The 64,975-nt window shown below is 36.0% G+C and overlaps 1 protein-coding gene across 1 annotated transcript; it reads left to right on the top strand.

The window, feature by feature from the left end:
• Window positions 1-7,654: 7,654 nt before the first annotated feature.
• On the top strand, window positions 7,655-48,367 carry MS3_00002545 (uncharacterized protein). The gene is made up of 9 exons (XM_012941014.2): window positions 7,655-7,980; window positions 15,283-15,309; window positions 22,308-22,335; window positions 22,971-23,074; window positions 25,405-25,558; window positions 29,426-29,514; window positions 31,597-31,763; window positions 38,573-38,715; window positions 47,757-48,367. The coding sequence occupies exons 1-9, from the start codon at window positions 7,942-7,944 to the stop codon at window positions 47,786-47,788; spliced, it is 783 nt and encodes a 260-aa protein (XP_012796468.1). The 5' UTR covers window positions 7,655-7,941; the 3' UTR covers window positions 47,789-48,367.
• The last annotated feature ends 16,608 nt before the right edge of the window (window positions 48,368-64,975 follow it).

The raw sequence follows: 64,975 nt of genomic DNA, 5'->3' as shown, positions 1-64,975 counted from the left end.
ACTGACGATATGTGTACTTCAATACCAATCATTCATATGATCTCACTGGAGTCAGATCATGAGCCACTAAAGTGGTGAGCCCATCGACAACATCGTGCGGTCTAATTGTTGCCCCCAAATGCCCTGGTATGGTCGAGAGTGGGGTGGGCCCGCCTTCCCTCTCGAAATGCTCTCACACGGTCACGCGTACACAGCCTCTGCCAGGGCAGTCCTACTCACTGCCTTCTCGTGGCGCGGGTGTTTTTTACGAAATTGAGAGGACGAAAAGCGAATGTCCAGCGCTTTAACCGGATTCCAAACCAATGGTGCACATGAGCTCCAGTATCCTGAAGGAACAAATGGCGTATGAAACAATTGTTGGTCACCGGTTACCATGTGGCTGCATTTCCTCACGATGCTCCACTGCCTTGTGGGTTAGACCATTAGGTCAAAGGTTCGGGGTGTGGCCCTCTGAGAAAGCCACCTGCTTTGATCTGAGCACCCGGGCAGTATCACAGCCCTCACACAAATATGATGAACTGTCGATAATGGCCTAATTGTTGTCAAAGGGAATGTCCCCACTGTTGTATTCGCTTCCTTCCCTTGAAATACTTGAACATGTAATCAATCAAATTTTTATTTCATTATCCTCTTTTCTTTTAATATAGCTTAAGTTGTGCTGTATTGTACGTTGCTTATGTCTATCCTTATATCTGTTTGTCTAACTATGAACAAGAAAACAAATACAAATGTCACCATCATTCTCTCTGTTTTATACGAAATTGGGTGCGTTTATTGATATTTAGTTGTTTATAGATGGGTATCCATCATATTGTTAATATGGATTTTTTAAAAGTTTATGATCTTAACACCCTTATTGTCATATCGGTTTTCTTTCTTGCATTAGTGTAACATAGTAGTAATACATTCAGAATAATCAATTAGACAAGCGTCAACTGAAGGGCTTCTTTGGGTTTTTTTTTTACAAAGGTCTATATTTTCCCAGTGTTCGTTTGTTTATGATCACTCAGAGTATTGATACATAATCTTCTGAATTCTTCATGTCCCTTTTTTTCACTGAATTATACTCCTTGTATAACATCTTCAAACTCTAATCTTTCTGATTACTGTTTATACTTTTACTACTTCTACCACTACAGGATTTGAATCAACAATTGTATCTCTGTGTCAATGTGGTATGGTAAGTCGAACTGATGTATGTACGTACGTATGTACGAATTTCTACGTTGTCACTGACTGACTGAGAGTATTGATACAAGTTTTGGGTACATTTTCTTTAACTCAATAATTTAGTGGATAAGTGTACTGTTTGCATTAATGAATACGAATTAGTAATCGTACTAAAATTTTGACAATAATCACAAAAGTATTCATATAATGTGAATGACTGGAGTTATCCCAAACTGTGTATTGTAAACATTTCCAGTTAATCGTTGTGGATAAGTCGAGTCGAAGAATTGTGTTCAAACAACTAGAAATCTAAACATCCAAACTAACAATCATTCAAGTTACAGAACTAGCTCAGTTCATAGTCAACCACATGTGTGTATTGAGTTGATAATAATATGAAGAAGTAATTAAGTAACTGATATAAGTGGAATGATTCATTTAATTGTCACTTGATTAACTAACATCATATATAGAGAACATAAATTTACAAACTTACCTAAGAAACATGTTAGAATAACGGGTTGAATCAATCCATACTGTTTATAACTTACTTACTTACTTACGCCTGTTACTCCTTATGAAGAGCATAGGCCTCTCACCAGTATTCTCCATCCAATCCTGTCCTGGGCAATCCTTTCCTGCTCCTTCCAGTTGTTATTCATCCTCTTCATATCTGCTTCTATTTCCCGATGTAATGTGTTCTTTGGCCTTCCTCTTTTCCGCTTCCCTTCAGGATTCCAAGTTAGGCTTGTCTCGTGATGCAGTTTGATGATTTGCGTAATGTATGTATGTATGTACTGTTTATAAGTCTCAGTGTTAATGTATATGTTTCTTCAAACATCATATCAGTTAAATAAGTTACTGATTTTTCTGGACTCTGAAGCCTAGTATAAAACTCTGCAGTGTTTGTATAAACTAATGATTCCCTTATACTTGATGTTTGCCTGATTTCGAATTCTGTATACAATACATTCATTAATGTTTATCTAGGTTTTCTTGATTTAAATTGCGTTATTTCTAAGATTCCTAATTCGTAAAATAATTTAAGTACTTATTGATGTATGAAAAGATGGGTATTCGTTTCCAATATGAGTCACAAACAACCAGGTGGGGAAGGGTGCTGTTCTGTGGATGCCGTTGTGGGCCTGGAGGTAATGTGAGGGTTGGGACAGTCTGCTGAGGGGGTTGGCATCAAGTGGAGTGTTCCAGGGGGCGTTGGCTGTAGCGAGTGCTGTCGACGGAGAGGAGCGGTGAGACGTGAGAATGATGGGTGGACATAGTGTGTAGATGGCGCAGTAGGCCACTGCAGCGCAGGCGTTGAATTTCCCAGAAGCAATGTCAGGAAATGCAGTTTCGTTGTAGCCGGTCACCAACAAATAGTTCATAAGCTATTTGTTCCTTCAGAATATTAGAGCCCATGTGCACCATTGGTTTGAAATCAGGGTTTACCAACTCCCCTCCATATACACCAACACGATTAAAGCGCCAGACATTTTCTTTCCGTTTTCTCAATTTCGTAAAAAACACCCCCCGCCACAAGAAGGCAGTGAGTGGGACCTCCCTGGCAGTTAATGTATGCGCGTGGCCATATGAGAGCATTTCGAGAGAAAGAGAGAGAGAGAGCTGACTCTCCACACTCTCGGTCGTATCAGGGTATTTGAGGGCTACTTAACTTTCAGTATACAATTAGTACACAGATCGTTTAAATCAAGAATCTTATGTAGCTAACGAGTTTTTTCTTCTCAATATTGATAATCGATATTTTCTACTCTAAAATGAAAATATTTTCCTTATACAAACTCAGTTTTTTTTTCTAAAGGAAGATCAATTTATGAACGATTTATTTGACAGATCATCAATAATTTTTTTTTGACAAACGATCTCTTCTAATTGTCATTAATATTCGTATTGGTTAACTCATTGAAAGTTTAACAAAATGACAATATTATGATAACGATCTAGAAAAATGCCGATGATGTCGTTCAGAATAATGATGAAAGCTCCACGACCAAACCATCCAGCTCAGAGAACAAAACTCTTTCATATCCCCGTTGATGTTTAAGACTGCTATTAGTCAATGTATATGGACCTGTGCTGATTACTTCGATGCCGCCATTAAGGTAGAAGCATTTTGGGAAAAGATGGATAGTGGCTAGTTGGTTGTGCTTGCATCTTAGTTGATTTTTGCTTCGGGACTTGAACTTGGTACCATCTTCTTTAAAAACTCTCCTTAACTACTGATTCAGGACAGTCAACGGATTGTGCGATTACAATCTTAAGCATCGATTAGAATATCTAAACAATCAATGTATATGAAGTGGAATCCACTAAATGCACAAGCCAGTAGTTACATGAATTCAATGACTGAGTGGATAACGATTGAAGTGAATGGCACTGTTTTAGTCTCGGAATGAATATTCACTCTGAGATGTAGGTACATCTATTTGATAAGTCTGAAATAGGCCGAGACACACGTCTTGAGTCTCCCTACAACTCACTATCCGTCTCTGCTAAAACTCATTTTATTCATTCTGCTTGATTTGATAGCGTAATATAGATTTACCAAACTGAAGCATATATCGTTATTTTCATTTATGATCTAATAACAAAATTCTGTTCCTACATTTATTTGTGGTAGACAAAACAAAAGTGAATGTTCAATCTATTTACGGGTGTAAGGTTCAAATGTCCAGATGCTTAAATTGCCATATAGGTAATTTTTGGATAGATATTTCTCCATGATTATTATAGTCGTACAGATGTCAAATTACGAACAGTGAAGGGAGTACTAATAATCATAAGACTGTTCTATAAAATTCGGATATGACTATTTTTTGTCATGGATACAGTTGACTGCCCAACGTATCAGTTATAACAAGTCGTAGTAACCTCATTGTTCTTAAGAGAGGGAGAAGGTAATCTAACAAAGAAGTTGATTTGTATAATGTGAGGACAGTTCACGGATGAACTCGAGGAAGCTTTGAAAAGCTCAGAAAAAGCCGAAAATATTCGATCCAATTATCTTTTAAAAGAATATTCCAGAATCCTTACATGGAGCTCCTCTATTGGACAAATGCTGATAACCTCTTGTATGCGGATTGGAGGACTATAATGATGATTTCGTTTTTACTATAAAAAAAAACTATAAATATCTGAAAGTTTTGTACCATAATTAACACTATTTGAAATAACATTCCTTTCACTTGTTTTGTGTCTTCTCATTTGCGATTTGGGAGTATTCTAACATTGAGTGATTAAGTTGTATGCGACATAGTAAGCGTCTAAGCTTTAGATATAACAGATTACCAATTGCATAAGACGAAGAAAATATCCTAGAGTATATAATCTCAAGAAGAGAAGTTTTGACAAAAAATTTCTTATCAATAAAGTTTCACTAATCTCCTTGATGATTCTAAAGAATAAACAAATAAAACAGTTTAGGGGTTGTGGAGATTGTTAAGTTTTTGATTGAGATCATGAACCGATTGATGTTAGACCACCATTGAAAACCTGGAAGCATTGGATGGCCGTTTCGTCCTATTGTTGGACTCCTCGGCAGTCCACATTCACGATCAGATGCAGACGTAAAGACGAGAATTGGCAAAGCAAGGGCCGCATTCTTACAATTAGAGAACATATAAAAATCAAAACAACTGTATATCAACCAATACCGAAGTCACAATCTTTATTACGAATGTCAAAACAGTCCAACTGTATGGAGGTCGAACGTGGAGAACTACTACAACCATAATCATGAAGGTATAAGTATTTATAAATAGTTGTCAACACAAGATACTCAACATCCATTAGCCGGATACCATCAGCAACAGTCTTCTATGGTAGAGAAACAAACCAGCTTTCAGGTGAAGAGAAAATTAGGAAAAAAACGTTGGAAGTGGATAGGACATAAATTAAGGAAATCATTAAACTGTATCACGAAACAAGTGCTAACTTGGAATCCTGTAGGGAAAGTGGAAAAATGGAAGGCCAAAGAACACATAACGTAAAGAAACAGAAGCAGATATGAAAAGGATGAATAACAACTGAAAAGGATTGCTTGAGAAAGGGTTGGATAGAGAGTGATGGTGGGCGGCCTATTCTTATAATATTCAGAGCTGATATTTCTGGATGAGACTATAATTTATGGTCGACCTTTGAATGATACCAAAATGACCTTGAGAGTATCTAACTACTTAATGAGGCTAAATGAATATTATAAAACAGTTTGAAGAATAAACACGGTGATTTACGATTGATAGTAAGGGTTAGGATTAAGATTTATGGGTTTTCATCACAAATGGACATAAAATAAATTGCCAAGATACTATTTAACCAAATTGTAGCACTTTGTATTAGTGTTTATTCGGAAGTAGGAATGATCTGAAACAACAACAGAACAGTCAGAACTGGTAACTGCCTCTGAAGTGAGGACGCGACATTACTGGCATAACAGAGATATATTTTAAAATTGAAAGACGCAATCGTATTACGAAATGGGCCCCCAAATGCCCTGGTATGGTCGAGAGTGAAGGGAGTCCCCTCTCCTTCTCGAAATGCTCTCACATGGCCACACGTATACAGCCTCTGCCAGGGAAATCCTACTCACTGCCTTCTCGTGGCGCGGGTGTTTTTTACGAAATTGAGAGGACGAAAAGCGAATGTCCGGCGCTTTAACCGGATTCCAAACCAATGGTGCACATGGGCTCCAGTATCCTGCGGGAACAAATGGCGTATGGACCGATTGTTGGTCATCGGCTTCCATATGACTGCATTTCCTCACGATGCTCCACTGCCTTGTGGATCAGACCTTTGGGTGAAAGGCCCGGGGTGTGGCCCGCTAAGAAAACCACCAGTATCATAGCCCTCACACATATCGAATGAGATTTGTGTGGCGCATATGTATTTGGTGCCTTCTTGTACTAATATCTATGTGTAAAAATATAATAAATAAAAACATTACAAAATAAGAAAACTTATTACAAAATAGTTTAATCTATCGTTTTGCAGGTTCAGCTTCCCTAGAGCTTTTTCTTCTTCTTCTTCTTATTCTTCTTCTTCCAGTGCGTTTACTCTTTGTTGTCTTGCAATAAGAAAAACAGACTCGTGAGATCGTGGAGAAGATTTGTAGCTCAGGTGGAGAAATTCGAACACTTCACTTCTATCTGAAGTTTGTGCTGATGATGTCGTTCAGAAGAACGAAGAAAGCTCTACGACCAAGCTCAGAGAAAAAAACTCCACCAAAAACAGACTCGTGTTAGTAACATCACATGTAATAATTTTTGCTACTGTTACAAAATAATTGAGTGAATTTCATGCCAAAATCTAAAACATCTTATATGAACTCTAATTGGTTAGGTTCACAAATTATAGTCTCCCCTATTTCTAATAATAAACATGGTACTTATTTCTAGACTACCAAATTTATCCCATATCTCATCCCGTTCATAGTGATTCCTTACAATAAAATATCAGTTCATAATAATCTATTAAAATCTAACTGTTCGAATACATACTTCACTTCATCATCTTGTAGATAAGTTCCAGTGTTATATATGTATTAGTGGAAATGTTGGTTAGGGTCCGCGTGACTATCGTAACCAATGGTCGGAGACTCTTGGTGACATGGCTCAGGATCGATCGACCACAATGGCGTCGGTGTATACACTCTCTGTCTTCCCTTAAACTAAGAGATTAAAATCGCTTCATATCTTTCTTTGCACGAACTAATTATTTCTTTATTGAGATCATGAACCGATTGATGTTAGACCACCACCTTTGGAAACCTGGAAGTACTGGACGGCCTTTTTGTCCTATTGTGGGACTCCTCAGCAGTGTACATTTACGATCATGCCTCACAGGATTCGAACCCAGGGCCTTCAATCTCGCATGAGAACGCTCAATCTATTAGACCACTGAGCTGGCCGGTATCCAATGGTGATAGTGTCGATCATCAACTAATCCACGAAACTGTGCGACCATCTTCCATTGTACTGAGGTAGATAGCTGTCTCTACTCGACACGGATTAGCTCCACTGGTCACGGCTTCTTAATAGAACTCTGAGAATTTCCTCCCGAAGCTAGCCACTAGTGAACACATGGTAATTATCATTATGGGGTTGTGGAGATTATTAAAGTATTGATTGAGACCATGAACCGACTGATGTTAGACCACCTTTGGAAACCTGATCTTCATGATCTTAATCAAAAACCTAATAATCTCCACAACCCCTATACTAGTAATTCTTTCTTCCTATACTATATCCTTAAATACAATCTTTCTTTTATATATTACCACCTCTAAATTAACTACTTTTATGAATCCGTTGTTCATCTTGTTGTGTTAATGAGGTATGGCAACTTGGACCGGTGAGTATATGTGCCTGGTCCTACATTGTAGCTGACTGACTGATTAATGGAAATATCATAATATTTGTTTAATGATAGGGATGATAGTAACAATGATGATGGTATTTATCGCTTAAATATTTGTCCAAAAATTAATCCTTCATTGTTTATCCTACAAATTGTTTCATTCAATCATAAAACGATCGATCGATAAATCACACTAACAAAATAGGGGATAGGGAAAGAAATCTATTAACCAATCAATGATGATTATAGTAATGTAATTAGGGAAAATGCACATATTAGACAAGATACAAAAAAAAGGGAATTATACATTCTGATTATCAACACCATTGGAATCTTGTTCATTTTACTCTTATTATATTCAATAGCTAAACGATTATCATTTTAAGATCATTGGGAAAAATGCGTTTTCATTTAACTTTATTTGCTTTATGTACATCGGTAAGTTTCTATGATGATACTGTTTACATTGTAATTATTCATGATATCTTTAACTATTCAGTGTATTATTATTTCAACACATAAATATTGGTACAAGAGGGCACCGAATATATATGCGCCACACCATATTTGTGTGTGTGTGGGTTGTAATACTGCCCGGGTGCCCAGACCGAAGTAGGTGGTTTTCTTAGGGGCCACACCCCGAACCTTTGACCTAAAAGTCTAACCCACAAGTCAGTGGAGCATCGTAAGGAGATGCATTCCCATGGTAGCCGGTGACAAACGATTGGTTCATACGCCATTTGTTCCCGCAGGATACTGGGGCCCATGTGCACCATTGGTTTGGAATCCGGTTAAAGCGCCGGACATTCGCTTTTCGTCCTCTCATTTTCGTAAGCAACAGTAATGCCACGAGAAGGTAGTGAGTAGGACTTCCCTGACAGAGGCTGTATACGCGTGGCCGTGTGAGAGCATTTCAGTGTAAAATGAAGTAGAATAGAAGTTCCCTTGAAGCTATTTGTTAGTGTTGCTGTTGTTGTGGTGGTTATTGTTTAAACTTGTATCCAATGTGTTTCATTGAATTCAATCACATCCAGGTTGTATCTTTTCATTTCACATTGTAAGAGCATTTCATATACCTAAATTAATGGTTGCCCTGGTTGTCAGAAGGTGAACCAACTTCATGACTTTTGAAGGAATTCAGTTTTCACTATGAGATGTCATAACTCTTCTAAATGAAGACTTTTTAACTCTCAGGGTAGAGTTTAAATAGTTTGAATTATTTTTTCTAGTTAGCGAGTTCATTTCTGACAAGATGGGATCCCTAACCCTATATCTAGCCCTCCTCCTTTATCCGGGTTTGGGACTAGCAGTAACTTTAGAGGAGCTCCATTTGGAGCAACCACCTAGGTAGGTTAAGGGTAAGGACAACTTCACTTATCTTGGAAGTCTGATCAGCCCTAATGGGTTGGTGTCTGACGAAATCTCAGCACGGATTCAAAAGCTCGTTTGGCTTTTGCCAACTTACGTCACCTTTGGCGAAGGCGAGATATCCGTCTATCAATAAAAGGACGAGTATACTGCGCGGCAGTTCGTTCTGTTTTAATTTACGGCAGCGAAACATGGCCCTTAAGAGTAGAAGACACCCGTAAGCTACTAGTATTTGACCACAGATGCCTTATAAATATTGCTGGCATCTGCTGGGATCACCGGGTAAGTAATAGTGAGGTTAGACATAGGGTATTAGGGAATGATGATAAATCAGTTGATGAGGTTATGAATCTTCATCGACTGAGATGGTTGGGCCACGTATTACGTATGCCTGAACACCGATTACCACGACGTGCAATGCTAACCGGGGTAGGGGATGGTTGGAAGAAAGTTAGGGGCGGCCAAACCAAAACGTGGCATCAGTGCCTGAAGTCACTAACTTCTAGTCTGAGCCATGTTGGTAGATGTAGACTACTTGGTTGGGGTCCGCGTGACTTTCGTAACCAATGGTTGGAGACTCTTGGTGACATGGCTCAGAATCGATCACAATGGCGTAGGTGTATACACTCCCTGTCTTCCCTTAAACTAAGAGACTAAAATCACTTCATTCTTTCTGTCTACGAACTAATTCTTTCTTCTTATACTATATCCTTATTGCAACCTTTGACCTAACCACTCCTATGAATCCGCTGTTCATCTTGCTGTGCTAATGAGGTATGGCAACCTGGACCGATGCACATATGTGCCTGGTCCTACGTTGTAGCTGACTGACTGACTGACTGAAGGGTAAGGACAAATTGTTTTTGAACGCATAAAAGGGGGTTTCAATTTCCGTATAAGCAAAGCTTCAATAATTCTGATAAACTTCATATTCTCATAGCATTATCAAAATTTATCAAAGAGATTAATTGTTTTAAATTTCTAGCTGGTCAATAGAAACATAATTTTTCTTAAAATGTGAGTTTATTTTAAATGTGACATAGGATGTTTGTCACAATGGATAATCCTCATCTATGGATTTATCACCAACCATATTTGACACAAACTAAGATATTTTAAATAAAGATAGATTATGATTAGCAGTGGAATCTAGGATGGGCGTTTCATCCCGGAGTGAACATCAACTCTGAGATGTAGGTAAATCCAATTGACGAATCCCAAATAGGATGAAACGCGCGTCCTGGATTTCACTGCTAACCACTATCCATCTTTACTTATAATACTCGTGAATTAAAGCTTTTAGAGAATATCAGTCAACCAATGTATTACATTAAATTACATGAATTGAAAAGATCAAACTTACTAACATAGATTTTACACGTAGGTTAATGGGTGAATTTAGTTATCAAGAAATCCTTACTAACCTGTATTTCGTGTTAAATCACATTTGTCAACAAGGTACATCAGGATTCATGAAAGAACTAATACTCTCATGAGATTTAAACTTTCAGAGACCACCTTCTTGCTCCCTCCCCCTATAAATCATTGAAATTAATTACATATTGTTACTGACCCTTGATAAAATCCGATAAAACGGATGTTGCAACGTTCTTAATTGGAGATATAACTCGAAGGTCATAGTAAATATTCACCAAATACAGATAATTTCGCTTTTTTTCTTGGATTCGTCAGGGATGATAGATATGATGTAATGTGTTTTAAAATCTTAAATGCAAATGAATCGGCTAAACAATTCTCCATCATTTCTCTAGTTAGTTTTAATAATCATCTATTAAAAATTTATTTTAAAAATGGTCATTTGATCACACACACATTTGATCAGAATCAATAGCATATCAATTGTAGTTTGTTACTAAGGGAATCAGTTACCTGACCTAAATATTAGCTGATTCAAGAAAAACTCTACTTATGTTTTTCTCCAGTTTTTATTTAACAAATGGAATGAGATGTCAAATCTTCATAAAGTTCTCATTTAAACAGTTAGAATCAAACAAAATTTTTCCCAAAACATTTTGTTCTACTGAATTCTAGTTAGTAGTTAAACAAAATAATATAAAAATATTCCGAATGATGATATTTAGTCAAATATGGATAATATAACACATAGACGGTACCATAATTCAAAGTGTATATGACAATGATATTTCTAAGAAGAGTAAGATTTTCGCCGATTGACAGTATAATACATACAGGCCACATCAAAGTTAAACTGAGTTACAGTGATTAGTGAAGGCACTGGGTTTGAATCCCGAGACGGGCATCGTGGATGTGCACTGCTGAGGAGTCCCACAATAGAACGAAACGGCCTTCCAGTGCTTTCAGGTTTCCAATTGGTTCACGATCTCAATCAAAAACGTAGAAAAAAACTTGTTCACTTTAATTGTGGATGCGATTAATCTTTAGTATTTTCATTACATAGAAATATTACTCACTAGTTGGTTTCCCTACACTTACCCAACTCTTCGAAAACATTTCATTCACCTATAATCTACAAAAATCTTCCAAATTCAGTATACTGATCTCATAATTACTCATTTAGAGTTGAGTTAAACAGTAACTAGGGACACAAACCTACATCTAAGATTGAAGTTTAATTGTTCCAGTACCGTACACTGATGATTATTCAAAGAAGTTTAAAGTAAAATATAATCGGTTAGTTTGGTTATAGATATAAGTAACATTCGTCTAGTGTTTTTAAGGCCTTTTTTATTGTTGTTTTTGTTATTGAATACTACCGAATTTTTCTGGAAAGACAGGCATATGATTCAGATTCCATGTCACTGTTGTTATGTGAAGAATGTCATATAAAAAGGATGCGTGGATTACACAATATATTACAAATAACTATGATTTAACGAATAAACCTCAAATAGGATGAAACAAACATTCTGTTACTTCAGCTGTTTGATTGGTCCTCCCGGTCTCCCATATTGCCCGGACGTTCCATGTACCTATAAAAATTGTTGCTTTGATCGTTAGAAAGGGGTATAGGACTCGTGACTTTCGAAAAATCTCGGTTTTCACCTTGAAGCTTCATAGTTGTTCTGAATGGAGATTATTCAACTAGGAGGGTAGAATTTCAATGCTTTAAACAAGGTTGTTTTCTACGAGATGGGGTATTGGGGAGATTAATAATGATGTTTGACCAATAATAATAACAATAATGATAATAATAATACATTGATTTGTGAATAAAGATAAACAAAGACAAGTACATTTGACTACGAAAGGAAGAAAGTACAATAGTCAAATTAGGTTATTCAATAGTGAAGATTACTGTTGATCAAATGGCCTCAAGGTTGGTCAGGGGAGGAGAAACGATTGAAGATATTTCTTTTGTACGTATAGCTCATATTTCTTAATCCAGATGATTGTTACTTCAGCCATTTGATGGACTTTAAGTCTGACAAGCTATGGCAAAAAATTACTGACCTGATGAATAATTGAAAAGGATTGGTTAATACTGGCAATATGACCGATTCGCACTAAATGGGCCAATGTCGAGCTATTCACTTTTTTCACCAGACTTTTGCTTAGTTGTGCTGGGAGGTGTTCGCGAGCACATATATATCATTGTAGAACCTGAAGAGAATTTATTGAAAAGACTATTCTCTGTTCATAGATTAGTCTTTTCAAATATATTAGCCAAGTTTTAAAAGACGCAGTTTTCTTCATGCTTTCTCTCAAAACATGAAGCTCAGCGAAGGGATCTCACTCCAAGCTGTACAATAGTATATTTATATGAATATTTAAGCAATAATACTGTGAGGATAATGTTTGTTCATTCGTCATTCCAGCAATTATGCCGATACTGCTTAAAACTTTATCTATATTAACTAAAGTACTAATGAGTAGTATAAAATGATTTAGTAAATATTAAAATCTATGGAAGATAATCAAATCTACTGAAATGTGTTCTTGTATGAAATCTATGTGATTTATTCTGATTGTTAGTCAAAAATGGGGGGGGGGTTACAAAGCAATATATAAATGAGTGTATTTCCGACTAGACTTGTTGTGAATGCTCGTGCCTTTGGTTGCTTGTGGAATATATTTCCCCGTTTCGAACTTGAACTTCTCTTTCTAGTTAGCAGGGCTGAGATGCATCAGTATAGGTAGTTTATTGGTCTTTGGTCACAGAGTCTTGATTCCGTTCGTTGACTACATGAACTCGTCATCGCTTCAAACATAGCAGATCTATCATACTTTAAACGAATGATTTAAATTTCTTTTGTTGCTTTTGTTATAACTTATGGCCTTGTAATTCTATTAATATCTATGAGGTGATGATACCATCAATTAAGGAACATTGGCTTATTGACCGAACTAATGATGCATAAAACCCATGTGAGTAGTCTAGAGTCTTTATCTGTCCTTCATCCTGCCTAGCCCTACATGTTGAGTCCAGAAACACCAATATCAGCCTCTGTGATATGAATCATGTATTTAAAACATACTGAGGTTATATACAAACTAAACAGACCACATCAAACCATAAAATAAGAAGCAACATTTGTACAAGCTCTAGCCATAAGTAGCAGTGAATACAGGAGAGTGCAATTGATAGACAGAGTATAACTCAAGAACGGTAAATCGTATCATAATAGTCTATGAGTCAAAATAAAGCTTATAATGAGAGGAACATGAATATGTACCATATTAGTTCATAAATAGTTCTCAAAAGTGATCATTCATAAATCTCATTGGGATATAACAGTTTTCATCCGGTGTTTCAAAAAAATTAATTTTCTTTCAATAAACTGATCACAAACCAAGGTTTCATTCTTGAAAACTGATTCAAGTGAAGGTATAATAGAACAATATCATAAACATACTTAGTTTTCTATAGGATAGGTTTCCTAATCCCATGTTCAAACCTCCTCCGGAACTGGCAGTATCCTCAGAGAGACTTCAGGCTGATTGCTTTGTGTTAGTAATAATAATTCTAATATTTATTTTCAAGAAAAACTGAATAGTCTGTAACATTTTATGATCATTATTATTCTAAACTGATACTAGTTGAAGAATTATTGAATAAAATAATAAATAGGATGATTGTTTCGTTCTAGTTCATGACTCTTCAAGAGTATACATTCAAGATTTCAAAATTATGATTGGATAAGATATCTTCCAACCTTCAAGATAAACACAATATCATTCGATTACTGGATCAGAATATACGTGTTCATATTTCCAACGTACTATAGTTATATTTAATTACTATAGACACTTCACATTTAAATAAAGATCATTTCATCCAAGTGAAGTACTTCGAAATCTATAAAATATTGTTCCAACAATTTTTTCGATTTAATGACCAGAGTTCATTCAGAATGTTTCTTATCTTAGCTAATATAAATTAAAATGAAATCTATGATAACTCACTGACTCATAATCTTAACCATTATTATTAATCAACATATGCTCACTAGTGACTGGCTTCAAGAGGTATTTCCTCGAGTTCTAGTGAGAAGCACTGAACAGTGGAGTTCAACCAGGTGTGTAGTGAGATAGTAACTCACTGATGACAATGGTGGATGTGTCGCTCAAGTTCATGGATTAGTTGAAGTTAGACATTAACATGATTGGATGCCGGCCGGCTCAGTGGTCTAGTGGTTAAGTGCTCGCTTGCGAGACCAGTAGGTCCCGGGTTCGAGTCTCGCAGAGGGCGAGGTCGTGGATGCGCACTGCTGAGGAGTTCCATACTAGTAAGGAAATGGTCGTTTAGTGTTTCCAGGTTTTCCATAATGGTCCAGCTTCAATTGAATCATGATCTTAACCATTGAACTTACTATAATATCCACAAAAACCCATCTGATATTAATCACTTGATAATGTTTACTTGAATTTTCCCATTCATGTTTAGTACTGCAATCGATCAGTCTTTTATTATTGGCATATGTACATACTGTGCAGATTGCTTCGATATTGATTTAATTCATAAGTATTATAAGCAAAGATGGATAGCAACTAGCTATCAGAACTCAGTAGCTAAATGGATAACATTTGAAACCAACGATACTGAGTTCGAGTCCCAAAGTGAATATCAACTCCAAGATACAGATATATCTAGCTAACAAGTTCCAAATAGAATAAAACTCATATCTTAAATTCTACTGCTAACCTCCTATTCATCTTTCCTTAGAAATCTAATATCGTTACATGCCAATTTTTAAAACAAAAATGAATCGATTTCTAATATTCAATTGTCAATTTTTTTTTAAATTTTTGTTTAAAACAAAAAAATTTTTTTTCTTAGAAAAAAACAAAAAGAGAAAAAGAGAAAAAAAGAAAGAAATTCATTTTAAGTTTTTTTCAACATTTTTCTTTTTCTTTTTTTCTCTTTTTCAGTATCTTGTATTCGGTCAAGAAGATTATGTAAGTTTAAGATATGCATTACATTTTTCTTTTTGTTGTTGTTGTGACAAGCAAAAGAGAATCCATTCTTTATGGATAACACGCACTTATATATGGATATATGGATATACCAGTCAATAGATCTTATTATAACCCTTATTGATAGTTATGTATGTATGTAGTTTTGTTGTATTGATATTCATATTTTGTTACCGTCTTAGAGACTATTTTTTGATTGTGTATGTTGTCATAGTAACTGGGAAAGTTTTAAAATAGGTTCAGCGAATAATTGATTTCTAATATATATATATATATTCCATGTTGTGTCTGTCTTATAGTTAAACGATTTGGCATCAAACCATAAATTAGTTGGGGGGGGGAGAGAGAATTCATGACCGTCAATAGTGTTTAGGTTGTTTTGGTTTTTTTCGTTGTTGATAGGTAAATTTACGGTTTATTTAAATGTTAGAAATCAAGTCTATTTCAAGAAATATATAATATGTGAATATAATGAGTGAAAATAATAAATTCATTTCCTAGATAAAGTCATAGCTTAATATTATTGATGAGTCTTGGACTAGGATGAAACAGTTATTCACCATATACTTTCCAGTTTTTTTTAATATTTCCTCATTTGATTGAATTTAATCTCAACTAATCTTTAACAATTTATTAGTGGAAAACTTGGAATCACTGAATGGCCGTTTTGTCCCAGTATGGGACTTTTCAGCAGTGTGCAGTCACGATCCGCTCCGCGAGATTCGCACCAAGGACTCATAAGTCTCGCACAGGAGCGTTTAACCTCTAGATTAGTGAGACGGCAGGCATCCAATGGTGTTAATGTTTAACTTTAACTAATCCACGAAAGTGAGCAACATGTCCAGCATTTTCATCAGCGAGTTATAATCTCACAACAGACCTGGTTGAACTCCATTGGTCACTGCTTCTCACTAGAACTCTAGGAAATACCTCTTGAATCCAGTTACTAGTGAACATATGATGTTTGTAATCAGAGAGGGGTTTTGTAGAGATTGTTGTAAATTAATAATTGAATTCATAAGTCAATTGAACCTGGACTCTCATGGAAAACCTGGAAGCACTGGACGGCTGTTTCACTCTAGTATGGGACTTCTCATCAGTGTGCTTCCATATTACTTGTGGAAGTTACTTTATTAAACCTCTGACTTCTTTAAATTACCTAAGAACCTAAAGTCCACATTTATAAACGTTTTAGTATCTATCTATAGATAACATTATTAATGTCAGTTATGTTCTATGAATCTTTTAACTTCTATAAAATTTCAAAGATAAAAATCTGGCCATTTATCAGTGCAACGTTGATAACTTAGAATGAAAACCTATTTATGAAGATAACAAAAAATATCGTTATTTCATCCGTAAACCTGAAGTTAGACATTAATCCCGTTGGATGCTGGCCTTCTCAGTGGTATAGAGGTTAAGCGTTCACATGCGAGACTGATAGATTCTGAGTTGGAATCTTGTGAAGCGGGATCGTGGATGCATACTGCTGAAGAGTTCCATACTAGAATGAAACGGTCATCCAGTTCTTCCAGGTTATCCATGATGGTCTAACTTCAATTAACTCATAAATTTATTGATTAAATTATTATGGAAGTGTTATTATTGTTTGAGTTGTTGGATTTTCATCATACGAAAACATACTGTTTTTAGTCATGTAACTGATATCGTGTTAAGTGTCTTTTATATTTGATTACCTTTAAACACATTCAATATCTTTAATCTTTAAGATATTAAGATCTTAAGAGTGTTCTAGACTGCCCCAATCTTTGATAGTTGAATTACAAACAAAATGTATTGATGAGATGAATCAATTAGATTTAAGATAACAGATGTTGGATTTTGGCAAGAAATTCACTCATTCATTTGATCAAATAGCATCTTGACATTTGAGCTGATGATGGAAAAAACCCATAAATCTAAATGCTAACCTTTACTAGCAACTATTCAATCATTAAGTTTATTCTTTAAAATGCTCTATTAAGTAGGTACACACTGTCAAAGTCACTTTCGTATCATTTAAAGGTCATCCATAAATTATAATCTTACCCGATTTAGCTGATTGATCAATCAACTTAAGGAAGATAAAATAAATCAGTTACCTTTTAGAATTTTTCAGAATATGTCGATTGATATTGTGTAATGTAGTAGACATTTTTTTAAAGAGGAAAGTGAGCGAGTGAGTGAGTGAGTGAATGAGTGAGTGAGTGAATGAGTGAGTGAGTGGGTGAGTGAGTGAGTGAGTGAATGAGTGAGTGAGTGAGTGAGTGAGTGAATGAGTGAGTGAGTGAGTGAGTGGTGGTGAGTGAGTGAGTGAGTGAGTGGTGTGAGTGAGTGAGTGAGTGAGTGAGTGAGTGAGTGAGTGAGTGAGTGAGTGAGTGAGTGAGTGAGTGAGTGAGTGAGTGAGTGAGTGAGTGAGTGAGTGAGTGAGTGGTGAGTGAGTGAGTGAGTGAGTGAGTGAGTGAGTGAGTGCGTGAGTGAGTGAATGAATGAGTGAGTGAGTGAGTGAGTGGTGATGATGATGATGATGATGATGATGATGATGATGATGATGATGATGATGATGATGATGATGATGATGATGATGATGATGATGATGATGATGATGATGATGATGATGATGATGATGATGATGATGATGATGATGATGATGATGATGATGATGATGATGATGATGATGATGATGATGATGATGATGATGATGATGATGATGATGATGATGATGATGATGATGATGATGATGATGATGATGATGATGATGATGATGATGATGATGATGATGATGATGATGATGATGATGATGATGATGATGATGATGATGATGACGACGACGACGACGACGACGACGACGACGACGATGAAATAAAGCCCTTTTATCATAGTTCATGCATTAGAGCAACAATAATATAAATTATTTTTATTTCTTAATGAATATTACAGTTTGAGTAAAGAAAAGTATCACAGCATGATATCATAATGTGTCATATTGACAAATATTGGTCCTAATTTTCATATTCTTTTCTTCGTTAATCATGTTGAAAGTTCAATCATGTTGGGTTATGACCAGAAGTATCTATTTTCGTCATTAAAAAACAAATTAGTCACCCCTTTTCAAATTAAATCTGACAGACTATGACTGTAATGAACGAGAACACAAGGGGGGAGGAGAAGGGACAACCGAATGTAACTGAATACAAGATTTCAGAACATCTTAGTAAAATCTGAGAACCAACCATACGTTAAAAACTTTATTTGCAAAATGTCAATCAATCGTCTCAGATTTCATTGTTCGTTTGTTTCCACACCAATCATTCTGTGTTCTCATTCTCTTCTCTCCAATCTTTTTAACTTTCTGCCGTTAGACATTTCAATTTTGATTACTAATACATACTACTTATATCTATCGATATCAGTAGTATACACCACATGACTACCTACCACTGTTTATGTGTTTGTTTAAGTTCTAAATATGGATAAGAACTGAATTTTAGTTATTGTGATGGTTTCATTCACCAAAGTTAAAGTTGATATTTGAGAAATAAATGAATAATGACAGATAAATCAATATAAAACACATGAATGTGTAGTGTAAATAAGAAAGAGTAATTATCCTGTAGTCAGCTAATAATAATAATAATAATAATACTGTGGTGTGTGCTACTTATATTGACATAAGTAGTAGATGATGTTAGTCGTGAACAGAAGGTTTGACAGCAGAGAGACAAGAGGATCGAACAGTAAAGAATGGAAACAGAATGCAATTTGTATGAAAATGCAAGAACAATGAAATCTGAGTCATTATGAGACAAGTGATGGACATTTTGCGAATTATATATTTACTATTTGATTATTAGATTTTATTATCAGAAGAGGTTTGTGGAGATTTTAGAGATTTCACGGATTGAAATCATGAGTCAATTGAAGCTAGACCACCATGAAAAACCTGGGTTCGAATCTCATGGGGTGCGGGATCGTGGATGCGCACTGCCACTGAGGAGTTTCATACTAGGACGAAACGACTTTCCGGTGCTTCCAGGTTTTCCATGGTGGTCTAGCTTCAGTTGATTCATGTTTTCAATCTGTGAAATTTCTAAAATCTTCACAAACCCCTTCTGATAAAAATCATCTGCTCATTAGTGACTGACTTCAAGAGATACTCCTGGAGTTCCAGTGAGAAACCGTTACCAGTGGAGTCCAACCAGGTCTGATGTGACATATCAGCTCACTGAAGACAATGGTATATGTTAGATTTTATTAACAAGTCCTCTAATATTGTGTTAAATACATTCAATTGTCCCCATCTGTGTTCTGTTCACTACAATACTATCTGATTTTAACTAAGCTTTAACTATAATCAACTATCTGTCTATACAGAAATATAAATTTTGTTTTGTTTTAGGCAATTGTCTTGATTATTTGTTTATATTTAAGGGAACTAGTCTTTACTTAATATAATTAACCTTCATAGCTCTGTTGTATTCCTACAATTGAAGAACATATAGAACTCAAAACAACTATCTCTCAACTAATGTCAGAGTCACAATCTTCATTATGAATATCAAGACAGTCCAACTGTATGGAGCTAAAACTTGGAGAATTACTACAACCATCATCAAGAAGGTACAAGTATTTATAAATAGTTGTCAACACAAGATACTCAACATACATTGGCCGGATACCATTAGTAACAACCTACTGTGGGAGAGAACAAATCAGATTTCAGGTGAAGAGAAAATTAGGAAAAGACGTTGAAAGTGGATAGGACATACACTACGGAAACACTGGATGGCCGTTTCGTCGGTTAGTGTGGGACTCCTCAGCAGTGCATATCCACGACCCAGCCTCGCGAGATTCGAACCTAGAACCCATCGGTCTCGCGCGCGAGCGCTTAACCTCCAGACCACTGAGCCAGGGCATACACTACGGAAACTGCTTCGATTTGGACACCCGGGTAGTATCACAGCCCTCACACATATCAAAGGAGATTTATGTTGCGCATGTGTATTTGGTGCCTCCTTGTACCAATATCTGTGTTAAAATAAAATAAAATAAAAATACATTACGGAACTCATCAAACTGTATCACGAAACAAGTGCTAACTTGGAATCCTGAAGGGAAAGCGGTAAAGGTGAAAGCCAAAGAACACACTGTGTGGCGCTTTTGTAACTTATTGAGCAGAAGCTATTGAAGTTTAAGTATAGTCTACTCCATGTGTCTTTTCAGCAAATATACTTTTTCAACTGATCAGTTATATGACACTATACCAAGTTCTAAAGAATCAAGCATATTGCCATGTTCATACTGCATTGTAAATCTAATATTTAAATGTACTTGATGAAGTTTTGTTCTCTGAGCTGGATGGTTTACTCGTGGAGCTTTCATTGTTCTTTTGAATGACATCATCAGCACAAACTTTAGATATCTGAGAACAAAACTCTATCAAAATCATCCACCTTAGCTACAAACCATAACTTTGATCAAGTCAGCTTTAAATGTCTTGTTCATAAGTCGGTGTACTCTTGAAATGGAACAACTAGGAATCTTGATGAATCATTTAGAACCATACTGACTTTAATTCACATACATATCTTTATCCATAATAAGAATTATATAACTAAAGTATTCATATTTCATTTCTAAATCATTCTGTTTCCAGGCTAAATGATTCATAATAATAAATCTAGAAATACTAACACTACCCAACATATGAACTGTGATGTAGAGGTTAAACGTTTGTTCACGAGACTGTAGGTTCTACATTCAATTCTCATATGTGTAGTTGTAGATGTACAATGGCTAAGAAGTCATATGTTAAGACAAAATGACTATCCAGTATTTCCAAGTTGTTCATAGTGGTCTAACTTAAATCAGTTCATGATTTCAATGATATAAACATCTCTGATAGTCCTTTCATACTTTTCATTCATCTTTATTTATGACAGTCTTACCGGTATTATGATGTAGAGTATGTATACTGATTATTATGGAATAATACTATCATATTTATATTGTGAATGGCTAATGAGAAACAGTGAAATACAATGAATTTCTGTTATTTAACTATATTTATTGTTTTTGCTGCAGTCACTTTGATACTTTAAATGGTCTGAATTGTTTTTCTGGTCAGCGTTTTTTCAGCGAGTTAGTTTTCCACGGGATGAAGTCGGTAACCCCATACTTAATCTTCCTCCTTTATCCGGGCTTGGAACCGGCAGTAGCCTCAGAGGGGCTCCACATGGAGTGATGTCACGTTATATTTCAAGATGGTTAATTTATTGCATTTGGCTTGAATTGTACGAATAGTCGAATCAAATAATCTTTATTTTCAGGAGGTCTTGTGGAGATTTTAGTAATTTAATAGTTGAATTCATGAGCTAATTAAGGCTAGACCATTATGGGAAACCTGAAATCATTGGACGGCCGTTTCTTCTCACTGTGCCGTACACATCCACGATCCTACACAAAAGGGACTCGAACCTACCACCTTTAGTCTCACGTGCCAACGCTTAACCTCCACACCACTGAGTGGGTGTTAATAATGTCTAACTTCAACTAATTCAAGAAATCCCATCACCATCCACCATTGTCTTCAATGAGTTACCATCTCACAACAGACCTGGTTGAACTTTACTAGTCAGGACTTCTCACTAGAACTCTAGGAAATACCTCTTGAATCAAATCATTAGTGAGCATGTGATGATTATTATCAGAAGGGGATTTTGTGCTGGGATTATAGCAACTGTTGAAGAGTCCCATATTAGGACAAAACAACCATCCAGTTCTTCTAAATTTTCCATGTTAATCTACCTTTAATCTTTATTCCCTTATTGTTAATTGTAATATGGTGTTTAACATTTTATTCCCACTTAAAATGATCAAATAATTCGTTACTGATATATTAATATCATTGAAATAACTAGAATAAGCAACAAAATTCCTGTATGGATTGAATCAATCACTAAACTCTTCTTTTTTTTCAGACGAAACCTGATGATGAATCGGATGAAGGTAAGTTCAATTTCTTTCTTAACATCATTCATTGTTATATTCTATCTATGTGTTTGTAATTAGTTTATTACTTACTTACTTACATATGTTACTTCCAATGGAGTATAGGTCACCGACGAGCATTTTCCAACCCACACTGTTCTAGGACTTCCTTTCTTATTCTATCCAATTGTGATTCAATCTTCTCAGATCTGTCTCTATTTCTCGGCGTAATGTGTTCTTTGATCTTCCTCTTCCCCTTTAGCCTTGAGGATTCTAAGTGAGGGATTGCCTTGTGACACAGTTAGGTGTTTTCTTCAATGTGTGTCTTATCCACTTCCAGCGCTTCTGCCTGATTTCTTCCTTCATTGGGATCTGGTTTGTTCTCTTCAACAATAGATTGTTACTGATAGTGTCTCACCAACGGATCTGAGGTATTTTGCGTAGACAACTATTCATAAACACTTGTATCTTTTAAATGATGACTTTCATAGCTCTCTCGAAGTTTCCACCCCATTCAGTAGTTCACCTATCCTAGCAATACTAATTTATTATTCAGAATGGTTATCACATTGTTTTTGTGTACTTTATTATTATTATCTTCGTTTCTTCTCACAATCAATCAATCGATCGATCGATTGACTGATTGATTATAGATCCTTGTGAAAATGTAAAATGTAAATTGGGTGAAATGTGCAAAGATGGCAAATGTAACTGTTTGGATAGTTGTCCATCTGAATGGAATAGTTATAATCGACAAGTAAGTCTGATAGATTTTATTGATCTATACTGGTTACTTGTTGATTTTAGTGATACCAATAGGTTTTTTAACGTGTTTTATTGATGAAGAACATTTCGTTTTTTGATCTCATTGTGTTCATCGAACTGGGAAGCCTAATTCTGAAGCTTTTGATTATCACCCTGGACAAAATGATCAACGCTTACTTAACGTAGAAGTAAGAACTGAGCATCCCATTTAGGTACAAGTATTCTCCATCGTTCGAAAACTTTATGAGCATAATGCACAAAAGAACATCTTGATAGTAATCTCGTTTTCTTTATGTAATATGGTGTAGTTACTTATCATGAGTTCTCATGAAATCATAACTCTATCCTTTATTCCAACTAGTTGAACTGAATGAATATCAGTCATTTTACCTTTTGAATTAGTCAACACGAATCATAAAGTTTTACATGTACATAGTAAAGAATGCCTTGTCTCCAAGAAGTGATTGTAATTGATTCAATTGGAGACATCATCAACTATATATATTTAGAACAGAATTTATTGTATACATATATAACCATAGTGAGAATAAATCAACTGTTTGTCAGTAACTAATGTTCTACTCTGATTAGTCAATCTAATCGTGAGGGAATTCTCAGAGTTCTGGTGAGAAGCCGTGACCAGTGGAGCTAATCCATGTCGGGTAGAGACAGGTATCTACCTCAGTACAATGGAAGTTGGTCGCGCAATTTCGTGGATTGGTTGATGTTAGACACTATCACCATTGGATGCCGGCCGGCTCAGTGGTCCAGTTGGTTAAGCGCGAGACCGAAGGCCCTGTGTTCGAATCCCGCGGCGGGATTGTGGATGCGCACTACTGAGGAGTCCCACAATAGGATGAAACGGCCGTCCACTGCTTCCAGGTTTCCAAAGGTGGTGGTCTAACATCAATCGGTTCATGATCTCAATCAAAAACTTAATCCCAGAAAATTGATCATTAGGTTAATTAACTATAAGCTATACCTTTTAGAATGATAGGTAATATTTCTCTTAATTTAATAGTTGAGATCATGAGTCAATTGAATGTAGACCATCTTGGAAAACCTAGAATCACTGGATGATCTTTTCGTGATCTTGAGAGTGTCTACCTACTTACTAGGGCTAAATGAGGGTTATAAAGCAGTTTGAAGAATAAGGATGATGATTTACAATTGATGGTTAAGGATTAGGAATTCGATTTACTAACATCAACTATAATGCCGAAACTCTATTTATCCAAATGGATGAGTGAATTTCGCGCCAAAATCTGAGATCTGTTATCCTAATTCTGATTGGTTAGGTCCATAAATTATATGATATAAGATAGTTTTAAGTATACTAGTTCAGTAGTTGTTTAAGTAGTACATATATTACAGCGATCCAATGCATCAGCCAGGAATTTTTAATATTTCTTAAATGGACAGCCTGTTGATTTATGAGCGGTGTATTTAAGGTTATTACCTATGGCAGAACGAATTCATGATAATCATTTACAACTAGAGAAAGTAAAATGGAAACAGAGAGCATGGAACAATAAAGCAGTAATTACTAAAATATGTCAATCAATTCTACCTGAATGCATGTGTCATGTGATCCGATGATATACTGTTGATGTTATTCAAATGAGTTAAAGTTGCTAGGGACGGTGTTAACATAAAATGACAGCAAGTAGGTGGTTTTACGTAGGGAATGCACTAATGAAGATGGCTAAACATTTAAAGTTTCTATAATATCACTGGTGCAATGAGATACACTTACAGGTACTAGAACATTCAATGCATTTCCGAGGAGCAGTATGTATCGATGCAGCGAATAAATAATGGGGTGATTTTATCGTATGGATAGATTGTGGTAGATTATTCCAGAGTCTAGAAAATTTCTAAGTGAAGTAATTCATATAAAGGGATGATTTAGAATGAGTTTGTTTCACTAGTGCCAAGGCATTACAGATGTCATAATGAGAAGTTTCTGCATATTGAATCGCGTGATTGGATGTAAACGATAGTTTATGAAGTAGTTTGAAGAAAAAGATAAGATTCAGTTTGAGTTCCCTCTTCCATGAAGGGTCGAACCCAAGTTTATTACATCTAGAATTATAAGTCAAGGTACAATCAATTCCAAGAATTACTTATCTTTTGTCTGCTTAGCGTTTTTTAGTGAGTCCGTTTTCTACAGGATGAGGTCACTAACCCCATGTCTAACCTTCCTCCTTTATCCGGGCTTGGGGGCGGCAGTAACCTCAGAGAGGCTTCAGGCAAACTTTCAAGAATACAAAGTGTAAATCGTCTCTGTATTCGCTCACTACGTATATTTCTTACTTTTAGATATGTGTAGATGGTGTCACATATAGACATGAATGTGATCTATGGAGAAATCAATGTTATTGTCGATCAGGTGATTCAAGATGTGGAAATGATCAATTCAGTAATCATAGAGCAAATGAAAATTCTGCAATAAAATATTATGATGAATGTCGTGGTAGGTTTTATTTTAAAGAATATTTCAATGTTAAATATTATTCTAAGCAAAGATGGATAGTGGTTAATAGTGAAATCTAGTTTGATACGGGTTTCGTCCTCTTTGGAACTCATCTGTTAGATGTATCTGCATCTCAGAGTTGATGTTCACACTGGTACTCGAATCCAGTGTCATTCGCTTCAAACACCATCGCATTATCCACTTAACTATTGAATCCTGATAACTATTTTCTTGTTCAATGAGATAAAGTTTAAATTCACTTGGTATTCTTTTACTTTTATTTTCCTATTGTGAAATCATCGATAGAGACTAGTTGAATATAACATCAGTTATAGAATCTCTAGTTAATCTATTCCGTAGAATTTAGTTCCGAAATGAAATTTCATCTTTTTGAACGATCGTTTTATCCTGAATGTATTATTCATTGGATGCTTATAGACTATTACAGAACAACAAGAAGAACATGATGACATACTGAATGTTCATAAGAAGAACCTATTTCTGAATGGACAAACTGAGGTCCATTATATATTTCATGAAATCTAGGAAGAACTCTCAGAACATTCATGAAATTTTTAGGTCTTCTATTGAAGATAGAGTATTGAAGATGATGATGATGATGAAGAAGAAGAAGAAGAAGAAGAAGAAGATATCTTATTTCGTGTGAATCAATTATTTTAAAAGGAGTCATGTAGACTATAAGCATAATGCAACGTTATGCTAAGCGTCGATATTCTGTATTATTAAATACATTGAATACATTTCGATCTTTTGTGATTACTTTATGAATGCTGATACATTGAACTCATAATCACTGAAGCATTTTTGAAGACTCAGAGAGGTTTTTATCCTATAAGTACTCTAGTCAATATGTTAGGTGAATGAAGGTTGCTGTTAGGTAACCACTTCAAATCTACAACCCTACTATCCGCTATGAATTTACAGTCAGTCAGTCAATCAGCTGCAACGTAGGACCAGGCACATATATGCATCGGTTCAAGTTGCCATATCTCATTAGCGCAACAAGATCAACACCAAATTCATAGAAGTAGTTAATCCAATACTGGTAATATACAAAAGAAAAATTGCGTAGAAAATATAGTACATGAAGAAAAAATTAGTTCGTAGAAAGAAAGATGTAAACCTATTCTAATCTCACAGTTTAAGAGAAGACGGAGAGTGTATACACCGACTCCATGGTGATCGATCGATTCTGAGCCATGTCACCAAGAGTCTCCGATCATTGGTTACGGTAGTCACGCGGAAATCAACTAAGTAGTCTGCATCTACCAACATGGTTCAGACTAGGAGTCAGTGACTTCAATAACTGTTGCCTTATTTTGGTTTGGCCAAAACTAACTTTCTTCCAACCATCCCTAACACTAGTCAACATTGCCCGTCGTGATATTCGGTGATAATAATCCATTATAACGTCATCATAAACTAAATTCGTTTATCAATTTTGTTGATTCAATCTTTATTTCATTCATTTATATCCTGTCAACTATTTTGATGGATAGGAAATGATGATTAGAATCATTTAACTATTCCAAATCATAAAATCAAATTTGATTTTTACTAAATCCTAATGAAACATTGATTAACAGTCAACAGATTTCATCTATCAAATCTGTCATATTCATTCCTGTCCATATGGTTAAATGTAGAAAGATAGAAAGAAAGAAAGGGAAGAAGGATGGAGGGAAGGAAGGGAGGAAGGAAGGAAGGAAGGAAGGAAGGAAGGAAGGAAGGAAGGAAGGAAGGAAGGAAGGAAGGAAGGAAGGAAGGAAGGAAGGAAGGAAGGAAGGAAGGAAGGAAGGAAGGAAGGAAGGAAGGAAGGAAGGAAGGAAGGAAGGAAGGAAGGAAGGAAGGAAGGAAGGAAGGAAGGAAGGAAAAGAGAAGGGAAGGGAAGGATCATTATTGTTTCTCTTTCAATATGTCAATTGAAATATTAAATAGAGACAATTTATAATGAATAATTGATTAGATTAGTTGTCTCATAGAAGAGGCTAGAAAACAAAAAAAACATAGGACACTGATCTAATTCTTTTAAAGTATATCAATCTATATTAAGTGACCACAAAGTTGTCTAGTTTATGAATTTATTTGAATATATGAATATTAGTATAAAGGAGCACCAAATACATATGCGCCACACAAATCTTATTCAATATGTGTGAGGGCTGTGATACTGCCCGGGTAACCAGACTGAAACACGTGGTTTTCTTAGGAGGACATATCCGGAGCCTCAGACCTAAAGATCTAATTCACAAGACAGTGGAGCAATGTCAAGAGATGCATTCCATGGTAGCCGGTGACCAACTGTTGGTTCATACTCCATTTGTTCCTTTATGATACTGTAACCCATGTGCACCATTGGTTTGGAATAAAGGATTTTCCAACTGCTCTAGGTGAACTCGCCGTGTTCACCAATCCAGTTAAATCGTCAGATACTCACTTTTCCACCTCTCAATTTCGTAAACAACACTGCCGTCACGAGTTATCTAGTCCTTAGTAATGATCCAATTCTATGAATCATATCGAAATGTGAATGAACATTAACCTCTATTATTCTACATGGTAGTTAACTATGTTTTGTGTTAGGTGGCTGAATTTAGTCATCTAGAAACTACAGATCTAAGTATTATGCTACTTAATATTTATCAGTAAAGTAGTATTCGAGAATTTGAAATTAGAAGCACTTAACTCCTATTTGGGTGGGTTAAAAAAAGCAACCTCGGGCAATCAGTTTGTCATCTGTACAGTCAAATCTATTCATTTTCAAGCTTTAACTCATTTGAAGAAAGAAGAAACCGAATTGTACCTAGTGGTTTAAACTATAATATCACTTGTTGAAATCATGAGTCGATTGAGGATAGACCACCATGGAAAACCTGGAAGCACTGAATAGCCGCTTCGTCCTAGTATGGGACTCGTCAGCAGTGCACATCCACGATCCCGCACCCCGCGGGATTCGAACCCAGGACCTATCAATCTCGCGCCACTATAATAGACAAAAGTTAGCCTCAGTTACGTTATCTGGTGTTAACATCACTCAGAGATGAAAGTGAATCGCTTCTGAACTTATAAAGTGTAATAAAAGTAAGGAAATACTACTAAGGAAATGTAAATTTATGACAAAGATGTCTAAATTTCCAATCTACAGCATTAGTTCTACATGTAAAACATACAAATTATGTAACATCTTACGAAAATATGATGGGTTTTCATTTTAGATTCAATGGAATGGGTTATGAATAAAACAACTTAAATATATGGTAGAGCATCATACGTTTAAACCGGTAAAGTTTCCGTATGTAATAGGTCCATGAAATATTTTTACAGATGGAAGTTAATATCAGATAGGGTTTTTGTGGATATTATAGTAATTTCAGTAATTGAGATCATGAGTCAATTGAAGTAAGACCATTATGGAAAACCTGGAAACACTAAACGGCCGTTCCCTACTAGTATGGAACTCCTCAGCAGTGTGTATCCATGATCCCGCTTCGTGAGGTTCGAATCCAGGATTCACCAGTTTCGTGTGCGAGCACTTAACCACTAGACTACTGAACCGACATCCAATGGTGTTAATGTTCAACTTCAAATAATCTAGTAAATTGACTGACACATCCACCATTGTCTTCAGTGAGCTGATATCATCTCACAACAAACTCGGTTGAGCTCCATGATCACTACTTCTCACTAGAACTCCAGGATATACCTCTTGAAGTCAGTCATTAGTGAGTATATGTTGGTTAATATCAGAATGGGGTTTTGTGGATATTATAGTAATTTCAATGGTTATAGTTTTGATTTTAATATTCAATAAATAACAAAGTTTCTGATTGTCTTTATTTATTCAAGATCTTAGCGGTTTATGCGATTGGGATCAGAATGAAAGTACATTTTCTCTTCGACTTGGGATGTGGTTTCAAGAGTTGTTACGTCAAAAAGTAATTACTATAGTTTTCTTTTATAATTTTCATAATCATATTTAAATAAGATTTTTATTACTCTATTGATCGAACTCGGTTACTGTTGATTAATGTGAAAATAATTCGATCAAAATCCAACAGGTAATGAGATCATGGATGTGCACTGATGAGGAGTAGCATACTACAACGAAATGGTCGTCCAGTGCTTCCAAAATTCCATGGCAGTCTAGCTCTAATTGACTCGTGAATTCAACTATTAAATTACTAAACTCTTCATTAAGTCTCCTTCTGAAAGTAGCTGATGTCTAAAATCCTGGAACAGAATAAAACAATAATTTTTATATTTTTCAATGTATTTCTTACAATTCGATCACCCATTTATGCATTAACGTCTTACAATTACCCTCAAAAATTATATTAAATCATTATAACTACTTATAAATTATAAGTAGGTTAACAGATACCTATAAAATTGTGACAAATCTGTAAACTGTCGATCAATATTGAAAATTTAAATACATACAATTTTTTATGATGCAGCAGCAGCTTTGGAAACTTAACATCATATTGTCGTTGACGTTTACTATATTTCCTTTTTTTGAAAGCTCATTTGATCAGGTATTTTTATAAAGTTAGTACTCTGCTGTAAAAGATGTATGTAAACTCCGTAGGTAGATAGGCTAAAACTTCACTTATATAACTAATCCTATAATGGTTTCTTCAATGAAATCAAAAGAAGAATAAAATGTCACCGAAGTGTTTAGGCGAAACCAGAAAGACAAATCATCAGCTTAAGACAATGCTTCCCGGTGATATAAATAAATAGACCCACTACCTGTTGAATTATCCTGGTCAATGACCTGTGATTTAAGTTTAATTTTGTCTTCCATACTCTTAGGGTCCTCAACAAACAATCACACTAGTGTAACGAATAACTTGTTGTATGTGGATGGGAAGCTTTTGAATTCAACTCTTCCTAGTTGCAAGGAATTTTTTATCATAAATTTTGTTGGTCGCAATTGGTCGCGCAATTTCGTGTATTGGTTGATGTTAGACACTATCGCCATTGGATGCCGGCTCAGTGGTCCAGTAGGTTAAGCGTTCGCGCATGAGACCGGAGGCCCTGGGTTCGAGTCCTGCGAGTGGGATCGTGGATACGTACTGCTGAGGAGTCGCACAATGGGACGAAACGGCCGTCCAGTGCTTCCAGATTTCCAAAGCTGGAGTAACATCAATCGGTTCATGATCTCAATCAAAATAATTTTGTTTAGTTTTCTTACAAAAAGCAGTATTCAATTGAATGTGACTTTGAGTCACTAGCCTGACAAGTACCATATGAGTTGACTGTAATTAAGAGATAATTACATTGGAATTCATTTACTTAATCCATTAGGAAGTATAAAAATATTATTGGGGGAAAACTTGGTCTACAAATTTTAAGCTTGAATATGAATGTCAACTTCTGTTGCCTATGAAAAACGTTTCTTTATCATATTTTTCTCAATATTCACAAGTGAAATAGATAGATTTGTGATGCCTTTCTACTTTAGTCAAAGATACAAGATTCAATAAACTGATCACTAATATGACTGTTATTACTATTTATGAGAAGTTCATTCATTTAAAAGGTATTGTTCTCTCTAAAACTATCTTTATAATTCTAAGCAAAGATGGATAGTGGTTATCGTCGGAATCCAGGACACGCGTTTCGTCCTATTTGGGACTGGTTAGCTAGATGTACTTGCATCTCAGTAGCTAAGTGCTTAACACAATGGCGTTTGAAGCGAACGGTATTGGGTTCGAGTCCGAGAGTGTATATCAACTTCGAGATTCAGACACACCCAACTGACCAGTCCCAAATAAGACGAAACGTGAGTCCTGAATTCCCCTTCTAACCACGATCCATCTTTGTTTTAAAAGCTTGTGAATTACGACAATATAGAAGTGATACGCATAGTGGTCACATATGTCAATAAAAGATTGATCAATCACAGTCCTAAACATCAATGAGAAGGTTCTTGTAAACAATGCCAAATGAATTTAACTTTAGAATTTACTGTTTCACTTCTTAAGAATTTTTTTATACTTTTTATTATACAGTGGTCTTCTGCTTCTTGGTCAAATGATGATGATAGTCTACTTCGTCCAATGGATGCTAAAGCAAGAAGTACTACAAGTAAATTAGTATCACAAAGTTCACCTCATGAAAGAGTTAATGGTGCTGTGATTAGTTATTGGTTTTGTGAACTTGATCGAAGGAATAGAGGGTTAGTTAAATTTAATTTTTATGTTTGATTCTTGCTTTTAATCATTATATACTTTTATTCAATTCAATACATTCTTTCTTATATATCAATGGAGAATTTTCTTAGCTATAATACAGGATGTTGGATGCCGGCTCTGTGATCTAGTGGTTAAGTGCTCGCCCACGAAACCAGTAGGTCCTGGATTCGAATCTCGCAGAGGGCGAGGTCGTGGATGTGCAGTACTGAGGAGTCCCACAATAGGACGAAACGGTCGTCCAGTGCTTCCAGGTTTTCCATAGTGGTCTAGCTTTAACTGACTCATGATCTTAACTATTGAAATTTTTTGTTCTTATTAGACTAGGAATTTCAATAGTTGAGATTATGAGTTAATTGAAGCTAGACAATCATAGGAAACCTGAAAGAACTAAACAGTCGTCCCCTATTAGTATGGAACTTCTCAGGAGTGAACATCCACGATCCCGCCTCCCCCTGCGAGACTCGAACCCATGACTTATCAGACCCGCGCACGAGCGGTTAACCATTAGACCACTGAGCTGGCCAGCATCCAATGGTGTTAATATCTAACTTCAACCAATCAATATCTGAAACTAACTTGTTTCCAAGACGATATAAATAACTTAACTCTTTGTCAGTCAGTCAGTAACAACGTAGAACTTCGTACGTACGTACATCAGTTAGAGTTGCCACACCACATTAGCACAGAGGTGCACTTGTCGATTCAAATCCCGTAGTGGTAGAGGTAATAAGAGTATAAGCAGTAATCGGGAAGATTAGGGTTTGGAGATGTTATTTAAAGAGTATAATCCAGTGAAAGAAATTTGGAAAGAGGAAAAAATGGACATGAAGAATTCAGAAGATTAGAATTTGGGAGAACACAAATAGTGTATGCACCTGTGCCATTGCAAACGATTTTGAGCCATGTCATTCAGGGTCTCTAACCATCGGTTGCTATCATCTCGCGGTCCCCAACCAGGTAGTCTACACCAACCAACATGACTCAGTCCACTTGTCAGTGACTTCATGGATTTGTGCCATGTTTTAGTCTGGCCGCCCCTAGCTTTCTTCAACCTACTCCTATACCACTGAACATAGCACGTCGAGGCAGTCGGTCGTTGGGCATACGTAACACGTGTCCCAGCCATCTCAACTGATGAAGTTTCACTACGTCATCAATTGATTTGCCATCCTTACCTAGTACCCGTTTCCTAACAACTGCATTACTTACTCGATGGTCCCATGATATACGAGCGATTTTTCGAAGACACCTATGATCAAATACTAGTAACCTACGGATATCCTCTACTCTTACCGGCCATGTTTCACTGCCATAAAGTAGGACGGAACGAACTGCTGCGCAGTAAACACATTCTTTGGTTGATAGGTGGATATCTCGCCTACTCCATAAATGACGTAAGTTGGCAAAAGCTAGTCGAGCCTTCTGTATCCGTGCTGAGATTTCGTCACACACCAGACCACAAGGGCTGATGAGACTTCCAAGATAAGTGAAGCGATCGACACACTCAACTACTTCACTCCTTATCACTAGTTCGGGTGTCGATGTAACCCAATCCTGAAGCAACATTTTGCATTTCGAGGGAGAGAATCGCATCCCGAACATGCTTGCATTGTTGCTTAGAGTGGTCAGAAGACTCTGCATTTTGTCAGCGTCTTCACCAAATAAAACTATGTCATCAGCATATTCTAAGTCAACAAATGAACCTCCTGGTAGAAGTTCAACCCCTGAAAATTTAGATGAGGAAAGTGTTATCTCTAAAAGTACGTCGACTATAAAGTTGAACAAGAATGGGGAGAGTGGACAGCCCTGACGAACTTAACTTAACTCTTAGAAAAAGTCATGCATATTCACTGTTGAGATGAAAACATTATCCATTACATTTTACCTACCAGAAATATTATAATTGAAGCTAATCTTTAACTAGTTTTCAATGATTTGTTACTAACCAATTTCTCAAATTGATAAATCAAACTATAGTAAAGCATGATGGTTTGGTGGGTGGTTGGTTAGTTGATAGGGTGGTCTAGATGATATAGAAGCAACAAAAAGAAACATAGAAGGGTTTCTTCTATTTTGTTTTCTTTTTGTGTGTTTTGTAATAGTAGACTATTGAACATCTAGACTAGTTTATTGACTAACAAGGTGGGAAATACACCATAACTTACCACCTATTCAATATGAACATGTTTAATGATCTGACCTAAATAGAAATTATTCACAACAGATTAATTGAATAAACAACCTTAACTAGATGATTTATTGGATAGGTTAATGAAATGATGAAAATTATTTGACCTGAATTATAAGAAACAAGTTGTGAATAATAAATATTATCAGAAAGAAAAAGGGGATTTTGTGAAGAGTGTAGTCATTGAATTCATGAATCGATGAAAGCTAGACTACTATTGAAGAACTGGAAGCATTGAACAGTCTAGGACTCCTCAACAGTCTGTATCTATGATCTTGCACGCGGAACTTTAATCCAGAACCTCCAGTTTCACTGTGCTGAGGAGTTACATACAAGGATGAAACGGTGATCTAGTGTTTCAAGGTTTTCCATGGTGATCTCGCTTTAATCAACTCATGATATTAACTATTTAAAATCTGATATCATTATTATTTTTTTATTTTTTGGCGATCTGGTTTAACATCTGAGCTACCTGTTCCTACCATCGATCTAGATATTTCAACACATTATTTGTTTTCTTGTTTGTTTTACCATTATCATTATGTCCATTCATCGCATAAGGTATTCAGGTGAGCTTGTGATAAGTTTACGTCATTTCGGTGTATAAGCTGCGAAAAAAAGCCCAATCAGAGACATTGGGTTTTGTGGAGATTTTTAGAAATTTCACTGGTTGAAATCATGAGTCAATTGAAGCTAGACAACTATGGAAAACCTGGAAACACTGGACGGCCGTCTCGTCCTAGTATGGGACTCCTCAGCAGTGCGCGTCCACGACCCCACCCTCCAGCCGCGAAACTTGAACCCAGACCTATCAATCTCGCACCAGGCGTCTAACCAACTAGACCACTAAGCCGGCACCCAACGGTGTTAATGATGTCCAACTTCAACAAATCCACGAAATTGCGCCACCGTACATCATTGTCTTCAGCGAGTTGATATCTCACAACAGACCTGGTTGAACTCCACCGGTAACGACTTCTCACTAGAACTCCAAGAGTATCTCTTGAAGTCAGTCACTAGTGAGCAGGTGATTATTATTATCAGAATGGGTTCTTGAATTGTTAACATCTAATTGACGATTACTCAATATGTTATCGTCATGATGAATCAAGAAGAAGTAAGAAATGAGAAACTTGTTGAAATACTTTTGTGTTGAGAATTCCATGTTCCAGCAAAAAAATACATGATATTGAATAAAACCATTTATACTAATCATAAATAATTAACTCATATTACTAAGGTATCATTCAACTATTCAACTGTTTATCTAACTTCCATTTGATTCATTCTATGGCATAATTCTAATTTAATATCTTATTCAATGAAATAACTACTTCATACTCTTAACAAAACTTTATTCCCATGGATTCATCTCGGTGTTGCGATACCGTCAATCAGAGAGCAGCGAACTATCGATCGAACCAGTGACGTATAAAACCCGTACGAGCAGTCTAGAGTCCTGATTAGCCTCGCTTCCTGTCTAGCCCAGCCAGTTAAGTTCTGAACATCAATCTCAGCCCCCACCATACGAATCATGATATTTCAAACATACTGGGTTTATATATCAACCAGACAGACCACATCGTACCATAAAATAGGAAACAACATTTGTTCAAGAATTAGTCAAATGTGGTTGTGAATGTGACAGGTAGTAATGAATAGTTTGGGCATAACTCAAGAATGGTAAATCGTATCATAATATTCTATAGGTCAGAATAAAGCTTATAATAAAAGGGACATAAATATGAACAGTTTAGTTACACAACAATTACACGATAAAAATATACTCATATCATCGGTCCATAAATGGATCCTAAAAGATTACCATTCATTATACTTATCGGGATATAACAGTAGAAATTATAGTAGTACTAATAGTAATAATAATACTGATAGTAGTAATAATAATAGTAGCAACAATAGTAATATAAAGAAAATCTGATCACAATTGTGTATATGAGTTCTGTATGAATAAAAGCTAATGAAATGTTGTTGTTGTTGTTGTTGTTGTTGTCGTTGAATATTATGTAATCATAATGATAATAACCATTTGTAAGAGATTAATAAGAAGATATGGTGTTTACTTCGAATCTCAAACTGAGTCCTGATAGCGACTTGCTGGTGCGATGTATGTGTGTGTGTGTGGGGGGGGATCGGAGTTTAAATTCACTTGGTATTGTTTACATGAATCTTTTCATTCATGTTTAGGACCAAAGTTGATCTGTCTCTTATTGGTATATCTGTATGCTATGTGAATTGTCTCAATATTGCTTTAATTCACATCAACTATGAGATGTAGGTACGTCCAATTGACGAGTTCCTAATAGAACGTAATGCGGGACCACTGCTAGCTACTATCCATCTTTGCTTATATGATCATGGTGATGACAACACCTTATTACATGAATATAACTTGTTTAAAACAAGTAAAAGAGAATGGTAACAAAATGAAAGATGAATTATAAGGTTTATTCTATAATTTGGCTACTGCAATGTATTTTGTACTTTCTTATTTTATTTATAATTTCTATATTCAAACTCGTTTAAACATGAATATGAGTTGATGATAGAAAAAGTACTTTTAATATGTTTATTTCCATGATAGATTGATTTAAAGTATAAAATGAATGATAATAATCACGTGCTCACTAGTGACTGACTTCAAGAGATACTCTTGGAGTTCTAGTGAGAAGTCGTTACCGGTGGAGTTCAACCAGGTCTGTTGTGAGATATCAACTCACTGAAGACAATGGTGTACGGTGGCTCAACTTCGTGGATTTGTTGAAGTTGGACATCATTAACACCGTTGGGTGCCGGCTTAGTGGTCTAGTTGGTTAATCGCCTGGCGCGAGACTGGTAGGTCCTGGGTTCAAGTCTCTTCGGGGGGGGGGTGGTATCGTGGGTGCTCACCACTGAGGAGTCTCGTACTAGGACGAAACGGCCGTCCAGTGTTTCCAGGTTTTCCATGGTTGTCTAACTTCAATTGACTCATGATTTCAATCAGTGAAATATTGTTATTCAATGATAACTTTATTACTAAATCAAATGATAACCTGAAAGTATCAGGTAATGATATCGATCTGTAGGTAGCACTGAATAATGATGATTTAGTTCTGTAACACCTTCTTCTTCTTTTTCTTCTTAAAGTTACGAATACGATGGTATTGATGAATACAGACACAGATGTAACCTATATCAATGAAGACTTATTCTTGATTATCATCATTCGTTCATTATTCATTTTAATCTTCATATTAGAATATATCAGACAAAGATGGATAGATCATATGATGATAAGTGAGAAAATCAACTGTTGGTGGCTTATTATGAATGAGTGAATTAATCATCTGGCCAATGTCATCATTTACATGTCTTTGTCTGGGTCATTTTAGACATATATACTCCATGATTTCCGTTTGTTATACTGATACATATCAACATACAAAAATTGTTCACTTTAAACACATTACTTATATAATAATGAACGGCTGTGAAAACTTTAGTTGCTAAGAGCTTTACAGTGCAATTTCCCATATAATCTCAATGTTCTCTGTGAACACATTGAACTGATTCAAACATTCTAGAAGTGTATATTATCAATTGAATTAGTTCAATAACTAAAACATATTTGATCAATAATAAATAGATACATTTTTAGTGTTTTGTTTTGATACTTTTCGATTTGCAAAATGTCCACCAGCTGTCACAAAATGACTCAGACTTCATTGTTCTTGAATTTTCATACAAATTGCATTCTGTTTCCATTCTTTACTGTTCGATTCTCTTGTCTCCTTGCTGTCAGACCTTCTGTTTACGACTAACATCATCTACTACTTGTGTCAATATGAATAGCACACAACACACTACTGCTTTCGATAGAAAAGAAGACCCCACTATACGTCCGACTTGGACTATCTATCCAATGATATGGAACCACAACTTTAACTTAGATATGTAGACGATACCTTTGTTGTTATAAAAAAACTCATTGAGTCCCATGTGTTCGATCATAAATTAATTTTAATTTGGTTATTTCTTCACTGAAGAAGTGGATTACAATGAGTCACGAAACATCAGCAAATCTAATGTTTCTACTCAGTTGGATATCTACATCTATTTTTATTTATAATAATCTACCCAATGTGTTACGACAGTCCATAGGTGAACTTGAGGTAGCCCTAAGAACCTCAAAAAGAGCCAAAAATGTTTCATCCAATTATCTTTTGAAAGAATATTCCAGAATCCCTACGTAGAGCTTCCCTGTTGAACAAATATAAATAACCCTCTGTATGCGAACTGAAGGACTATAATGATGATTTCGTTCTGACTACCTGACAGTTTTGTACTATAATTGACACTGTTTTGGAATAACATTCCTTTCACTAGTATTCTGTCTTCTTATTAGCGACTTTGGAGTGTTCTAGCTGGAATTTGTTCTGCTGATGATTTCATCCACCATCAATGCCCATCTTCTCTCTTGACATAATTGATCATTTCGTCCAGAGATTATAGCTTGTGTCATTTAATCTCTTAAAGAATTGTGCCTTATTTTTTATGTTTTATATATTTGTTCATGATATGAATATTTTGTTTATTCTTTATTAGTTCATTACAACAAGATGATTTGAACTACTTATATCAATTGTTATTACCTTCAACACCATGTTTAGAAGTATTTATTAATCGATGTTCCGGTTCTGGTGGAATATCATTTGATCAATGGCATAATTGTTTTGATATTCCTCAAGGTTAGTAATGTATTTACAATATGTATATGATTGATAAATCTTGTTAATTCGAACGCTATATTCGTTTCCTAAACTATTCTGTAACCCCCAAGCTAGAACTATTCAGCGACCTGAATAACGAGAGAGAGAAGACGCAAAGTATGCGAGAAGTACCTTACTCCAAGGTTCATTTCAATGCAGAAAATACAGGGTTTTTATAATATTTTAAATGTCCTTGGGTTGCTGGAAGATTCTGGAATACTACTAAACATAGTAGCAGTGTAGCAATTAGCCAATCAGAACCTCTACATGTGACGTTTCGCCCCCATGATATTTTTGGCTAAAACTTCAAGTGAACGTTGATTAGATGAAACGCTTCTTAGTGTTTTTGTTCTCTGAGAACGATGAAAGCTCCACGACCAAACCATCCAGCTCAGAGAACAAAACTCCACCAAAATCATCCACCTGAGCTACAAATCTTCTCCACCAGCTTCTTAGTGTTTCCTGATGCTTGCTTGTCTTTTGAAAGGAATTTTCTGGATCACTACAACAATGATCTCTTTGATAAATTAGTAAAATAAGATCTTAGAATTGTCGTTTTCAAAATATTCTTCAGTCGGGATAACACGTACATTCCATGTCTTTTTGTACGATAAGGAACATTCTCAAAAGTGTATAGAAGTCAATTTCATTATAAACCTGGTCGTTTCCCACAAATTACTTCACCCTTAAAATTAGTGTTATATTCTATTAAACAAAGTTCGAAGGAACAATTAATAAATATCACAAGGGGTTTTTGCGAATATTGTAGTAACTTTAATAATTGAATTCATGAGTCAGTTGAAGCTAGATTACCATGGACAAAACTTGGAAACACTAGACGACCGTTTCATCTTACTGTGGGACTCCTCAACACTTCACATCCACGATCACATACACCAAACGAACTCAAACCAAACACCTTCAATCTCTTGAATGTGAACGCTTAACCTCTAAACCACTGAACTGACCGGCATCCAATGCTGTTAATGATGACCAACTTCAACCAATCCACGAAATTGAGCGACACATACACCATTGTCATCAGTGAGTTACTTTCTCACAACAGACCCGGTTGATCTCCACTGATCACTACTTCTCACTAAAACTCGAGGAAATACCTCTTGCAGCCAATAACTAGTGAGCATACGGTGATTAATATCAGAAGGGATTTTTGCGAATATTGTAGTAACTTTAATAGTCCAGACCTTGAGTCAATTGAAGCTGGACCACCATAAAAACCTTAAAGCACTAGACGACCGTTTCATCTTACTGTGAAACTCCTCAACACTTCACATCGACGATCACATACACCAAACGAACTCAAACCAAACACCTTCAATTTCTTGAGTGTGAACACTTAACCTCTAAACCACTGAACTGACCGGCATCCAATGCTGTTAATGATGACCAACTTCAACCAATCCACGAAATTGAACGACACATCCACCATTGTCATCTATGAGTTACTATCTCACAACTGACTCAGTTGATCTCCACTGGTCACTGCTTCTCACTAGAACTCGAGGAAATACCTCTTGCAGCCAATAACTACTGAGCATACGGTGATTAATATCAGAAGGGATTTTTGCGAATATTGTAGTAACTTTATTAGTTCAGACCATCATGAAATACCTGGAAGTTTCATTTCTATTTGACAATTTTCAATTATTCAATATGATTCAATCAATAATTTGAGGTATATAAATAACAACATAACTTATTATTATAAACAATAAATGATTAATATGTTGAATGCATTGAATTCATCATTATCCCAAGTAACCATAGATATAAGATAAGAGAAAAGAAACGAATGATTAATGAATGGAAATAAAGAACATACAGTAGACGTGAATGTTTATATAATGTCTCTTTGTAATGGGGGGGGAAATTGATCAATAAACATAAACTTACATAGATCTTCAATAGAATAACTAGATCCAAGATGCGAATTTCGTCTTTTCTTTTTGTTGATACATACAGTCGAATGTATGTGTATCATTGTGTTTATGTTTTTTCTTAACCTTGACTAATATAACATCTATAATACTAGCGTCAATAATTATAGAGCGTTTAACAAAGACTTGTAAACTGTAGATACGAGAGAATTAGGTTGACTTTAGACCTGGTCGTGACTGCATTGAAGACATATTCACTACTCGTCATGTTATAGAACATAGAAATGCTTATTAGTATCCTACGATGATAGTTTTTCTTGATCTAAAAGCAGCATTTGACTCTGTAGACCTAGAGGTTTTGTGGCAATGTCTGACATTGAAAGGTGTACTTTAGAAGTACAGAAACTTTGGGAAGGTTCTTTACTCGAACACTACTAGTCGAGTCAGAGCTTATGGCAAATTGTTATCTACTTTTGAAACCTTAAGTGGTGTCTATCAAGGCTGTCCACTTTCTCCATTTTTGTTCAACTTCATCATAGACATACTGAAGGAAATAAAATTCTCGTCGACTGAATTTTCGGCCATTGATCTCCTACCAGGAGGTCCACTTATCGACTTAGAACACGCAGATAATATAGTCCTGTTTAGTGAAGACGTTGATAAAATACAGTCTTTTGATAGCGCTAGGCAACAATGCCAGAATGTTTGGGATGCGTTTCTCACCCTCTAAATGCAAGTTGTTACACCAGGATTGGCCTGCGTCAGCACCTCAACTAAGGATAGGGAGTTAAGTAGTCGAATGCGTCGACAACTTTACTTATCATGGAAGTCTGACCATCCCTATTGGGTTAGTGTCTGACGGAATCTCTGCACGGATTCAGAAAGCTCATTTGGCTTTTGTCAATTTACGTCACCTATGGCGATGGCGAAATATCCGTCTATCAATAAGAGAACGAGTGTACTGAGCAGCAGTTCGTTCTGTTCAACTTTACGGCTGTGAGACCTGGCCATTAAGAGCAGAAGATAATCGTAAGTTGCTAGAATCTGACCACCGATGCCTTAGAAATATTGATCGCATCTATTAGGATCACCACGTAAGTAATAGTGAGGTTAGATGTAGGGTATTAAGGAATGATGGTAAATCAGTTGATGAAATTGTGAATCTTCATCTACTGAGATGGTTGGGCCACGTGTTACGTATACCTGAACACCGATTGCCACGACACACAATGCTGACTAGTGTTGGAGATGGATGGAAGAAAGTTAGGGGTAGTCAAACCAAAATGTGACATCAGTCATTGAAGTCACTAACTTCTAGTCTGAGCCATGTTGGTAAATGCAAACTACTTGGTTGATTTCCGCTTGACTGCCGTAACCAATGGTTGGAGACTCTTGATGACATGGATCAGAATCGATCGATTACAATGGAGCCGATGTATACAGTCTTTGTCTTCCCTTAAAGTGTGAGATTAAAATCGCTTTATATCTTTCTTTCTACGAACTAATTCTTTCTTCCTATACTATATCCTTATGTGCAACCTTTTCTTTTTATATATTACTACTATTGAAGTAAATACTTCTATGAATTTGGTGTTGATGTTGTTGTGTTAATGAGGTATGGCAACTTGAACCGATACATATATGTGCCTGGTCCTACGTTGTAGCTGACTGACTGAAATTTCAATAGATTTATAGAAATCATAATAATTCCTTTATTCCATGCCGTAAATTCTGTAATAATAATGAATTCCTAACAGTAATTACTCAATATAGTACGAAGCTACAGTTTAACAACATTTCAATTTTAATTATCTGAAAATATAGGACGAAACGGTCGTCCAGTATTTCCAGGATTTTCATGATAGTCTAATTTTAAGTAACTCATGAATTCAACTATTTTTAAATAGTTGAGATCACGTGTCATTTGAAGCTAGACCGTTAGATCGTCCTATTTTGGGACTCTTCAGCAGTGCATATCCACGATCCTGCCTCGCGAGACTCGAACCTAAAAGTTATCAGTCTCGTGCGCAAATGCTTAACCTCTAGACCACTGAGCCGGCCGGTATCCAATAGTGGTAATGTCTATCTTCAACTAATACATGAAATTGAACGACACATCCATGGTGGTCAAGCTTCAGTTGACTCATGATCTCAACTATTGAAATTACTATAATATCCGCAGAAACCCTTTCTGATAGTTTTAAAACTCAAAGTCTACTATCCATTTATAATCATTAAGTTTACTACCAATTTATTTGTACCAATTAATGCTTGTTTATCTACTGTATACTTTAGATGTATCAATTCCAATGTTCTTATCACTTGTTCATTTCTCTTTCAGACAATACATATAGAGGTAAAATAAATTTAAAACATGAAGATTTATTGCTACTCATTGTATAGTTGTAAAATAGGTTTCCTATATGTTTGAATGGATTATCATATCTTATATAAAGTGTTTGATAGCTAAAGTAGTTAAAATGGCGAGACTCTAATTTATGGACGAGTCAATCAGAAGCGTTTTAGAGATTTCAGGGTTACGGCACCAACTTCATGGCTTAATGCTAACGTACGATGGGTTCACAACGAGTTTTGTAGAAAACGTGATCAGTGGACGGCTATAACAAATAAAACGGCGAGACTATAATTTGTGCACGAATCAATTAGGCACAAGATAAAAGATCTCGGATTTTAACACGAAAACCTTTCATTCATTTGGTTGAATAAATTTCTGGCATTATAGCTGATGTCAGTTCGTGATGAAAACTCCATATATAATTCCTAACTAAGGCAAATTATGACAACTATCGAGAACTGGATAATAAAAGCACCGGTAAAGCAGGCTGCAGCGAGGTACTACAATATATGCGGAGTCTTAGAGAGTGTACAGACTCCTACATAGGCTCGGTTATGTGCATCGTGTCGTTATCCACAAGTAGCATTTCGTGCACTCAACAACCGGAGTGCACATAAACAATATTGGAACTATGTGGTCGAGGCTGAAGGAGTTTTTGAGACTTTATCATGACTCCAGAGGCCGATTATTCTGTAGCCGTATGGATGATCTTCTCTACTGCATGCATTGCGATTTTAGAACCTCTGAACCTTTTTCTAATCATGAGCCACGTATAAGAAGTGTATCCACTTTATTTCCTTAGTTTTGTATAACATATTTTTACTCTATACTAAGTGTTTCTTGATTAGCTAATATTTCTCAAGTTCACTTAAGATTCGTTCAAAGGTCCTCCATAAATTAGAGTCTCGCCGTTTATAATGTTCAGTTTTATATATATTACACAACATCAGGTGATTAGTAAAGAAACTATCTTTGAAAAAACAGCAACAAATAGTTACCATTTTAAGCAAAGATGGATAGAGGTTAACAATGTCCTATTCTGGACTCGTCAGCTGAATGTACCTTCATCTCAGATTTGATGTTCACTCTGGGAGGGACTCGAACCCAGCACTGTTCACTTCAAACGGACAGTAACTCTGGAGGGACTTCAGGTGGAATTATGCTTCATTGAATTTGTTCATAATATCTATCTGTTGGGATGACCCAGTAAATTTCTCGCAAAGTTCAAGCCAAGGGTCAGGAAACACTAAGAAGCGTTTCCTCCAATCAGCGTTCATCTGAAGTTTTAGCCAGAAATGTCACATGTAGTGTTTCTGATTGGTTGGTTGCTACACTGCTACTATGTTTAGTAGCGTTCCAGAATCTTCTAGCAACCCAAGGACGTTTAAGCATATTATAAAAACCCTATATTTTCTGTAATAAAACGAACCTTGGGATAAAGTAGTTTCTCTCATGCTTGCGTCTTCTCTCTGCTGTTCAAGTCGCTGTGTAGTTCTAGCGTGAGGGTCATCGGAATAGCTTAGGAAATAAATATAGAGTTCAGTCGACACGACTTATCGCTATTATCAATGTACATAATTATATCTTTGTCATTAAAAGAAAATTGTAAATCACTAGATCATCAAATGCGAAAAACAAAAACAACCATTCCATTCCCATAAGTTTCATTTAGCCTAAATTGATCAGATAAAATGATAATAACATGTTGAACCGGATAGTTTGTTTGTTCCTGTTTGCTTTTTTTCCCAAAAACCACATACATGTATACCACCCTGTTTAACGACTTAATCTATTTTAGTATATCTATCTATGTATCTATCTATATAGTTGTTGCCTATGTGTACAAAAGAGTGACTTACATTCATTTACCTTTTCAATATACAGTTGAATATATGATGTAGGTAGACATTTACTAAATATACATATATATATACTCAATATAGATGGATACAGTGTTAAACAAGAATGATTAATAAGCTGAAATATCATTATTCACTGATTACTTTAATTATAATTCAAAATGGATCAATAATGGTAATAAGCAAAGATGGATAGTGGCTAACAGTGGAATCCAGGACGCGCGTTTCGTCCTGTTTGGGACTCGTCAGCTGGATGGACCTGCATCTCAGAGTTGATGTTCACTCTGGGACTCGAACTCAGTACCGTTCGCTTCAAACGCCATCGCGTTATCCACTTAGCTACTGAGTGAACATCAACTCTGAGATGCAGGTACATCCAGCTGACGAGTCCCAAACAGGACGAAACGTGCGTCCTGGATTCCACTGCTAGCCACTATCCATCTTTGCTACAATGCTTGTAAATTAAGGCAATATCGAGGCATACGCACAGTATGCACATATGCCAATAAGAGACTGATCAATTTCAGTCCAAAAACATCAATGGGAAGATTCAAATAAAACAATATCAAGTGAATAATGGTAATAGTTCCAATGAGTATCAATCCTTATTAAAGTAAATGTTGATATGTCTTGTCAACTTTTTCCCAAAATCCCATCTGGTCATCGTCGTCGTCATCGTGTTTTGAAGGTTAATAAATCTTCACTTATATCAGTCATTGTGTCCTTACTTTTTGCATCGTGGGAATTGCAGAGGTTCGTCGTTTCGAGTATCAATGATAAGTGTTTCCGACATAACAGTGATGACCAGATAATAACAAGTAGCATTCAACAACAAGACATAATAAATTTGGTTGAATTCTTTACTAAGATGATGAATATGTCAATATGTTATATCAGGGAAAGTATCACCTACTTTTAGTCTGTAATGAAAACTATTTCATGACTATACAATGAATTAGATAAAGAATAATTCAACATTTACAAATGATGAATTTCTAGAGAAGTTCTTTAATGAAAAGCTCTAATTAATAGAATTTCATTATATCAGAATTGCAATCAATAATGACTGATGAGATTTACTGAAGTTGGAGATGAAGATGGTAGATCAGGGGTTTTGTTGTTAAGATGTTCGATTATTAGACACTAAGTCAAGTTCGAAACCCTCTCTGCCTATTTCAGTTTGGGAAACTGGGTATTAGCATTCGTTCTTACACATAATAATACCAGTGGAGTTCAACCAGGTCTGTTGTGAGATATCAACTCGCTGGAAACAATGGTGTACGGTGGCGCAAATTCGTGGATTGATTGAAGTTAGACATTAACACCGTTGGATGCCGGCCAGCTCAGTGGTCTAGTTGGTTAAGCGCCTGGTGCGAGACTGATAAATCCTGGGTTCGAATTTCGTGGGGTGCGGGATCGTGGATGCGCACTGCTGAGGAGTTCCGTACTAAGACGAAACGGCTGTCCAGTGCCTTCAGGTTTACCATGGTGGTCCAGCTTCAATTGATTCATGATTTCAATCAGTGAAATTTCTAAAATCTCCACAAAACCCAACGTGATATTATTATTATTAGTGGTTTTATTCAATATTATGTATTTTTGTCACAATATGGAATTCTCAACACAAAGTATTTCAACAAGTTTCTCACTTTTTTTTACTTCTTGATCGATTCTGACGATAACATAATGAGTGATCACCAGCTAGAAGTTAGCAGTCCAGTCAATCGACATCTAAACGATGTACATTCATTTCGCTGTATATTACCAGTAGCCACAATGTCTCTGACTGCACTTTTTTGTAACTTGTACAGTGTAAGGTCGTGAACTTTTCAAAACTGTACCTGATTAGATTATGCAATTAATAGCCATAATGATCTGTTAAGACAAACAAGGAAACAGATAACTTATTGGAATATCTAGATCGATGGTAGGAACAGGTAGCCCAGATATTCAAGCAAACCGCCCGGGATGTACACATCTAATTGACCTGGGTTTATACGTCAGTATTACAGAGCAGTTCCATATTAGAATGGAACAGTTGTACATTACATTAATCTTCAATGTCATCTTAGTAAAAGGTCACCACCATGGAAACCCCGAAAGCACTGAACAACCGTTTTGTTCAAGTATGAGACTCCTCAACAGGACACATCCACGATCCTGTACCTAGGACTCGAACCTAGGAACTTTGATATTACACTGCTGAAGAGTCCTATACTACTGAGAAATGGTCGGTCAGTGCTTCCAGGTTTTCCATGGTGATTTAGCTTGCTTGTGCAATGAGATCTTCCCATTGATGTTTAGGATTACAGTTGATCAGTCTCTTATTGCCATATATGCATACTGTGTGTATTGTCTCGATATTGCCTTAATTCACGAGCATTATAAGCAAAGATGGATAGTGGCTAGCAGTGGAATCCAATATCAAGGCAAATCGCACAGGATGCATATATGCCAACAAGAGACTGATCAATTCCAGTCCTAAATAATAATAGGAAGATACAAATAAATAACATCTAGTGAATATAACTCCACCCCATTACACAAGGAGGTGGCTATCAAGACTTAGTAACTAAATGGATAATGCAATGATGTTTGAAGTGAACGGTACTCGGTTCGAGTTTCGGAATGGACATTAACTCTCGGATACGGGTACATCCAGTTGACCAGTCCCAAATAGAATAAAACACACATCCTAGCCACTATCCATCTTTGTATATAATACTTGTGAATGAAGTCAATATCGAAGCAATCCGCATATATTATCAATAAAAGAGACTAGTTGATTGCAGACCTTAACAACAATAGGAAAAAAATACCAATAAAACAACACCAAATGAATTCTATTTTAATGAATTGAAAAAGGGATAATAATCATTTTCTTTTTTTTCTTTTCTTCATTTACAGAAGAACGTGTTCAATGTAACGAATTCAAATAAACAATTTGTAATATTGATCATTGAATGAGAGAAAAAAATAAGAGAAAACTGGTTACATACAAACAAACAAACGAAAATGCAACAATTTTTTTTGTTTTTTTTGGGGGGGGGGTGGATTCTAAGGAACTTAATTATGATTGTGGAAAAGCAAAACTGTTATTTATTAAATAAATTCTTTTAAATCTTCCAAATGTAAACAATTGTATACAATCAGGTCTATTGTAACTTAGTAACTCACTGAAGACAATGGTGGATGTGTCGCTCAATTTCGTGGATTGGTTGAAGTTGGACATCATTAACATCATCAGATGCCGGCCAGCTCAATGGTCTAGAGGTTAAGTGTTCACACTCAAGAGATTGAAGGTATTTGGTTTGAGTTCCTTTGGTGTGTGTGTGTGTGAACATGGATGTGCACTGCTGAGGAGTCCGACAGTAAGACAAAACATCTGCCTAGTACTTCCAGGCTTTCCATGATGATCTAGCTTCAATTGACTCATGATCTCAACTATTAAAGTTACTACAATATTCGCAAATATCCCTTCTGATATTAATCACCGTATGATCACTAGTTATTAGGGGCAAGAGGTATTTCCTCGAGTTCTAGTGAGAAGTAGTGACTAGTGGAGTTCAACCGTGTCGGTTGTGAGATAGTAACTCACTGATGACAATGATGGATGTGTCACTCAATTTCGTGGATTGGTTGAAGTTGGTCATCATTAACATCATCAGATGCCGGCCAGCTCAATGGTCTAGAGGGTAAGTGTTCACATTCAAGAGATTGAAGGTGTTTGGTTTGAGTTCGTTTGGTGTATGTGATCGTGGATGTGAAGTGTTGAGGAGTCCCACAGTAAGATGAAACGGTCGTCTAGTGCTTTTAGGTTTTCCATGGTGGTCTAGTTTTCCTTAACTTATGATTTTAACCATTAAATTACAAAATCCTCTTTCTGATAATTGTATTTACATTATTTATTTATTATGATAAAGATCATTTATGGAATATGTTCCTATAGGAGATTAATGGAGGTAAATCAATACAATGCATTGATAATACCTTTGACCATGATATCAGAGAATACAAGTTTGAATAATGCACTGAGCATTAAACTCTCTTATGACTTTAAATATACCATTACTAATTCGTTTATAGTTTGCATGTAGATTATCTAACCCTTAACATATCATGATGTTAGGGTGTTTAAACTAGCCATCATGTCTATCAGTATTGACAACTAAATATTGAGATATGGTTTACTGTTAGTTTAGACTATACAAATGGATCTGTTTAAATGATGATAAATTTGACTGAAATGCAATTATTCTTCACTTTACCTTATACAACAATCAAAATCATTTAAACGTCTTGATCATCCACATTAATGATTGAAGGCCTACTTGAGTTAAACAGGAATGGTGTGACAAACCAGTCACATCTCGCAATCAGCATGTAACATGGATAACCCCTTCGATGTATCAAAGTACTATGATTGCTTTCAAGATCGTATAACATAAAGGACTTTATGATAGAAATATATTAGTAAGAATGATTACAGAGAAGTTATCGAGATCATCACCGCATGAACCAGTTCATAGCATACGATCAACTGATGTGTGTTGGGTATCATTGATTTTGACAGGGATCAATGATCTGTCCGATATTTATTGACTCAACTGCCGAATGATTTCGCCACGGGTCAGTAACATTTCACTGACTCTACAAATGTATATCTGAAACAATAAGAGCAGAGATTATTATTCAGAAATAAAATGTTTTCTGATTTCTGATCGTCACTGATGGAGGCTAATTTTGACAACTTAACAATTTTTCACACAAAATCTTCGTTTTTTTTTGGGGGGGGGCGGATGGAGGGTCAACTTACATTTGTGAACAACAGTTTTCAGGGTAAATACTTCAATAATGTTGGTGAATTCGTCAATAAATGTTAGTTACATCAATAACTTGTGCATATTGATGTCTTTTTTTGTTGTTGTTGGTATTTCGTATGTTTTCCAACTGACATGGTGTCTGTATACATGATGTTTATCCACTCATCATCTACAATCATAGAGAGATTACACTATACAATCCTGAGAGAATTATGAATGGTAACTTTTGAGAACTGTTCATGAACAAATATGATACGTATATTCTTAATGTATGACTATTTAGTAGCTCGATTATGTATATCTGTACACCTTTTATTATAAGCTTTACTTTGACCTATAGACTATTATTATACGAGTTACCGTGCTTGAATTATGCCCTGTCTATTAATTACAGTTTCCTACATTCATAGTCACTATTGACTAAATCTTGTATAAATGTTGTTTTCCATGTTATGGTATGATGTGGTCTGTTTGGTTGGTATCTAAACAGAGTATGTTTGAAATATAATGATTCATATCGCAGAGGTTGAGATTGGTGTTCTGGACTTAACAGACGGTCAGGGCTAGGCAGGAAGAAGGATCGACAAAGACTCTAGACTGTTTTATGAGTGTTTTATGCGCTGCCGGTCCGGACGATAAATCCCTGTTCTTTAATTGGCGTTATCATTACGTGATATATTGATAGGGGTAGACGACTATAAGTTATAACAAATCGAGATTAATGTAATCAGAAAGGCATATTTATTTCTATCAAATTTTCATATGTATACACACAATCATTGTGTTTACCCTTCAGTTACTATTGGATATTTAAAAAAGGGAACATATGCAATACATAATCTGTAGCAAATGTAAAATATTAAGTTATATGCAAATAAATTGGTTTTAGCAAAGATAGATTGTGACTAGCAGTGCAATACAGGATGCGCGTTTCGTCATATTTACGATCCGTTAATTGAATGTACCTACATCCCAGAGTTGATATTCACTCAAGGACTCAGTAGCTTAGTGTATAACGCGATGTTGTTTAAAGAGAATTGTGCTGGATTCGAGTCCGTCCCAGAGTGAACATCAACTCTGAGGTGCAGGTACATCCAGTTGACGAGTCCCGAATAGGATGAAACGCGTGTCAAACTGGATTCCACTACTAACCACTATCCATCTTTGCTTAAAAATCTTATGACCTAAGTCAATATCGATGCAATCCGTACACGATACACATATACCAGCAAGAGGACTGATCAATTACAGTCCTAAAACAATGATGAAAAGATATAAGTAAGACAACAATAGTAAATGAATTGAAACTGATTTTAGATTGTTTTACTTGACTGTTTAACTATTAAAAATCATTTAGTTAAATCAAATGGCTTAGTAACAAAATGATCATTTAACCTTAACAACTAAATATGTTTATATGAATAAAAAGTAATCATGTATATTCATTCATAATGATTAGTTTTATAAAGATGTCAATCATAATAAACTAAATACATAGAATTTTAAATTAGGTCACTAAGATAAGCAATAATAGATGAATATGAATTCATGTTGTTATTCATCAGAATTGTATCATTCATAGGTAGTAACTATTGAAATATCAATAAGAAAAAAAGATGCTACAAGAACTGGTATTGTCATTTGTTCAGTTCTTCATATCTTATGAATATGAGCAGATCTAAAGGTAAACTTCTTGATGGTCTCAAATACGCTGGTACTGTCGAGAGTAGGGAGAGTCAGATCTCCATCTCCAATTGCTCTCACATAGCCACTTGCATACAACCACTGACAACAGGAAAGTCCTACTCACTGCCTTCTCGCGGTATTACTGTTGTTTACGAAATTGAAAGAACGAAAAGCGAATGTCTGGCGTTTTAACCGGATTGGTAGATAAAGAGGACCTACCTGGGGGGTAGAAAAACCTGATTCCAAATCAATGGTGCATATGGGCTCCAGTATCCTGAAGGAACAAATGACGTATGAATTAATTGTTGGTCGCTGGCTATCATGTGACTGCATCTCCCAAAGTTGCTCCACTGCCTTGTGGATTAGGCCTTTAGGTCAAAGGCTCCGGCTGTGGTCCTCTAAGAAAACCACCTGCTTTGGTTTGGGCACCCAAGAGGTATCATAGCCCACACACAAATCAAGTGACCTGTATGGTGCATATGTATTCAGTGCCCCTTTGTACCAATATTTATGTGTTCTAATAATAAATAAATAAATAAATAAATATTTAATAATTGAATTCATGAGCCATTGAAGTTAGACCACCATGGAAGACCTGGAAACACTGGACTACCATTTCATCTTAGTATGGGACTCCTCATCAGCGAGTATCCCCTATCCCGACCCACGAGATTAGAACCCAGGACCAATCAGTCTCCTGCGCGAATGCTTAGCCTTTAGGCCAGTGAACCGGCCGGTATATAACAGTGTTAATTTCCAATATAAAATCGGAAGATAAAATATTGATTTCAAATAGATCTCATTTTAAACTAATGGTTTAAAATGCTTAAAATTCAAAACATCATCCTCATCGTTGTTACTCATCCAATTGATTCGGACTCATAAATTGAGTAATAAACAATTCAGTTAACCAAGTTTACCATCAATAAGTTTATTTATTTATTTTAACACATAAATGTTGGTACAAGGAGGCACCAAATACACAAGCGCCACACAAATCTCATTTGATATGTGTGAGGGCTATGATACTGCCCGGGTACCCAAACTAAAGTAGGTGGTTTTATTAGGGGGCTACATACAAAGCCTTCGACCTGAAGGTCTGATCAAAAAGGCAATGGAGCAACGTCAGGAGATGCAGTCCCTTGGAAGCCGGTGACCAACAATAGGTTCATACGCCATTTGTTCCTTCAGGATATTGTAGACCATGTGCACCATTGCTATGGAATGATGGTTTTCCGACTCCCCTAGATGGAACTGCATATCCACCAGTCCGGTTAAAACCCCAGACATTCGCTTTTCGTTCTTTCAATTTCGTAAACAACAGTAATACCGCGAGGAGGCAGTGAGTAAGACTTCCCTGTCAGTGGTTGTATTCAAGTGGCCATGTGAGAGCATTTGGAGAGAGAGATCTGACTCTCCCTACTCTTGGCAGTACCGGCGCACTTGGGGGCTTGAACTTTTTTTCTAATGAATAAGTTATTCCATAGGACTTCTTTAAGCATACAGGAATTTTTTAATAACCCAAAATCTTTAGTGTAGATTTTCACTTCAGCTGACGACAATATGATTTATGAACGAATCAATCAGATGTACGATATCAGTTCTTGGAATTTTGCGCAAAATTCACTCATTCATTTGGTTAAATAAACTTTTAGCATTTCAGCTAATATCAGTTCATGATTAAAAACCCTAAATCTAATCTTTAACTCTAACTATCAACTGTAAATCATAATTCTAATTCTTCACACTGGTTTATCATCCTTATTTTGTCCTAGTTACTAGTTGGATACTCTCAAGGTCAGTTTATCGTCACTCAAAAGTTGTTCATAAATTATAGTTTACTGTTAACCTTTGTTCGTGAAACGTCATTTCTCATTAGAACAAAGATCGTAGTATCATTCAATACGAAGGTTTATAAGTTATTTATCAATAAACAATATAGAAAGTACATATTAGATAAGTAATGATGACATTTCATGTAAGCAGCTATTTCATAGCAACAAAACAAACAAACTTATTTAATTGTGTATTCTAGAAAATCATAAACATCGAATTGTTATACACCAGTTGTTGAGACGTCGTGACCAGTGAAGCTAATCCGTGTCGGGTAGAAACAGGTGTCTACCTCAGTACAATGGAAGATGGTCTCGCAATTTCGTGGATTGGTTGAAGTTAGACATTAACACCGTTGGATGTCGGCTCAGTGGTCTAGTTGGTTAATCTCCTAGCGCGAGACTGATAGGTCCTGGGTTCGAATCTCGCGAGGTGCGGGATCGTGGGTATGCACTGCCACTGAGGAGTCCCATACTAGGACGAAGCGGCATCCAATGCTTCCAGGTTTTCCATGGTAGTCCAGCTTCAGTTGACTCATGATTTCAATCAAAAAGTTATTGCATAATTTGGATGTTTTGAATTTAATCTTTACAGAAAGCTGTGTAGTGGAGAGGAACACAATTGGGGGACAATTGAATGTATTTGAATATAAAATTACAGAATCTCTTAGTACAATTTGAAAACCATACAGTGAATGCTTCATTTGCAAAATGTCAAACAATCATCTCACACTTCATTGTTCCTGCATTTCCATATCAATCATTCTCTGTTCTCGTTCTCTTCTCTTCGATCTTCTTAACCTTCTGTTTCCAGATATTGTATTCCTGATTAGCGTTATATACTACTTATGTCGTTATAAGTAGCACATACCACAGTTGTACATGAATTCTCTATGGTAAAATTTTGAACATGGATTTTAAAAAAATAATGAAACATATCGAGTACATTTAAGTTATTCATTTAAATTATGCTAATAATGACAAATTATACTTGAATTAAATGTTCACCTTATTAATAGTAAATTTTATAGTCATTCAAAATAAGAGAATGATAGTCGCCGGCCTATACTCCATTGTGGGTAACAGACGTAAGTAAAGTAAGTAAGTAAGTAAGTAAGTAAGTAAGTAAGTAAGTAAGTAAGTAAGTAAGTAGGTAAGTAAGTAAGTAATAAGTGAGTGAGTGAGTGAATGAGTGAGTGAGTGAGTGGATGAGTGAGTGAGTGAGTGAGTGGATGAGTGAGTGAGTGAGTGAGTGAATGAGTGAGTGAGTGAGTGGATGAGTGAGTGAGTGAGTGAGTGGATGAGTGAGTGAGTGAGTGAGTGAGTGAGTGAGTGAGTAAAATAAGAGAATAGAAAAAAAGAGAAAATACAAATTAGATTATTTCACATGAATGTTTTTCTATTAGCATTTCAATCTACAAAGTATTCCCTCATTTTGTGTGTAACAACTAGATCAGTTAAGATTTGAATCATTGATTCGACTTACTTACTTACTTACATCTGTTACCCCTTATGGAGAAGCATAGGCCGCTTACCAGCACTCTACATCAAACTCTGTCCTGGGCAATCGTTTTCAGTTCTTTCCAGTTGTTATTCATCCTTTTCATGTCTGCTTCCAATTCCTGATTTAGTGTGATCTATGGCCTTCTTCTTTTTCGTTTCCCTTCTGCATTCAAAGTTAGCACGGTGAGACTATAATTTGTGGACGACTATTGAGAGACGCTAAAGTGACCTTGAGGGTGTCAATCTAATAACTAGGACCAAATAAAGGTTATAAACCAGTGTGGGCAATTACAATTATGATTTACAGTTGATGGTTAAGGTTAGGAATTAGATTTAGGGTTTTTATCACGAACTGACAACAGCTATAATGCTAAAATCTATATAGCCAAATGGGTGAAGGAATTTCGCGCCAAAATCTAAGTCCTATTATCGCAAATCTGATAGGTTCGTCTATAAATTAAAGTCCCGCCGTTAGCACTTGTTTGATGATGAAGTTTAGTGATTTCCACAATGTATGCCCTATGTACTTCCAATTTCTTTTCCTGATTTTCTTTTCAAATGGAAGCTGGGTTGTCCTCTCCCACAATAGGGTGTTGCTGATGCTTTCCGATCAATGGACATTCAGTATCTTAAGTAGACAATTTGTTCCTTCAGGATAATGGAGCCCATGTGCACCATTGCATGGAATGATGGTTTTCCGACTCCCCTAGATGGAACTGCATATCCACCAACCCAGTTAGAGCGCCGGGCGTTCGCTTTTCTTCGTCTGAATTTCGTAAACAACACCCCTGCCACGAGAAGGCAGTCAGTGGGACCTCCCTGGCAGCTATTGTATGCACTTGGCAATGTGAGAGCATTTGGAGAGAGAGAGAGTTGACTCTCCCCACTCTCGGCAGTACGAGGGCATTTGGGAGCAAGCGATATGTATTAACTAGTCAAATTAAAAATACAATCTTGTTCGTATTGTATTTATGAAAGAGAAAATTTAAAGAAAAATAAATAGTTATATCTATGTATGTTTGGACAAAACTAATTAAATAATCAATCTAATAAATAAGAGTCATTAATGAGTAATCCCCAATTTATTTCATTCATTAACTCTTACATTAACTATTTAAGCTATGGTCATTTAGAATAATCAAATTTAAGTGTAGTGTATGCTACTGATAACTCCTCCTGGAGTCCCTCCGTGGGATACTGCCGGTCCAAAGCCCGGATAAAGGAGAAGCGTTGGACATAGAGTTAGGGACCCTATCCCGTAGAAAACTAACTCGCCAGAAAAACGCTAAGCAGAATAAATTATTCAAACCTTTTAAACTCTGCCCTGGGAGTCAGAAGGTCTTCATTTAGAAGAATTATGACGCCTCATGATGAAGGCCGAATTCCTTCGGAAGTTACGAGGCCGATGCCCCTTCTGACAAACAGAGCAATCATTTATTTAGGTATATGAAATGCTCGTACAATGTGGGAGACCGGGAGAGTCTTGCAAATTGCTGTATGCTACTGATGTCGGTAGATATAAGTAGTATATGTTATCAATCGAAAATGAAATGCCTGACAGCAGAAAGTTAAGAAGATCAAAGAAAATAGAACAGAGAACGGACAGTGATTGGTTTGGAAACGAAAGAACAATGAAGTCTAAGACGATTGACTGACATTTTGTAAATGAAGTACTTATTGTATGGATCTTAGATTTTACTAAGATGTTCTGCAATTTATCTCCACTTGTGTTCTCATTCACTACATATGTACATACACTGAATCGAATTGCTTCATTTTTGAGAAAGCATAATGATGGAATTGTTTTTTCCCGGTTGGAATGACTAACTACTCAGAAAAATAATTACAGAATATGATTTCGTTTCAACATATTATATAATAAAGTTGAAGCAACAGATGATGCTTCAGTGGATGTATTACTCGAATCAATAATATCTCAGACGTATAGGGTCAAGGGTAACTAACCATGAATATACTGTTCATACTTATTCCGTATATCATTATACCATGTTTGATTTAGTACCAATCTATTCATGAAGTAATATTGAATTCGATATGAAGACGTAGTGAAAAGTCTTACAGACAATTTCAGATTGTTGCTAAATCGTTATAGAATAATTTACAGTAGTCATGTTTACTTTTATATTCCCATTGTTATTTAAGACTGAAATTGATTAGTCTCTTGTTGGCATATGTGCATGCTGTGCGGATTGTCTCAATATTGGCTTAATTCACAAACTTTATAAACAGAGATGGATAGTGGTTAGTAGTGGAATCCAGTTTGACACGCGTTTCATCCTATTCGGGACTCGTCAACTGGATGTATCTGTATCTCAGAGTTGATGTTCACTCTGGGACGGACTCGAACCATGCACAATTCTCTTTAAACAACATCGCGTTATACACTAAGCTACTGAGTCCTTGAGTGAATATCAACTCTGGGATGTAGGTACATCCAATTAACGAGTCGTAAATATGATGAAACGTGCATCCTGTATTGCACTACTAGTCACTATCCATCTTTGGTTGTAATGAATTTCAATTCTAACACTAAATGTACTTGTTTGGTAGAAATTCTAACAACTATAATTAGACACATGTCATATTACGCTTAAGAAACATTGGAATATGATACTGATTATTAGAAATAGTAGTATCTGAAATTAAACATCAACTAATATACGTAAGGGCGATCTGCTTAAATATCTGGGCTACCTGTTCCTACCATCGATTTAGATATTTCAACACGTTATCTGTTTCCTTGTTTGTTTTAACATTATCATTATGTCCATTCATCGCATAACGTATTCAGGTGTGTTTGTGATAAGTTTACGTCATTTCGCTGTACAAGCTGAGAAAACAGTCCAGTCAAAGACATCGTGGCTGATGGTAGTGGTATGCATCAATTCAGATGTCAACCTTTGAAATGCTAACTGGCGATCACTCAATATTGTTATCGTCAGGATGGATCATGAAATAAGAAATGAGAAACTTGTTGAAATACTTTGAGTTGAGTATTGTATTTTGTAGCAAAAATACATGATATTCAATATAGACAATGATAACCAAACAGTTGTTTTATTCATCAACAGTGTATGCAAATGATATTACCTAAGATCCAGTTCACAACCATTAAGTTTTACAGTTTAATCATTCATTTGAAATTCAACAATCTACACTTCACATTTCAGTGATTTTTGTGATATATTCTTGGAATTATTCAATTTTATGGATGACATATATCTTACTCCAGATGGTAATACTTTACCGATTTCAACGTATATTCACAACCGTACTTATGATTGAATAATTTTCTGGTTAGCATTTTTTCTTAGCAAATTAATTTTCTACGGGATAAGGTCGCTAATCCCATGCCCAACCCTCCTCCTTTATCCAGGCTTGGGACCGGTAGTAGCTCCCGAAGGAACTCCAGGCAGAGTTCTACTAATGATTAGACAATATTTATTGTTCTAAATAATAGTGATAAACTTCAGTATCCATTCTCAAAGTCCTCATATAGGTTCTAACTATTTTGAAAGAGAAACTATATATCGATTGTAATATCAAACTAAAATAATAGTTTATCATGTATTCGTGGAAGTTGACAATGTCTTCCATTAAAAACTTAGTAAATTGTAGATTCGATCCCATCAAAGATTATAAAATGTACACTATTGTGTAATTCAAAAATTAAGAATGAAATAATTATCCAACCGTTTTCTTTATGTTCACTATCCTCTTCCATTTCACAATTTGCAATAGTCAATACCTGTAACAAATGATCCTAGAGATTGTATGACAAATTATATTGATATCTTTATACTAATTTCAATAGTTGAAATCATGAGTCAATCGAAGCTAGACAATCATAGGAAACCTGGAAGCGCCGGACGGCTGTTTCGTCCTATTGTGGGACCCCTCAGCAGTACGCATCCACGACCCCACCTCGCGGGATTCGAACCCAGGAACTATCAGTCTCGCGCGCGAGCGCCTAACCACTAGACCACTGAGCCGGCCGGCATCCAATGGTGTTGATGTCATACTTCAACTAATGCACGAAATTGAGCGACACATCCATCATTGTCATCAGTCAGTTACTATCTCACAACAGACCCAGTTGAAATCCACTGGTCACTGCTTCTCACTAGAACTCCAGTATATACCTCTTGCAGCCAATCACTAGTGAGCATATGTTGATTAGTATCTTTATACATCATAATTTCTAGTTGAATACAATTCATTGTGTAAACAATGTTTCTTTCTATTTACTGTATTCAGTATCCGATTACAGGATTCAAATCTTTTTGTATGACAGCTAGTTATGAACAGTATGTCAATTAATATTCTATCAAGTATCCATCTATCTATCTATCTCTATCTCTTGTTCTATACATACACCTTATAATCAATCATAAATACTTGTATACAAGAATAAATGATAAATGATTTCTTATTTAAACCATTGCCATCTATCATCTTTAACTGGTAATGGACAATTTGTCATAATATCATAGAATATCCAATTGACAAATATCCCTTTTTATTAGATTAACCAATCAAATGAATGTGCATAGTAATAATAATTATTATTATTGTCACTATGGAATAATTTGATTGACATATTTTGGTCAATAAAGATTATTTAAAGAATCTAAGTCAACAATTGTCAGGTGGTAGTTGGATTGGGTTGGATAAGAGGAAGGAAAACATACAATTCCGGTTTTTGTTGGATTATCATAATACAGAAAAAGAGAGAGAGAGGGGGGAGAGGGGAGGGGTGGTGTGGGAGTAGTATCATTTATTTAGTTATTTTTTTCTTTGGCATGAAAAATCAACTTTAGTTATGACATTCCCTTTGTTCATGTTGGATTTAAATTGATTATTCAATGTATCAAATGAATGAATGGATGAATGAATGATAATGATCGAACAAGTTAAGAATTCATTCTATACAATAAAACTATATTATTTTTCTGGTTAACGTTTTGTTTTTAGCGAGTTAGTTTTCTATGGGATGGGATCGTTAACCTCATGCTTAATCCTTCTCCTTTACCTGGGCTTGGGACAGGCAGTAACTCTAGAAGAGCTATAGTTCATCATCAAAAAGATACAAGTATTTATAAATAGTTGTCTATGTAAGATATTCAACATCCATTAGCCGGATACTATCAGCAACAGCCTACTGTGGAAGAGAACAAACCAGCTACTAGCTGAAGAGAAAATTAAGAAAAGACGTTTAAAGTGGACAGGACACACGTTGAAGAAATCACCAAAGTGTATCACGAAACAAGTGTTAAATTGAAATCGTGAAGGGAAACGGGAATGTGGAAGGCCAAAAATACACACTAAATCGTGAATTGGAAGCAAACATGAAAAGGATGAATAACTACTAGAAAGAACTGGAAAGGATTGTTTGGGATAGCGTTGGATGGAGAATGCTGGTGAGAGCGGCCTATGTTCCTCCACGAGGAGTAACAGACGTAAGGCAGTAAAACTATATGCATCATATATAATTTATATCCTTATTACTTTATATTAACTCTGCAAATATGTTCAAAAAATAGTTACTCAAATGAATTTGATCTGGAAGTTGTTGTTAACACACGCACACGCACACACTAGGAGTGAGTAGTGAAAATGTAAGTGAAGTTACTAGGCGGCGTGTTTGAATATCTGGGCTACCTATTCCTACCATCGATCTAGATATTTCAACAAGTTGTCTGTTTGTTTGTTTGTTTGTTTCAACAGACTATTATGTCAATCAATTACACAACCTATTCAAGTGCGTGTGTGAAGTGTTGAGTCGACTTTCCGAGAACTACAACGGAGCCTCCAGAGGACCTAAAGGAGGCCAAGAGTCCTAACCAATCAGAGCATGATGGAGTTTTCTAGAATGTCAACATGGCGTGCTACTATTGGTCAGTAGCATAATATATCTTTTAGTGGATTGGCCAAAATATGATGTTGATTTAACAAATGTTAACATCTATAAATACCCGTGTTTTTCTGTACAAAAATGAACCTTTGGAGTAAAGTGTTTTTCGCTTATTTTACGCCTTTTTCTCTCGAGTTCAAATCGCTGTATAGTTCTAGCTTGTGGGTTATCAGAATAGCTTAGGAACCGAATAAAGCGTTCGAATTAACAAGAATTATCAAAAAGTTCACGTCGTTTTGCTGTACAAGTTACGAAAGAGCACAATCAAAGACATTGTGGTTGCTGGAAGTTGTATACATTAAAAAGAATGTACATTATTCAGATGTCAATTCCTGAACTGCTTACATATAACTACCAATTACTCAATATTGACCATCAGGATCGACCAACAATTAAGAAACGGAAACGTGTTGACAAACTCTATGTTGAGTATTCTATATTGTACTAAAACTATAATAATCATAATAATAACCAGATTAAATAGAAAGAATAATACAATATCTTTCTTTAAAGTACATCTTAGTATATAGATAGAAATGATAGACCAATGATTTAAATATAAGATAGTTGTATAGAGATTGTTTACAATCTCAAGTGTGAGTGTGTGTGTGTGCATGTGCGTGGGTGGAGGGTGAATTCACAATGCACTACTTCAAAATTTTTCTTCATTAATCTATATTCATTATCAATTCATGGTGAAAACTACTTAACAATTATACAAATTTAATATCAGAATGGGTTTTGTGGAGATTTTTAGAAATTTCACAGGTTGAAATCATGAGTCAATTGAAGTTAGACCACCATGGAAAACCTGGAAGAACTGGACGGCCGTTTCGTCCTAGTATGGGACTCCTCAGCAGTGGGCATCCACGATCTCGCCTCCCCCAGGAGATTCGAACATAGGACCTATCAATCTCGCGCCAGGCGCTTAACCAACTAGACCACTAAGCCGGCATCCAACGGTGTTAATGATGTCCAACTTCAACCAATCGACGAAGTTGCGCCACCGTACACCATTGCCTTCAGTGAGCTGATATCTCACAACAGACCTGGCTGAGCTCCACTGGTAACCGTCTAATGGTTAAGTGCTCGTGCGCGAAACCAGTAGGTCCTGGGTTCGAATCTCGCGGGTGCGTGATCGTGGATGCGCACTGCTAGGAGTCCCATACTAAGACGAAACGGCCGTCCAGTGCTTCCGGGTTTTCCATGGTGGTCTAGCTTCAATTGACTCGTGATTTCAACCTGAGAAACTTATTAGTTGAATTCATGCATCAATTGAAGCTAGACTATCATGGAAAGCCTGGAAGTACTGGACGACCGTTTCTTACTAGTATGGGACTCCTCAGTGGCAGTGCACATCCACGATCCCGCTCGTGGGATTCGAACCCGCATCCAACGGTGTAAATGTCTGACTTCAACCAATTCACACGATTATTGTATTCGATAATAAACCTATTTTTATTCATGAGGTGTTTCAATATAGATTTTCATAGTTATATATATATATATATATATATATATAAACCTGTGAAATCAATCCAGTTGAAAGTGTAAAAGTAATTCAGTGGTAACAATGAATGAATATCATACTGTTTTCCGTGTTAACAAAAGTCATAAACTATGATCTATCTACATCTAATTTAATTATGTAAACTGGTTATTCACATTATCAGACCGTAATGTTTTGAATTTCATTCAAGGAACCATGATGTAGAACCTGATACCCGAATGAAATAACTATTGTCTATTAACCGAACTATCTTTTAATCAATTGTTGAAGCACGTCAATTAAACAAATATTGATAAAAATCAAAAGGGTAGGAAATTAATCAATTGATTAGATACATAATGTGAATACAAAGTTCCTCAAGAAAGCTGTCAACTAAGATTATGGTTGAATATAGCCAACAGGAAACCCTAGACCTGGGCTTCGTGCTGTTTGGCACTCGTCGGCAAGCTGTACTCGTAATCTTAATGGAACTGATGCTCCCAGACGCAATCTATCCCATGTCACCCAGCTTCATAGTCAGACGTGTTACCACTGAGCTATTCGGGCCGCAATGTCAAGTCACCTTGACTAGTACCCACATTACAACTTGGTCGATAGCATTTGATCTTCACTAAGAAGGACCTCACACACATGACATTGATCACCACCCGGTGATCAATCAATTGTAAACCTGTCAACTGTTTGACCATTTGAAAAAATATTCGGAAGTATCATAATAAATCACATAATCAATTCAGGAAATAAACTAAATAAAATCCACAAAGTTTTTGATGAAAATTTAGAAAATATTGAGGAATGTTTACGGTGATAACGCACTAATGATGGGTAAAGTCCATAAAGAATTTAAGTATGATACAGGATTACTGTCGAACTCCTAGATACATAAAAATATCAAACATGTCCAATCCCGAGTTCTATTCCAGTCAGTGATTCACCATCAGAATGGTGGACAATATTCCAACAAAAAATTTACTATCAGATGGGTTTTGTAGATATCATAGTAACTTCAATGGCTAAGATCATGAGTCAGTTGAAGTTAGACCACCGTGGGAAACCTGGAAGCACTAGACGGCCGTTTCGTCCTATTACGGGGCTCCTCAACAGTGCTCACCCACGTCCTCACCTCACGGGACTCGAGCCCAGGACCTATCAGTCTCGCGCCACGCGCCTAACCAACTACACCACTGAGTCAGCCGGCATCCGACGGTGTTAATGTCTAACTTCAACTAATCCATGAAATTGACCGACACATCCATCATTGTCATCAGTCAGTTACTATCTCACAACAGACACGGTTGAACTCCACTGGTCACTACTTCTCACTAGAACTCCTGGATATACCTCTTGAAGTCAGTCACTAGTGAGCATATGTTGATTAATATCAGATGGGTTTTTTGTGGATATGATAGTAACTTCAACGGGTAAGAGAGACATTTGTACATAATGAAAACAGATCAGATAAGTGTACTGATAAAAATGATGGAGATTTTGTATAGTGAAATATAAATATTTTCTAAAATAAATTTTTAATGCTATGCTCTATAGCTTATCTATTATCACATGACAATATGGCCAATTAGAACACCAACTTATACGACCTTGGCCCTGTGCCAAACCAATGACGCATTAACTAGCATGAGTAGTCAACTCTGAGTCCTTATTGGTTCTTCTTGCCTTGCCCTGCTCTGCCCATTGAATCCAGAACACAATCACAGCTTGCACTACATAAATCGTATATTTCAGACATACTTGTTTATATACAAGCAAACCAGATCGCATCACACCATGAAATGAAGAAAAATAATTATTCTACAAGATCAAACCAAAAGTGGCTATGAGAGTGAGAGACCGTAACTAATAAATTGGGAATAACTCAAGAAAAGTAAGTCGTATAATAGTAGTCAATAGATCAAATGGGAGCTTATAATAAAAGGAATATATATATAATCTATTTACTTAATAATTACACCCCCCCTTCCAGCCAAACAAGATGGTGGGGCTTAGTAAGCACTTCTGGAGAGAAATAGGCCACATTGAAGCACGTCACAACTACCGGGACTAGAATAGCTGTTTTTGCAATCAGTTGGAATTTTTCCCGTAGGAAGCAACCCGTACATTTTATACACCAGTTTTATGACTTTTTTTAATCGTTTTTCGATCCAGAAGTAATTGTGCTGTGATTCTTTATGGGTTTCGTAATCCGTTTATGGGTATCGGTCGAGTAGGTGATTACCCCGATCTCTACCACCCGGATTACTGCTCACGTTAGTTCATGGATCTGAGTCCCACTATCCAGCAGGCACAATGAGGATGTGCGAGTCGAGTTTTATCTTCCAATAATTATACAATATGAATATATGTAATAGTAGTTCATAAATAATCTCTAGTAGTGATCATTCATTTATTCTTAGTTGGGATATAACAACTTCAATATTTCAGTATGAAAATAAATGCAAATAATGAAAGGAATCGGGTGTAAATAATGATTTCAGGCTATCAGTAATTCTTATTCCTTCATAAAACAGATTCACTTAACATTTACCTGATGGTTAAATTACTCAAATTTCAACCAATACATCACTTGTTCTATTATATAACAATTGCATTTCAAATCATATTAGATACAAATGTGATAAAACTCCTTGAATTCTAATGAGAAGCTGTGACCCGGTGGAGTTCGACTGAGTCTGTTGTAAGGCAGTAACTCACTGAAGACAATCGTGAACGGTGGCGCAATTTTGTGGAATGGTTGAAGTTAGACATTCACACCGTTGGATGCCGGTTGACTCAGTGGTCCCTGATATGCGATGGTATACACGACTATTTATTATCCTTAA

The sequence above is a fragment of the Schistosoma haematobium genome, chromosome ZW (assembly GCF_000699445.3).
Source record: "Schistosoma haematobium chromosome ZW, whole genome shotgun sequence".
In the NCBI taxonomy this organism is placed as follows: Eukaryota; Metazoa; Platyhelminthes; class Trematoda; order Strigeidida; family Schistosomatidae; genus Schistosoma; species Schistosoma haematobium.
Note: the sequence above shows the minus strand (reverse complement) of the source record. Positions and strands in the feature narration are given on the sequence as shown.

Bases quoted from the DNA above. Each gene is read 5' to 3' on its own strand.
- MS3_00002545 (XM_012941014.2), top strand. From the start codon at position 7,942: ATGCGTTTTCATTTAACTTTATTTGCTTTATGTACATCG. The intron at 25,559-29,425 runs GTAGGTTTTATT...TATTTATTCAAG, and splicing joins ATATTATGATGAATGTCGTG to ATCTTAGCGGTTTATGCGAT. The intron at 31,764-38,572 runs GTTAGTTAAATT...ATTCTTTATTAG, and splicing joins CTTGATCGAAGGAATAGAGG to TTCATTACAACAAGATGATT.